Raw genomic sequence first — 72,089 nt, forward strand, 5'->3', positions numbered from 1 at the left:
CTTGTATGAATACAAGGAGATTTGATGAAGTGTAAAGTGTTACATTTGCTGTGTCTGTGTTTAGAGCTGATACAAAACTTTTGAAATTTCATTAAATTTTCCTTCCGTAACAGAATATATACCCATGGATCTATTATTTGGTTCAGAGAACGATCCTGATTATTATTAATTCTATCTTTCCATTCCAATTCACTCCACTCTGTAACGTAGATGTACACCTGAAAAATGATACAGAGGACTTGGTTCAATACAAAAACTATATGCGTCTGATTTATTAATGATAATGTAGATTGATTTTATTTCATATCAATTAAGTGCACCTGCAAAAAAAATGCAAAAAAAAAACCAAACAAAAAAACACAGAAACCAGGCTTATACTTTTATACGCAAGACGCGCGTTTTATCGACAAAGGACTAATTAATAACAAAATGAGTTGTGTAAAGTATCCAAAATTGGTTTTTCTGTGCGAGACAGCTAATAGAATTTTGTTTCCAATGAGGCTTTTTTTTTTATCCGTCTTAAGCTTTAATTAGAAATACTTTCGAAAAGGTGTGGATATAATTAACTGCCACGATACAATGACAAATAAATAAAAAATTTCCAAACACATTTATGTGAAATATAAATCTATAGATTATATTACCATGTGCAAGGTCTGCTATGTATTCCAGAAGTCTCTTTTAAGCGTCAATGTTGACTGGAGTTACAAAGTGTTAGATCAAACTGAAATGGTTGGCATGAGGCGTGTATTTTTCACAATTATAAAGATTTGTGTCACTGTAAGTCGTCAAATATAATACACTATCTTTTCCGTAGCTGTGTGAAAAGTTAAATAATTTACACAAATAAAAAAAAACGTCCTTCAGTGAGGATGCTATTCAATATGAATATGTGTTTTTTTTTATTTACGTGGAAACAGAACAGAGAATTGACATAATGACATATTAAAAGGCTCTTTTATGAATCAACTATAAGAACTGATGCAACAGATAAAAGTTCAATATTTCAATTTTCAAAATCAGATGCCGCTACATTGATTATTTACTGTAAAATGCAATATATAGATAACCAGTAATAGAGGAATTATTGTGACCTGCATAAACAATATAAATAAAAAGAAATGGGATATCAACGTTAATAAGACAACAAACACATAACACGTAGAAAGCAACATACAGTGTTCTAAAATGGTAAGGTGTCTACAAATATGTCAAGGTCTAAATGATCCCGAGACTATTTGAAATTTGTAAATACATTACAAAGAATCAATCAAAGCGTCAAAATGAAGAAAAACATTACGATTAAATCTTCGTAACTTTAACAAATATATGATTTATATTGTTGAAGATCTGACTTTCGATTAACTCATCCGCTATTTCTTTGATATATTGTTATTTCCAGTAGATATTCTATCCGCGTTGATAAATTCATCTCTATTCTATGCCCCTTTTCTTTCTTTGGCTGATCTTGTTTACTGTGTAGGTTTATTTTGAATCCAATGTAATGTCCTTAGTTCAGTATACAGAGATCTTAATCGACAATCTTTACTTTCTTTTTAGAATATATGTTTGCTGGTTGAATATAAATATTTCATGTTTTGGTAACATCAAAGCGTAAATACAAATGTAAAATCTTATTTTTTATACTGCTTCAAATATTTAGACGAGGAAGTGTTATTATTTTCTTCAAACATCATGATATTATATCTTGATCAAAATCTTCACATAAGACACAGTTTGCTATATTTCATTTACGGGTCAACTTGGATAATTATACAATTCTAAAATACCGAGACTACATAACAATAAAATATTTTATAGATTTTAAAACGTATATATGTGTCATTATTATAAAACCTATAATTTTTTTTTTATTATTTCTGTCATTTTAATAACTGGTAAAATATTAATAACTCAATTTAAAATCAATCTTATGAACTAATTACAGTTTTACAGATATAATACGAGATTGATTAATGTATTGAATTTTATCTTTTTTATAAACATTCTGTACACTACTCAGTTTTTATTCTCTATGATTTTTTTTTATATGTTCGTGGAATTCATAAAACATATTTTCTCGGTTGATTCTGTATAAAAGATCAAAATCGAAAATTATCAGGCTAGATAAAGTTGGTGAACTTGAACTTTTGCTCACTTCATACCGTCAAACAGACGTAAATCAGTCGATTAAAACTGTATGAATCATTGAAAATATAACCATGTTGATTTATGTTTCTCGACGAATGTGCGAGAACCTTATGCGTCAAAAACCCCGTAATATCCTTTCCCTTCTATCGTTTGAAAGCATAAATTTACTATATTAGATACTATAAAAAATTAAAACTACACGTTATTAATGTTTTGCGTCCGAAGCGCTTTTCTGGATTTACCTTCATCAGGAACGCTCACAGCCGAATATGTGAAAGCCAAGGATGTATAAGAACCAAAACAGTTGACGAGCTATATAACAAAAATAAGGACCTAACAAAATAGCCAAATCCATACTATAATGTCAAATAGTTTTGTAATTGCAGTTCTCCTTTTTTATCTACTATGCATCGGTACACTCTATATTGGAAAAAGCCTTTGCATATTTCAATAGTGCATATCAAAATTGACTTTCTGTCAAAATTTGAAAGAAAGGTCAACAAGAGAAGTTTTCTGTATCGTATGGCCTTAATGTTGATAATTTAAATATGTTCTTGATTGAAATCATTTTTTCTGTTTAGCGTAATATTGTGCAAGAATATCAATGTTTTCCTTATTATTGAGCAGGAATGTCAACGTTTTGCGTTTTATAATATAATATCAAATATTTCATGTAAATGTTTCTGTAAAATAAAAATGTAATATTTGCAAAATGTTACTGGAGTCCTTTGTAGCAGGAACTATTCTGCTGGCGATTCGGGGATGCCGACCACAGCTTATACTAGCTTATTGACTGATTGACTATAGAGGCCGAATGTAATGACGCTAAAGGAATAATCTAAAGTCAATGAAACAAAAACAGTGTAAACAAAATATATCTTTTAATTCCAAAATACAACTTATATCAATCCCTAATTTTAACGAAATAGAGCAATAACTTAAATATAGGTTTGTGGCTTACTAATTCATCCTTACCGATTTTGCATTCCATATTTCATATTATTTCATTAAATTATAATAGCATGAATTCTATGTGAATGTAAAAACATGGAGCAAAAAAAATGATACACATGAAGCAACGTGTATTTTCAGTCTGTTCGACATAAGAAAATATATGCTGAATTGTAGCATCGATTTTACTGGATGAGAAATTTCAATCTGTATTGCATATTTTGTGACATATATCTCGATAGTGGAAGTTGTGCGGTCTGGTTAAAATAGCAAACAAAAAGTAGAAAACATGCAATTTTGACATCGAGGTTTCATTGCTTATTAATGTTTGTGATGACCATATTATATAAGTAAATGTATATGTGTTTGAACAAATGTCTTTTTACCATTTAAACAAAATACGATAAAAATTAATAGGCTTGCATCGATACAGGTTAACCTGTCGATATAGCAAGATAATTCAGAATTATTAATGGAGTGACTTTTAATCTGCCCTTAACCTTCTATCCTTTCGATGATTACCAACAACAAAAAATAATAACCAAGGTTTAGTTGTTATATTTCTAAATATTGGGGAGTATTTTGTGTGATAAAGTACCAAGTAAATTGTATTTTAACTTTTTAAGATTTTACTGAGATATTGACTTCATTACATATTATTGGGAGTTAATGTTACTATGTAAAACACAGATGTAACTGATAAATATTTCACTAAAAATGATCAATCAGTTTATCGATATATAATATCTAATAAGATTGGATATTGGTGTTTTTCCTTTTAGCATCTCTATCTTAAAAATCGGTTTTCCAATGAGTCCCTCTATTATAAACTCGAATTTCTAATAAGTCTTAGTCTTTCCCTTTTATACTATGTTCTGAGTTAGAACCTCCAGTTAATAATTGGTTTTGCCAGTTGTTAAAAATCCTATAAAAAAGCTTGTTTGGTTGGATCTTGTGTTCAGTGTATTAAAGGGACAACTCCATTGGATCATGCAATGAAGCGTTTGATCTATATACTTGGGCTACTTGTAGCCATCAACAAACGGCAATTTAGTTTTTAACTTGGAAGCTTTTCCCAACTTATCCTCAAAGACAAATACGATGCTATTATCTTAACTAATTGAATCAATTAGTAGTTATTGGTTTACATGTTTTGGTAAAAGGTTGAATAAACCTTTAATAAAAAATGAAGCTAGGTTAATTGTAGGAAATGCTGGAGAAGATATCGTTAAGCATGTCAGATACTGAATGGAATTCATTTTTATTCAGAATATACAATTACAATGTTTTAAAAACATGTAAACATCAAAGAAATTATCCCGAAAGAACTGAAACGTTATACATTTTATGTATTTCATTAGCATCCTGTCGTCCCCGTCACTAGAGTAAATTATCTCGTTTTGTCGAGTTCATTGTCCGTTATGAAGAAATGTATATATTTCTACAATTACTGATACATAGGAAGAAGACTAGTCATTACAGTTTAGATGTAAAAACTCGTCAAAGCTACCAGGTTTATAATAAAAGATCTAGAGTCATAACTATGCAAATAAAATGTATGAACTAGAACACAGGCAATGACGTGTGGTTTACATCAAAGATATCAAATGTATGAAGATGTTGAGATTATTCAAGTCATATTATGAAACTATTAAGAAAACGACATTTGGTATTGAATTCGAAGACTGATAAAAGTACATTTTATAGAATTTACATACGAATGTGAACGAAATTACTTTCAAAGAAGTGAGGAGAGACAAAAAAACCTCACATGAAGATGTGAACATTAAATTTTTAGAAAACTGTTTCCTAGGTTTAGCTAGCTATAACACCAGGTTCAATCCACCATTTTCTACATAGGGAAATGCCTGTACCAAGTCAGGATCATGACAGTTGTTTTCCATTCGTTTGATGTGTTTGAGCTTTTTATTTTGCCATTTGATAAAGGACTTTCCGTTTTAAATTTTCCTTGTAGTTTGGTATTTTTTTTATTTTATCGTAATATATCTTATTGAATTGAATATAATTGTATTCTAAGTGCCATATCTATTGACATGTATGATGAGTGTGAATCAGGAAATAAGTAATCATAGGTTAATAATGTTAAATTTATGTAACTTAGCTTAGGTTTTGGCCATGTTTGGTATGCCCAGAATGTTGTATGCGAAGAACTAATTTTGAAATTATTCAAACAAAAGCGTATTGACCATTTTCTTCAGGAATGTAAAGGAATTGTATAATTAAAGAAAATATTTAAAACACGCCACAGATATAAAATTTTGAGGACAATCCTTTGATTGATTTATACTTTGTAGTCTTGCTTCCGATTGTTTTTAAAATCTTCTGTTATGATATACATGTATATATTTATGATATACCTATATAAGCTGTATTGCTTTTGGTTTGAAATAAACTATTAGACAATTAGAGAGATCCTTGGTACAACGTAGCATTAAATCAATTTCTCACTTGTTGATTGAAACTCTTAAGATTTATGTATCCAATAAAGACTAAATGCAAGCAAAACGTATTTAAGATCAAACTCCTTAATCCTTGTTAAATATGGAGTAAGGATAGCATTCCTTCTGCTTTCATTTCTACCCAAACCGTAATAAATGACTACTTCTTATTCAAATTTAAATTAAATGAAAAATTTAAAATAAAAGCAATAAATTTACTTGGAACAAAAATAAATCACTGATGTGGTAATAGCTTAGATACCATTAGTGTTTGTTACCCCATGATGGGTGAGTATTCCTTGTACTTCTTATTAGCGTCTAGTCTTGTTCAATATAGATTAGTGGGGCTTTCTTTTCCATGTTATTTACTCTATCAATTCAGTTACATTTAGCTTTGTTTTGTTTTTTTCGATATTGCGACATTTCGAAAAACTTATATTGGATAAACACATTTGGGTGTTAAGCATTTATCTAATATTTTCACACACTAACTATGCGTAGTGACAAAAGTAAAAAAAAATTATTCACAATTTAAACCATGCACTTACATTCATCTCTTGTTGATGATCTTGTGCTCATAAAAAAAACATATTATTTTATTCAATTTAAGGTGGAAAGCATTCAAAGTCCACTTTTGAAGAAGCAAATACATCACAAAAGCTCTTGGGAAGTTACAATAACAGTAATACATATACAATAACATATGTTCTTTTTAGATGAAAAGCCCAGTTTGGTATTAAGTAGGAAGTACATCACTTCCTTTATTTGATATTTATTTTTCACTACAACTGTGAAATGTCTGTCATTGAAAACTATTGTTTGCATACTTGACATATTCAATACACATATGATATTTCAGGTGGACTCAAGGGTATAAGAATATAACTTTCCAATGAATAAGGAGAAACAATAAAAGTTTCATTATATATTTTATATTGATCACCCGTATTATTGGAGCAATATCAAAACAACATAAAAGTCTACTTAAAACCGACCGAATTCTTATGATATACAAATGAAATAGTTCATTATCTTTCGGATATGGTTTAAATGTGCCATTTACAATGTCTGACTTTAAGGATGTAGGCACATAGCGACTTTACCAAAATTTATAAATGCAAAACACGTATGTCCCAGATATTTGCATGCCATTATTAAAAGATTAAGAGTTTCGTCAAATCTACACATACATTTACTTTAGACTTAAGACAAGATCGTATTTTCGGCAATTCTGCTACGGCGAAAATATTGGATTGTAACTAGCAATTTCTTCTATATCGATTGATGGTTTTGGTATTTGAGTTTGCTTTAAGTATATACGATCAACAATTTTTGATAGGGTAGTATTAATAATTGCGTTCCTGTACATGGACTAAGTCATCGTTTGGAACTGGTGTCAAAAAGAGGGAAAACAGTTCGATTAAAGTTATGAGACATTAAGACAGACCTCATGATTCAAAGCAATAATAACGAACAAAACATTTTTAAAATGTTGTGCGTCCGAATCGCTTTTTGGAATTTAACTCCACTAGGAATGCTCAAACCCAAAACATGAAAGCCAAGGAAAGATTAGTATCGAACCAAGTGAAATCCTCTATGACCAAAAGGGACCCAAAAAAAATAGCCACTTGCATCTAAGGTTAATTTTGTCTGCATGAAGCAGTTTCACAATTACATTTAAATTCAACAACGAGCGTTATAAGAAAATGTATGTTATAAATCATATAAGTACCGAAGTGCTGAGTCCCGAGCTGATGATAAACTCGGGGATTAATAGTCTACCAACCAGTGGTATTGACACAGTACTTAAATATGAAAATAACTCTTTACAGTATTTATGCGTCCGAAGTGCTTTTCTTGTTTTACTCTTCAGGAACGTTTAGAACTAAACATTTGAAAGCCAAGGAAGTATCAGTAACAAAACACGTGAAGAGCTATATATTACCATTTTTTTTTTATTATGGACTTGTTTAGTCAAATCTGCCAATGTGTTCATTGTAATAAAAAGAATGAATCAGATTTTATTTTGGGCACGCCTAAAGATTTTCTAGGACCATCGAAAATGTAAACATGATGACACACAGTCCGACATAATGCGCATATCCATGCCTTGAACATTATTGTATAGTTTATATTCAAACTGTTCATAAGTATTTTTTTTAGATACATCTATTTTAGTGTTCCATGTTGTGTTTTGTATAATGTTGTTTGTCTTTTTGTCTTTTCCTGTTTTTTGCCATAGCGTTGTCAGTTTATTTTCGACTATCTATAGTCAAGAAATCTGTTATGTTCATTAGTAGTAGTAATCGTCAACTTCATGATTGGATTCCTGTTTTGAAATTAAGCATCATCAGAAAAATTAAAGAGATTGTTTGATTTTTATGCATCTTCTCTTAGATTTTCCTATTTCTTTGTCAAGTTCTTTTATTTGCACGCACGATGATAGCTACTAGTATATTTGATAACGATTTCCAACACTATAAATATTTAAGGTAATACTACTATTTTCTCGCTTAACCTATTTTACAAGACTTTCAGAATAGACGAGTTCATAATTGTGGTTTTATGAATGAACTGCCCTGGTTTAGAAACGAATCATAAAACATCGTGAAGTGTAGATACTTGCATTGTGACCTCTTTTTTTCGGGAACATGCACTTTTTGATTTGGTTCCACAATTGGAACCGGAACTGCTTGTCATTTCGAGATGCTTGTGATCTTCTTTATTTGTATTTTAAGGGGTTCATCTTGCCTTTGCTTTAACGAATTGTGTTGTATTCTTGTTATTTTATTTATTAATGTATGTGTTGTTTCAATTGTGCTGTCTTTCGTTTGTATAGAAAACTCTGCTTTTATTTTAGAATTTCGTATTCGATCATGTATGAAGATAAGTGAATTTACATATATCATGGTTTAAAAATTTGGGAATGTTCTAGAGAAAGACAAGAGACATCTAACAATCCGTAAAGTGCCGTGTGATGCCTGGTCATCAGTCATTTTTATCAGCCGATTTTATGAATCTCTTGACAAATTCTTAAAACTTAAAAACTGAAAAAAGTCATAGTTTAATGTGAAATGCGACAAAACTAAAACCATGCAACACAAAATCCAATGAAAACAGTGAAATGATAAAAGATCAAATATGATTTAAAAGAGAAATGTAAAAACATGAAATCACAATAAAAGCTAGAAGACAGAAAATGATGACCGAATGTTATGGCCTGAAAGGTCTTTGTCCAGGTTAATACTATTTTTATACTTTTCTAACAAATTGCATCACTTCAGCACCTGTTTATTAATTTATTGTGATTTTGATATTACAGAAAGAATTTTTTTTTAAATAAAAAGAGATACATTCTAGCCCGGCTATTTTGCAAGGACTTATTATAGACAAAATTGAAAGCCCCTAGTAATCTTACAAGAAATCTAATTTATTTTGAATTCCGTATCGACATTTCCTTAAATATGAATTATATTTTGATTTAGATATATAAAGCTTTTCATGTGAAGTGTCCTAATTCATTTCATATTCCGTATCGAAATTTCCTTAAATATGAATTAGATTTTCATTTAGATGTATAAAGCTTTTCATGTGAAGTATCCTAAAATGTTTTACACCAAAACAATATTGTTTTGTACAGATAAAGGTACCTGTCGATGTAGATTTAAAAAAAAAACTACTCTGTTATTTCATCGCTTATTTTGAATGTATGACTGATGTAAACTGACCCCTGGATTTCGGGTGGAACTTTTAGAAGTCAGACGCAATTGTTTGCGTACGAAATTTTTTGCAGTCAGAAAGAAGAATTACCTTTCTCAATTTAGCATTGTGAATCTGCAAGAGATTACGCAATGAGGAGTATTATACACACTGTTTTAATTATTTAACTATTTAGAAAGCATATGTTAACCACTTTACTGACGATAATGTAATAAAACCTCATCACAGCATCCTAAATTATCTAAAATATGGATTGCTGCATTCTCAATAATTAATTGAATTAGTCAAATGTCAAATTGAAATGGAAAGTTCATTCAGTCAGAAATATATCTTTATGTTAAGTGTGGTTATTTGAGTATTTTTTATCTATTTGATTTATAGCACTGCAGAAACAACTTTATTCCTCCTAACTTGTTGTTTTCCTTCATTGTTCCTTTCTTATATACTAAATAGTCATTCATATCTGGTTATGTTCAATCATGACACAAGATTTATAAGGTAATTGTCCACATTGCACTAACAATTTGAATTCGTGTGTTAATAATTTAGATAACTGTAATACCATTCCAATATATTCATTGGCAATTCGGTACATGGATACCAGTATCACATATCAACGCCTAATCGGGTGCAATCCAGACACTATGATGGTGTCAAAACATGTGTATGTCCAGCTTGGAATGAGAGATTTTCTGGTTCCCAAGTATACAGGTAAGTAACATGTGAAAATGCTACAATCCAGATTGGGACATGGAATGAGACTCTAAACTTGTATGTAGACAAGGAGCTTTGATAAAGTGTAAAGTGTTACATTTGCAGTGTCTGTCTTTAGTGCTGATACAAAACTTTTGAAATTTCATTAAGTTTTCCTTTCGTAACAGAATATATACCCATGGATCTATTATTTGGTTCAGAGAAACGATCCTGATTATTATTAGTTCTATCTTTCCATTCCACTTCACTCCACTCTGTGTTACGTAGATATACACCTGCAATATAATACAGAGCATTTGGATAAATACGAAAAAATATGTATGTAATTTGTTACTTTTAATATGGATTGATTCTTTTTAATGAAAATTAAGTACACCTGCAAAAACAATGCAAAAAGACTCATCATTACCAGGCTTATAATTGTGTACGCTAGACGCGCGTTTTGTCTACAAAAGACTCATCAATCACAAATGAGGTCTGTACAATATTACAAGTTGGTTTTTGTATAAGTGAGACAGCTTATAGAATGTTGTTTCCACTGAAGCTTTCTTATTTGTCTCAAGTTTTAATCAGAAATACGGGATTTTTCTCGGGGGATGTGTGAATACAATTAACTGTCACGATACAATAATAAATGCAAGCAACTTTTCCATAATAAAATGATGTGAAATTTAAATCTATAGATTGACTAAACATGGTACTGTGCAGGGTCAGTGAAGTATTGCAGTTGTCTCTTTAAGCAGCAGCAAATTGACCTGAGTTACAAAAGGTTACAGTCATACTGTGTTAAATCAAACTATAATGGCGTGCATTATGCGTATATTCTCCACAATTCTAAAGATTTGTGTAGGCCGTCAAATCTCAGTAAATGTCAGTTTTCTGTAGCTATTTGAAAAGTTATATTATTTACACAAATAGATAAAAAGAACTTTATTCAGTGAGGTTACCATTGGAGCTGATATTTCTATCTACATGGAAATGAAACAAAAAATAACATAATGACATAGTTTAAGGAACTTTTAATGAAACACCTCTTACAAATCTGCATTTTTCCGTGTCTCTCTAATTCTTAGCCGATTTTTCCATTTCGTGACCTGTTGATTATTTTTATTTAATCAACTCGTTTGATCTCAGTTCTAAGTTCAATGACGAGACGTCAAATTTTCTTGCTTTTCTCTTAATTTCCCATTGTGACGTCACAAAAAAGGTAACCATTTCCTGATGACGTTACATAGAAAGAACACATCTTTTTTTCATATCATTGGAAAAGAATGATTAAATTTGTCTGCATATTGTCTAAAATTATTAAAGAAACTGATTCTACCACCAAATCTTGTGTATTTTGATATTTCTCAACTCTTGACAGTTGAATTTTCATTTAAAATGCTCGGCGTGCCTCGCGTTTTAAATTTGAAAATTTAACTGTCTCGAGTGGATAAATATCGTATCACACTCGATGCAGAGGTATAATCTATATTAACAGTAATTATCTACAGAGTGACGGAAGAGATAAAATTTCAGTGTTTTAATTTTCCATTCCAGATGCTGCTATATTGATGGTTTACTGTAATGAGCAATATATAAATCACCAGTAATAGAGGGATTATTGTGGCCTCCATGAACAATTCAAATGAATAAATATGGCATATATACGGCATTGAGACAGCAACCAAACAGCAAAATAACCAAGTTATATGTAGAAGGCAACATACGAAAACATTTTAAGGTGTCTACACAATATTTCAAGTTCTAAATGATCCCGAGTCTATATAAAATGTATGAATACATTAAACAGAATTAATCAAAGATTTGCTATTAATCCCCAATTCTCCAAATGAAAACAAACTTTACGATTAATGTCATCATAACTTAAACAAATCAATGTGTTATATCGTTCAAGATATGACCTTCGATTAACTCATCCGCTATTTTTTGAAATATTGTTTTTCTAGTATATCTTCAGTTAGCGTTGATAAATGTATCCCTTTTCTGTGTCATTTTTCTGTCTTTGACTTATCTTGCCTTACTGTGTAGGTTTATTTTGAATCCTATTTGATGTCCTTAGTTCGGTATATAGTGACAATCTTTTGTTTTCTTTTTGAAATATATGAACGCTGGATAGATAAATATGAGTTGTGTATATTTCTTATTTTGGCATCATCAAAACGTAAATACAAATACAAAATCTTAATTTTTACTGCTTGAAATATTTGAATTTAGACGAGGAAAAGTTATTGATTGCTTCGAAACATCCACATAATATTATTATATCTTGATCAAAATCTTCATTTAAGTACCGTTTGCTATATTTTATTTACGGGTCAACTTGAATTGAAATTTAATTATAATATACTAAGGCTAAATAAAAATACAATGTCATATAGATTTGGAAAAAAATATAGGTCTCATAATTATAAAACCTTTTTTTTTTATTTCAGACTTTTTATTAACTTTGATAAAAAAATAATAACTAATTAAAAAGCAATTTTTTAAACTAATTGCACTTTACAGATATAATACAAGATTGAATAATTTGTTGGATTTGATATATTTTTAAAACCATTCTGTATACGACTCAGTTTTTGTTCTCTATGATTTTTTTCTTCTAGACAACAGTGTATATGTCAATAAATCTAATCAGCTGATTATTCCCTTGGTAGTCCGTGAAATGTAGCAGGGTACATCAAGAGAAGCTTGGATTCTGGATGGTTTTTGTAACAACCAAGATTTAATGAACAAAAAGATATTGTTGTTTAAAAAACGATTTTTTTTCTTTTATATTCGTGGTATTCATAAAACATACTTTTTTTTTGGTTGATTCAGTATATAAGATTAACATCTAAAGTAATCAGATAATCAATAAGTTGGTGAACTTGACATTTTTCTCACATCATTCCGTTAAACTGACGTGAATCAGTTGATATAAACTTAAAGAATCATTGAAAATATAACCGAACTGAATTGTTTTTTCTCATCGAATGTGCGAGAATGAGAGAGAACCTGATGTGCAGCAAAGGACGTAAAATATGCTGTTATCTACTTCCCCTAAAAATCATTTGAAGGCAAGATTTTAATATTTCAGATACATGTTGTACTGTCTATTATTTTGGTGATTCAGTTCTCCTTTTTATCTATTATTTCTCGGAAAGCGCCATAGAGGAAAGAGGTCTTCATTACTCACAAATGTTTTAACTTCAATGTTGATAATTTAAATATGTATTTGATTAAAATCCTTTTTCTGTTTTTCATGATATTGAATAGGAATAACAATGTTTTCCTTATTTTTGAGCAGGAATATCAATGTTTGGCGTTTCATAATATAGTAACAAATATTTCATGTAGATCTTTTTTATCAAATAAAAGTGTAATATTTACAATAACTGATCTTTCTTTATAAATATCCCTTAAAAACATTGTTTGATTGGTTGTTGTTGAACGCCATTAAAGTATACTTGCATGTAAGAAGGTGAGACTGAAATAAAGAAGGTAGCGGAAATGGACATTGCGTCTTTAATGATGACATCAGATCTGAAGAAATGGGACAAAGTATGTTATCAGTGTTGCTGAAATGTTTGATACTATATTATATAAGGATTATTTTACTTATATCGTAAATAATACCATATGTCAGGAACATGGCAGTTGATATCAAATAGTTCGTTTCTATGTATGTTGGCGTTTGTTTTTGTTGCAGTTCAGTGTTTCTGTTGTTCCGTTGTTTTTCTCTTATAGTTGATGTGTTTCCCCGGTTTTAGTTTGTAACCCGGATTTGTTTTCTCTTAATCGATTTATGACTTTTGAACAGCGATATACTACTGTTGCCTTTATTCATACTGCTAGGGACACGTAATATCAGTACAATAACGCTATAATACTCTGCTAGAATAACAATCTCCATATGGCAAATCTTATACAAACTATTTTAAAGTTTTCATGGTAACATTGAAAGTTACAGGAGTTATGCAACAGAGACGTGTTGATGTTTTAACTTTTAAAATGTCCGGTTTTTGTTTAGTTTTGATTCTGTCTCCCCAACTACTTTACAGATACCGGTTTGGTATAGCAGCATGAACTTTATGTGGATGTCGATAGATAGATTGCATAGACTGAATTTCAAGATCTATCCTTTTGAGGGAGAATTACAATGTCTATTTTATTTTTTTCAGACATCAATCAGAAGTGTAGAAGATCATCATGTTTAGTTAATAAAAAACAAAAGAAAAGTTGAAAACATTTCATTTTTATCTAATGTTTCATTGCTCTATAATCTTTTTGAAGTGTGGCACTTTTCTTGGCATAACATCACCATATCATCTATAACTAAATATATGTGTTGATGAAAATCTAAGTACTTTTCAACAAAAAGACAATGATCAACAGACGTGCATGTATGATAGTGGACCTGCTACCTGCCGAATAACAAGTTATTCAGAAGTCTTAAAGGAGTTATTTCCATCCACCTCTATTACTACATCATATAACAAAAAAAAAATAGATTGACTACCAGAGTTTTTTGGTATTTTTCTAAATATGGGGGTGTATTTTGTGTAATAAAGTTCCAAGAAATTTATATTGTCATTTTTGAGGATATTACTTAGGTATTGACTATATTCGATATTATTATGAGTTAATGTTTCTATACAAAAGGACTGATTTCACTTATGAATATTTCAATAAACATGATCAGCCAGCCTATTGATAACTAAAATCAAATACAATGTGGTTTTTCTTTTATCATCTTAATTTAAGATTCGGTTTTTCATTAGTCCCTCTATTTCTGACTCAGTTTTCCGATTAGTCCCTCCATTTTAAAGTCTGTTTTATGATGAGTCCGTCCATTTTAGACTTGGTTTTGATCTATTATTCCCTCCATTTGAGACGCAATGTTCTGTTAAAACCTTCATTTTTACTTGGTTTTCACATCCTTTGAATATTTTGGTGCGATATATACGGTACCCATGTGCATGTGAAATCCAATTAAAACCTGTACAGAATACTTCAATGAGACAGCAACTCAAAAACATAGGAAAGAAGACAAATTAGGTAGGTAGGATCTTAAGTTCAATATTTAAACGGAAGTAAAGCCTGAAATACAGTTCTTAATCTATCTTCGACCGGTATCTATCATTAAAGCCCTCAACAAATGACCATTAAGTTTTTCCCTTGGAAGCTTTCCCCAACTTATTGTCAAATTAAATACGATGCTAAAATTTTAACTATTAGAATCAATAAGTAGTTTTCGTTTAACATGTTTCGATAAAAGGCTGAATGTTCCTTTCATGATAAATAAATCTTCGTTAAGTGTACAAAATCCTGGCGGAGATATCGTAAAAACATGTCAGATGCCAAATGGTATTCATTTCAAAACATAATATACAATAGCAAAAAAAAAACATTAACTTCGCAAAATTTAAATTTGAAAATCAAAGAAATACCCCAGGTGGAACCAAAGAGCTATTCATTTATTTTATTCCATTAGTATCCTGTCGTCCCCGTCACGTAAATAGTCTCATTTTGTCGAGTTTATTGTCCGTTTCGAAGAAAATGTATATATGTCTACAATTACTGATATATAGGAAAAAGACTTGTCATTATAGATTAGAAGTAAAATTTCATCAAAGCTACCAGGCTTATAATAAAAGAGTCATAACAATGCTAGTTAAATGTACGAACTAGAAAACAGGCAATGACATGTGTGCTTCACATCAAAGATATTATATGTACGAAGATGATGAGATTGTTCAAGTCAATTTATCAAGCCATTAAGAAAACGACTTTTATAAACTGGTCAATTGGTATTGAATTTGAAAACAGGAAATGGTACATTTTATGGAATTCAACGAAATGACTTGCAAGGAAGAGCGATGCGACAACATAACCTCCCCAAAAATGTGCACATGGCATTTTAAGACCACATGAATCAAAGCAATAATAACACAATAGGAACATAACACTTTTAAACTTATGTGCGTCCAAAGCGTTTTTTTCTTCTCATTTATCTTTATCAGGAACGCTCAAAATAATTCTTAAAAAAGTGAGAGCCAAAGAAGTATTAGTACAAAACCAGGTAAAGACCAATATGTCAAACAGGACTCAAAATTTTGATAGCTTCCTTGTAAGTAGCAACCATCTATCAAGGAAATCACGATGTGACATTATGTGTTTTATCTTATTATAATGACGGTTTTTACAAATACAAAGCTATAAAAGGAGAGATAACTGAGATAATCTACCTTCATAAAGGAATGTGCTGTAAATTTACCTATTTTGTTTTGTAGCAAGAAAACAAGTCACAGGAACCCAATTTTTCTTTTGATTTTCTGAAAGTACATTACAAGTCAGAACTTTCTTCTCATATTGTATCTTAAAATTCTCTTGTTTAACTTTCTGTCTATCACAAAAAAATAGTTTTTCAATGTATAATCTATTCTAAATCTGACAATTTTGTACTACCTGTAGCTTGAAAATAACCAATGTGACCCATACTTTTATTATAATTTTGAAAACCATGATATAAACTACAGTTTGGCAAATTATTAAAAAAATCTATCGATTGTTAGTAAGAAAAAACGAAAAAACTACATACAAACAACAAAATCAAGTGGGAATAGAACGATAAAACCTAGCTTAACATATACTTTATCACATTCAAAACATATAAATGCATTAACAAGAAGTTATTGTTTGAAATGTTTTCATTTAGAAAAAAATATCTGTTAAAAGGTACGGTTAAATTATCTACCGTATTTCTTATTTCATCTTCGCCTGTGGTGTTTAAAGTCATAAAACGGTCTGCTGTTTTGCGTAGAAGATGTTAAGGATGGTCATTACTATCGTCAAAGGAACCCTTAACTTCAATTACTCTTGCACAGGATATAATTTCAATCAATTCAAGACAAAATGTTAAAAGCGTCGTCAATAATATTAATTATTGCCAATGAAAAAAGACTACAGTGAATAGTGATCCAACATTAGACACAAAGACTGTCAGTATTATTATTAATTATGGGTACTATCGACTACGTTTTAATGTTTATCAACTTCACCTTACAGTGTATCAGCTATTCCCAATTCTAATGTAATTTAAAAGATGTTGTTAATACTGGTAACATTTTATTTATATCAGTAAGAACAAAATAAGTTATATATCTGCTTTACAGTAAATGAATTTTTCATAATATCCTCTTTAAAGTGTGAATTGCTTTATAACAAATATCTGTTCTGAGAATGTCAGCCAGATATCTAAACCACTTTTTTGTCAGGTTTACTATAACTCGCACGATATCTTATGTTTATTCCAGATTGAAAAACATAACATGGTGCTTTTTCAGTTAAAATAGTACTTGGAGTAAACAAATTTTACGAAAAGATAATTGGAAATGAAGTTTCAGTATACGAGAATCTATAATTCAGTTGAACTTATTTAGACAAAACAAATTGCAACTGTTCCCGTTATGTCAATAACTAGACGTTATTGATGGAAATTAATTTTATTATATTTAACAAATATGAGGCACACATTTTTTTTAGTTGTCTATAAACACTTGAGCCCCAAAACTTAAACTATTTTGGAACCCAATTCAGAAATATTTGCAGGTGATTACTATGCATAGCTGTTCGAGGGAGTTGGTTTTCTCCTAATAGTACATGAAGCCGTGTTAAAAACGAAACGTTACCACAAGAGAGGGGATTTTAGTTTTTCAGTTGTTAATGTTCCAACTTTTATATTATAATAATCGTAGGACCTGTATATAAAGTATATATCTAACGGATTAATACGGCATTCCAGACCATGTTTTCCTACCAAGATTTTGATGACAAAAGCTTTTTATAAATTAGACGAGGTAATACGTATCCGTCAATGTGACATTAAAATCGCTTTAAGAAAGTAGGGTGCGAACTCCTTCAGCCATATTTTAGATCAGAAAGGTTTGGCTATTTATTTTGTGTCCGTTTTGGTCATTTAGTTCCTTAAGTATTTATTCATCCCTGGTTTTCCAAATTTTAGTGATGAGCGTTACTGAAGAAGCTAAATCTAGAAAAGCGTTTCGGACGTACCAAATTTAATCAAGATGTTATTGTCATGATCTTCTTAGCCAAAGTTTCCGCACAGTCAAGTTGAAATAACCACTTCGAAAGTACCAATAATAGAACAGCAACGTTTAACCTTAATTAAAAAATTCACAAATTAAATCAAAAACACAACATTGAAATAAAGTTTTAAAAAAGAAGTTTTGTATCAGCGATTTTCGAGCCTACATGTTGGTCTGGCAACATACTTATGTTGCTTCAATCTGCTTCATTTGGGATTTTGATGGATAGTTGTCTCATTGGCATTTAAACCACATCTCCTAATTTTATAATACTTGTATTGTCCGCGTTATGTTTGTGATGCTAGAAGAGCTTATATAGCAATTAGTATTTGGTAAATAATTAAGTCTGGTATATGTCAATCTGTTTTTGATGGAACATCTGCATTTTAAAATATTTTAGAATTATAACACAGTATGGCATTAATAAAATGTTTGCTTGTTTTACAGGTACTATCTCAATATAGATGTGTGGTGTCTACCATCGATTACATTTACTCACACGAATTTAATTCACTAGTGACTTCCTATCTTTGTTTTCCTATACATTTCACTACTTGACTTATACAACTCTTCAATCAAGCCATTAAGATAGAATTTCGTCTAGATGTAAATTAGTATGTCGGTGATGAACATTAGCAAGTATACCATTTTATAATAAACCTTCTAGAAACACATAACAAGTTATTGCTGCGAGGAAAAAAGACATCAGAAGCCCTGACTACATAAAAATGAAATATCTAAGTTACATGGCGATAAATTGTGTAATGTGAATATTAGTCATTTTTTGGGGTCCTTTATAGCTTGCTGTTCGGTGTGAGCCAAGGCTCCGTGTTGAAGGCCGTACTTTGACCTATAATGGTTTACTTTTACAAATTATGACTTGGATGGAGAGTTGTCTCATTGGCACTCATACCACATCTTCTTATATCTATGTATTGGACTAAACTTCTTAAACCATGAGCAAATGATCATGATACACTCATATTTCATTAAAAAGCACATCATCTCATAGGATGTCGGAAAACTGCGCACTAAACTTCATATTATTTTCTGATGAAAAACCGGCATTTTCTCGCTGAGTTAAAGACCCATTGATGACCTTAAGCTGTTTTTGTTTTTTTTTGCTCTTTTGTTTCTTGACACATTCCCCATTTCCATTTTCAATTCTATGATTACATGTATGTCATGATAGATCAGCTTTTTCAAATTTTACAGCAGTTATCCAAAATTACTGAAAAAAACGCTAAATATTTACAAGGGAATGTATTAAAGAATTAAAATGTATGCACATATGTTATATTAGTAACATCAGTCATTTTGGTTGATCGTATTAATATTTTGACACGTTTTGAGACCAGATAATTTTTAGGTGATTGAGACTATTCTGGTTTTGATAGGCTGAATTGTTTCAGAAGAGAGGATTCTTAAAATGTTTCTAAGGAACGACGGACGTCAGCTGTAAACTAATTAGGATCTGAACAAAACATGAAATCATTTAGGGTTTACTTAGTCTAATAGTTCAATCTACAATTTTCAGTTAAATATTATCTGAGGGCGGAGAGGTGTCGACCCAGTGAGAACAATTTAGACAATTGATCCATTTGTGCCTTTATAAAAGAGAGACAGAAGATATCAAAGGAATATTCAATCTCATACGTCGAAGACAAACTGACGAAGACATTGAAAAAAAACGAAAAACGACAAAAGAACAAAAATGATACAAGAGTATGCAAAACACTACATAGAATGTTAATGACTGAGCAACACGAATCCAACAAGAAACCGGGGAAATCGAAGGTGCTTCGGGCGGTTTAGCAAATCCTGCTCCACATATGACACCCGTCGATTTGCTCATGCAAGTACAAACTCGGTGATAAAACTTATTCGGTTATTTCACATCTAGGAAAAGTATCTAAGTATGGAATATTAGGAATGCTATTATGTAGGAAGTTAGTTAATAATCAAGTAGTATTCATACAAATCCTTCAATATGTAATAATCGTATCAATATTAAGGCAATTGTGTTCTTTCATCAACATACACAATTTAAATCAAGATTTACTTTCCTTTTTGTATCCAAAAACTGTTTTTGAAACCAAATAAATTAATTATAATTTTGCATATTCTACCTTTAAAATCAGGTTGAAAATATTGATACTTGTAATATGACAATTAAATACAACACTAGTAATTGCGGGAATTAGTATAAATTTCATTCTTGTCTCCCACTTAATTTGTCACACTAAATGGAAGTAGAATTATTACTGCATTTGATTACAAAGAAAATCAATACTCTAGAGTAGTAATATATCTTGTGAAAGACATGATAAATGCATTTAACATCCTGACATAATACTTCAACGGAAATAAAAAAAAGTTTGAAAAACACGGCATTCTTGCCATTTCGATTTCCAGCATTGACAGGACTGATTTCATTTAAATTTTGACTTAAGCTGACAAAGATATCATTTTGAAGGAAATTGTCGATTAATGTCTTAGATTACGCTTGAAGCTAATCAAAGTCTTATCATTTTCAGACAGATATGGTGCAGAATCATGTAATCAAAAAATAGCACAGGATACTAGTGCCATTGGTTTCATTGTTCAAACACATGGAGCAAATTTTTATCATTTTTATTCCTTAAAGTTAAACGTAAAATGTTATAAACGTCACATAACTGTTAGATATATACAACAACTGCCAAAATATCAAAAGTGTTCTATCCTTGGTGATACTGTTTTATAGTTCAAAAGTATTGCAGATATTATTCATTTGAGCGTGTCTCATTGACCTTGATATAAGTCTTCATTTTCGCGATTTTCATTCTTATAGTTGAATGAATTGTATTATTTTAGAATTAAGAAACAGAAAGGTTTTTCCTTGAGAACACATGTTAATATAAACATACTAGAGAGATATGATTGCTATGATTAATTCAACTATACACTAGATGCTAATTAAAACGTTGAGTGTTTTTTTGTAAATACTAAGGATTTCTACCCAGGAATAGATTACCTTAGCTGTATTTGACAATGCCTTTCGGAATTTGGCTCATCAATGCGCTTCAACTACGTACTTTTTACCTTTTTTTATTCGAGCGTCACTTCTGAGAGTCTTTTGTATACGAAACGCGAGTCTGGCATACTAAATTTTAAACCTGATATCTATATTGTGTTTATTTCTACATATTTGAAAATTACCAATGAGATTTGGTTACATACAAAATTGATATTAACCTTATATTTCCTTTGTTATATTTATGTTTTTATCGTTACCTTTGTACTCATTTGTGGGAAAATCTCAACTAAAGTTTATATAAGTTAAACTAAAATGTATTATATATTTCCATGCACACAACATGTGTTTCTTGTCTTCAGTATGTTCGATACCAAAAGTTTAGAAAGACACTTACATAAAAGTTTGGAAAGTAAAATGACCGGACGTCCCTTAACAAAACAGGTGAAACATTATGTAAAATTAGCCTGAGAGAGTTGCAACCTTAGTATTATTTATCACATACTATCATAAGCTGGAACTTTTGGACACAATCATTCGAATACTATATCACTAGATACTGGTCAGACGGAATAATCGGAGACGGATAGTCTACCAACAGACCATGTTGTAATCAAGATATCCTTTCAAACAACACGTATTTTCTGATCACGTTCAGCAACAAAGATGAATAATAACAGACAACACCATAAAAAAGAAAAACAACGAAAATAACAACAACAGATCACCCCCAGTTTTTGGTGGGGTTCGTGTTGCTTAGTCTTTAGTTTTCTATGTTGTGTCATCTGTACTATTATTTGTCTGAATGTCTTTTTATTTTTGGCCATGACGTTGTCAGTTTGTTTTCGATCTATGAGTTTGACTGTCCCTCTGGTATCTTTCGTCCCTCTTTCGCAAAACACTAAACAAAAAACTAAAGATTGATCAACATGATCCAGGGTGAACTCGGGTGCTCCGGAAAGGCAAGCAGTTCCTATACCATACTATACTATTTTACTTCTCAACCGAACTTCATTGCCAATTTTAAGATTATGTCAAGATAAAAGTAGACTCAAGTTTATATTTGTAGCATCCTTTATGATCAATTCAATCGAATGGATGCGATTAACATAGTCCACAACTTTGAATTATTTAGTGAGTGGACATTATTTATATTTTGAAAAATAAATGATGATGATATCTTTTTTTCATTCCTCATTTGTATGTGTGTTTGAATTTTTAGTCAGTTGTGTTATATGTCTGTGATGTATGTTTACAGTTTTGGCAGCTGGATCCAAATTATTGTCACATTAACTAATTGTGTCTGTTTGGGTTGCTCACCCAATTTTGTCAATGTAACGGAACCTTAAACAACTGTCATACAAGAGGGAGGTGTAGCTAGCTAAGGTAAGGTTAAACCACCAATTTCTTCGGAAAATGCATATATATATGTCAGGAATATAACAGTTGTTTTCCACTCGTCCCGTTAGTTGATAAAGTCTAACTTTTGATTTTTTTCCAGGTTTTATGGACTTCTCCCTTTTTGAATTAACCTTGGAGTTCGGTATTTTTGTTAATACTTTTTTCTGAGAGCTCTGTATTAAATCTGACTCGTAAGAAAAATGGAACGTCGATGAGTAGAGGTGAACGGTTTGTGTCTATATGAGGTCCTAGTGTTCAATAAAAAAAAATGTCCTCCAAACGACCATATATTTTGTCAATCAAATCATAAAGAATCTTGATGATGTCAGTTTCTAAGAATTTTTTATTTGTTCGAATCTTGGTGTTTGTTTACAAATTATGATTTGTCCCTTCCTTGAACAAGATGGTATTGTATCTTCACTTGTCATTCATTTTATTTGAAGGTTTGTATTATTTTATTTTTCTGTTAACTTTTAGTTTACTCAAGTGAAACGATATCAAGAGGGATCAAACACCATTGGTCGAAGAAAACAGACAACACCATGGCCAAAAGAAAAAAGACGAAAAAATAAACAACAGATTATAAAACACTACACAAAAAACTAACGATTTATCAACATGAGTATATAAACAAAACAGTGGTAATCGTTTTTTTAATTGATGCTTCTTCGCGTTTTTATGTATTTTGCCCTCCATAAACTTGTGTATCAAAGCAAGTATCGTGCGAAAGTGAATATTGATAACCTTGTATCAGATTTATAGTCTCCATACCTACGAATTATTCTGGTCGGAATATATTCAAAAACTTGTCCTTACCAATTTTGTAATGAAACAATTTTTAATATTTGCTTAAAGGAATTGCTTATAACCATTTCCTCTTACCATTTTTACCAAAATAATTAGAATATTCAGGGGAAACTGTATTGATTGATTCCACACCATGATGGCTACCAAAGGAAATATCGAGTACATACTTTTATCCTTCCTACGAAACCGATTTCCACAGTTTCGAGGGGATTCCATGATTACGTGAGCATCACAGTAAACTGAAGTAACAACTACTAGGGTTTTACGTGTTGTGGTATTTGCTACCAAGTGATAAATATATATAATTCTCAAAGCTTCTAATACGTTAAGGCATGCGCCAACTTTTCCACATTGATTATATGTACTTTTTAAAACAAGTTGTTCAGTTTACAAACAGAAAACCTGATTAACAAAAACCAAGGACGAGTTAGTATCCACGTTAAATTAATTAATTAAATCGTTTTACATTTTCATAAAATTGCAATATTTCATTTCGTCGCAATTAACTTAAAGATACACATGTTGGCATTGATAAGTTCGCTTAAACAAATAGAAACGATAATCATAAATTGTAATTATCATTTTTGTAACACGATACAATGATTGACGAACTGTATTTTGTTTGGAATTTATGTTTGTAAAGAAATGCTAACACTGTAAACTACATTTAATTGATATAACTGAATATTTCAATAAAAATTAATGCTTAGTCATTTAAAATATTACTTATTTTCGTTTATTTTTATCAGCTGTATGATTTGGCTTGGAAAATTACCATTAAAATTATTCTTACCAATTCTGTCGTTATTTAAGTCTGACAATTTACCTTTAGATGAGGTAATGGACAATAATCAACAGATGTTAAAGAACATTTCTTTTTTTATTCAAAAATAGTTAAAATTGAATATTTTTGTTCTTGCAAACATTAAGACTACATCGCATTTTAGTCATCAAAACATCAATGGACATTGAGAAAAAGATTACATAAAAATATTTATTTTAAAAAACAATATAACATTCTATTTACGTATTCATGCACGTATTCAGTGATATGATTTTATTATGGATGGGCCGCCTAAAAGTCACCTATACCAAAGGGTTCTTGCTGACCATCAGTGATTCCCTAACAAATTCATAGAAAAACTTTCTAGTTTTTAATCTACTGCAAATTTCAGATTTTTTTTTACTTGACGCTTTATTTAGTTCCGATGTGCTATTGGTATTTTTTTTATCAGTCTTACCCTTCCTTGAACTAAAATCTTAATATAGAACTTTTCAATTTTCACATAATTACATATTTTAATTAGAAAACACTTTTTTTAAACAGGAGCTCTGTAGGCACAACCATATTGCATTCTTTAAGTTAACGCTGGCTAATAAGTCACATCCGGTGTTATGAATCGGAAATAAAAAGGAAAAATCTCTCAAAACAAAGATTGAACACTAGTGACGACTTTCTGACTTTGTTTTCGTGGGTTTTATATCTTAAAATATTAATCTATGATCAGCAGGAAACGGTCTGCCTCAGGTTTTCCTACTGGTTAGTATAAACAATATGGATTTACGAGTTTAGAACATCAGTAACATATTGTTGCCTCTTATTGGTTGAAATATTGATGATAAATTAGGCACAAAGACAGGCAAAAGAGGTTGTAAATATATCCGTTCCCACCTGAGAAACATATATTCCGTACCTGTCAACCGACCATTTATTGGTGACGTCCTAACAACTTTGAAAGAGATTGTGCAGTTTTAAGAGTGCAACCCTTGGTTCAGTGTATACAAGAAAGAAGAAAGCTATAACAAATACAAGCCTCTTGAATATTTTATCATACGAAATACATTTATATATAATTCATATACATGTGCTGCTGAAATGATGCTGAATAAAAAAAGAAAAGGATATTTTAGCAAATGAATTCTAAGATAATCTCTCGTTATTTTAAACCAGACCTCTAGATGTCACCTTTTTCGTGGAATCGTTAGTGTGCTTTCGGTTCGACAACGAAGTATTACACTTCACATTTACTTTTATACATATCTATCTACATTGTAAATGTATATGATAAGTTATGAAGCATGTGTAGCTTTATCTGTGGTATCTTATATAGGATAAGTGCCATCGACAGCATGAATTATTTAGTGAATTGTCATCATCGCAACAGCACAAAAATAAAACAACTAGAGGCCAACTTATTGTCTTTAATAAAACGCAAGTTTCCGTTCAAATTGTCAAGATCTGCCAGCAAAATGAATTGCCAACAACAAACCAGGAACTTGTGGAGGAGTTGAATATCTTTATAGATCTTTAACATCCACCTTTCAATTTCGATCAGAGAGAACTGATATACAAGATAAATATACGAACACAAGCACGGCAATAAAAACAATTATGTATCAAAGAACTCTCGCAGTTACTGAGATGATTCAAAGTACTTCTCCTGCTGATATGAAATCTTCCCGCCCTACATTGTAAAGTAAGTGGCTGTTATTCGGTATTGATTTCAAACAGTGTGTCATAAAAAACTAAGAAAGTCGTGATTGTCTTCAATGCCCATAGTTAAACCATACAGATTATAAATGCAGACATTTAGAAAGAATCAAATTCTGTCTTTTTGTGGTTTTAGTCTGCATTGAAATCATTCGTTCAGTTAATCTTTATAATTATTTGTGATATGATATTGTACTTGTTACCATTTTATGATAATAGTATCTATTGTAATCGTTTGAAATATAGACATCAATTTCATTGGAATCTTAAACGTCAATGCAAATACGCGCATATCAATCCAACTGATAACTTCTAATACTTAAACGTTTTGAAGACCTTGAAGGTGCAATATAGTCATCAATTCAGTCAAGAACAATCCAAAGACACTTGATACAAAACAATCTAAAACTGAACAATTTAAAAACTAGTTCTGCGTTAAGATTGTGATTCATTGGAACCAACTGGAAGACAATATAGTATGCACAAAGTCAGTCGAGAGCTTCAAAACAGCTCTTCAACACCGTCAACAGGTGCTCTCTTTCCCGTCTAGTAAAAGCCAGAATTGACATCTTCAACGTAACGATACAGTTTGTAGTTTATATCATGCTATTTTCAAAAATATGAGAAAAGTATGGGTCATGTAGCTTTTTTTTTAAGCTACAGGTTGTGCAAAATTTTCGGATTTTATGAGGATATATGAGGGGAAAAATTGTTTGAATGGAAAGAAACAGAACTATACAGTTTAAAAAGAATGTGAAAATAGTTTTCAGAAAATAATTGTTTTTTTTTAATGAAACAAAAAATATTTGATACTTGTTCGAACTGTCGTAATAAAACAAATGACCCTGCATTTGTTCTATACTTAAATGAAAAGTCACACACATCAATTGCATTCCTGTCTTAAAATTTCAATATTGCATTGAAGATCTAGACCGATTGCTTTTTGATAATACAATCCAAGATGGCGAAAGCCGATCTACCTCAAGCAAAAGTTCTACTCGTCGAAGAAATAAGTTTTACGACGCTATGACAAACATAATTATTAAGTCATTTTTCTTCTAAATGCTAGTCACTCTATTTATATAAAATAAGGAGATGCGATACAATTGCCAGATGAGACAACTATTCCCCAGATACCAAAGAACTTGCAATGTAAGCACCTGTTGGTAATTGTACGGATTTCAACAATGAGAATACCGATACCATATAGTAAGCTATAAAAGTATTATTTAACAAGCTTTGCTGGTGAATAGGGGTAATTCTATACAATTCAAATATTGTGTGTTAAGTCTTATTTCATTGGTGGGCGTCATGGCATTAAAACAGTTTATACATGTGTAAACCTTTTTAGCGATGTTTTATTTCTACATAAGCGAAATAGAGAGGAAATGTTTTATCTGTTTATCTGGACAAGATTTATAGTGCATTTTATTGATATTTTGTAATAAATAAGGATTATTTTTACAGAGGGTATAGCTGTGTAAGAAAGGAACTATTTTGGGGTTTGTTAGTGAAAAGTTGAGTTCACACATCAATAAACTCATTCAAAATTACTTTTTATACTACAGTACAATTATTTTTGTAAAATCTTATTCTGCTAAAAAAAAAAAATACACACACACATTCACATGATGCATCGAACAAGTTGCATATTTGAAAGGTTTTACGACTCAGTGTTTTAACTTGATGTAAAACATTATTGTAATATAATATAAAACACTACTTTTCAAAACTGAATTCCATTAAAGATGATACATATGGTATAAATGCCAAATCAAACCATAAATACTAATTATGGAATAGTTTAACTGTTTTCAATTATTGCAAAGTAATATTTGATTGATATCTTCTATTTCACGAGTAAAGTATTTCAAGTTTCCAAAGATATATTTCACAAAGCTAAGATTGCACAAACGATATAACTAGAGTACATCCAATCTTTCAGAAGTAGAAGTGTGTAGTCCTTAAACTTGCTTTTGTCTTATTTAATACATAAATTGCTTTTGTGATAACTATTTTGAAATTGTTATCTATGCATCATGTTGAACAAAAAACAAGTAAGTGTTTATCATATGGAAATACATCACAAGGTCAATAACTTGTTATCACGCGCATAAACTTAGAGAGCTACGCTTTAAATTAATTGTAAGCGGTTTATTAACTACTACATGCAGTCACCATTGAATTGACTATCATGTTCTAGGAATATTCGTCAGTGTCAATCTATTTACTAATAACCTTTTTCACACTGACGAGGTCAGTACTGAAATATTTATAAATATGATATTATTTCACTTTATTCGTATATTACTATCTATTATAAGTATCGTTGCACATATCTTGAATTTTAACTGTTTATCCAGTATTGTCCAATCTCTTATATATACATTTATAAGACAGAAGAAACATAATTGACCATGTCAGATTCAGCTAGAAGTATACTTTCTTGGATATGTTTGTATACCGATTGTACCAAGTGTGTTCAAACAGAATGTATATCATAAACTTGTCTGTGTGTTTACCTAAAGTCCTTCGGGAACCATTGTCTATTTTGTTAATCGGTTTTATCAATATCATAATAATGATTATACCGTGATGATGTCTGGAATACGTAAAATGAATTAAGTGAAGAGACAGTACTTCACTATTTCATTGTCATATAACATAACTAGTATGTTATTTGATACAGGAAAAATAATAAATAAAAAGGATAACAGGAATTACAAAAAAATATTAGATTGTACAACATACCTCACCAACCACCCACATTCGACTCACGGTCTTTAGTCACTAGTTACTGGACAGGCAACAAACCTCACCAACCACCATCATCTGACTCGTGGTCTTTAGTCACTAGCTACTGGACAGTACAACAGACCTCACCAACCGCCATCATTTGACTCGTGGTCTTTAGTCACTAGATACTGGACAGTACAACAGACCTCACCAACCACCATCATTTGACTCGTGGTCTTTAGTCACTAGCTACTGGACAGTACGACAGACCTCACCAACCACCATCATTTGACTCGTGATCTTTAGTCACTAGATACTGGACAGTACAACAGACCTCACCAACCGCCATCATTTGACTCGTGGTCTCTAGTCACTAGTTACTGGATAGTACAACAAACCTCATCAACCACCATCATTTGACTCGTGGTCTGTAGTCACTAGTTATTGGACAGTACAACAGACCTCACCAACAACCATCATTTGACTCGTGGTCTGTAGTCACTAGTTACTGGATGGTACAACAGACCTCACCAACAATCATCATTTGACTCGTGGTCTTTAGTCACTAGCTACTGGACAGTACGACAGACCTCACCAACAACCATCATTTGAATCGTGGTCTTTAGTCACTAGCTACTGGACAGTACAACAGACCTCACCAACAACCATCATTTGACTCGTGGTCTTTAGTCACTAGCTACTGGACAGTACAACAGACCTCACCAACCACCAACATTTGACTCGTGATCTTTAGTCACTAGTTACTGGACAATACAACAGACCTCACCAACCATCATCATTTGACTCGTGGTCTGTAGTCACTAGTTACTGGACAGTACAACAGACCTCACCAACCATCATCATTTGACTCGTAGTCTGTAGTCACTAGTTACTGGACAGTACAACAGACCTCACCAACAATCATCATTTGACTCGTGGTCTGTAGTCACTAGTTATTGGACAGTACAACAGACCTCACCATCCACCATCATTTGACTCGTGGTCTTTAGTCACTAGTTACTGGACAGTACAACAGACCTCACCAACCACCATCATTTGACTCGTGGTCTGTAGTCACTAGTTACTGGACAGTACAACAGACCTCACCAACCACCATCATTTGACTCGTGGTCTGTGGTCACTAGTTACTGGACAGTACAACAGACCTCACCAACCACCATCATTTGACTCGTTGTCTTAAGTCACTAGCTACTGGACAGTACAACAGACCTCACCAACCATCATCATTTGACTCGTGGTCTGTAGTCACTAGTTATTGGACAGTACAACAGACCTCACCAACCACCATCATTTGACTCGTGGTCTGTAGTCACTAGTTACTGGATGGTACAACAGACCTCACCATCCACCATCATTTGACTCGTGGTCTTAAGTCACTAGTTACTTGACAGTACAACAGACCTCACCAACCACCATCATTTGACTCGTGGTCTCTAGTCACTAGTTACTGGATAGTACAACAAACCTCAACAACCACCATCATTTGACTCGTGGTCTGTAGTCACTAGTTATTGGACAGTACAACAGACCTCACCAACCACCATCATTTGACTCGTGGTCTGTAGTCACTAGTTACTGGATGGTACAACAGACCTCACCATCCACCATCATTTGACTCGTGGTCTTTAGTCACTAGTTACTGGACAGTACAAGAGACCTCACCAACCACCATCATTTGACTCGTGGTCCGTATCACTAGTTACTGGTTGGTACAACAGACCTCACCATCCACAATCATTTGACTCGTGGTCTTTAGTCACTAGTTACTAGACAGTACAACAGACCTCACCAATCACCATCATTTGACTCGTGGTCTCTAGTCACTAGTTACTGGATAGTACAACAAACCTCATCAACCACCATCATTTGACTCGTGGTCTGTAGTCACTAGTTATTGGACAGTACAACAGACCTCACCAACAACCATCATTTGACTCGTGGTCTGTAGTCACTAGTTACTGGATGGTACAACAGACCTCACCAACAATCATCATTTGAATCGTGGTCTTTAGTCACTAGCTACTGGACAGTACGACAGACCTCACCAACAACCATCATTTGAATCGTGGTCTTTAGTCACTAGCTACTGGACAGTACAACAGACCTCACCAACAACCATCATTTGACTCGTGGTCTTTAGTCACTAGCTACTGGACAGTACAACAGACCTCACCAACCACCAACATTTGACTCGTGATCTTTAGTCACTAGTTACTGGACAATACAACAGACCTCACCAACCATCATCATTTGACTCGTGGTCTGTAGTCACTAGTTACTGGACAGTACAACAGACCTCACCAACCATCATCATTTGACTGGTAGTCTGTAGTCACTAGTTACTGGACAGTACAACAGACCTCACCAACCATCATCATTTGACTCGTGGTCTGTAGTCACTAGTTATTGGACAGTACAACAGACCTCACCATCCACCATCATTTGACTCTTGGTCTTTAGTACCTAGTTACTGGACAGTACAACAGACCTCACCAACCACCATCATTTGACTCGTGGTCTGTAGTCACTATTTACTGGACAGTACAACAGACATCACCAACCGCCATCATTTGACTCGTGGTCTGTAGTCACTAGTTATTGGACAGTACAACAGACCTAACCAACCGCCATCATTTGACTCGTGGTCTGTAGTCACTAGTTATTGGACAGTACAACAGACCCCACCAACCACCATCATTTGACTCGTGGTCTGTGGTCACTAGTTACTGGACAGTACAACAGACCTCACCAACCACCATCATTTGACTCGTGGTTTGTAGTCACTAGTTACTGGACAGTACAACAAACCTCACCAACCACCATCATTTGACTCGTTGTCTTAAGTCACTAGCTACTGGACAGTACAACAGACCTCACCAACCATCATCATTTGATTCGTGGTCTGTAGTCACTAGTTACTGGACAGTACAACAGACCTCACCAACCACCATCATTTGACTCGTGGTCTGTAGTCACTAGTTACTGGATGGTACAACAGACCTCACCATCCACCATCATTTGACTCGTGGTCTTTAGTCACTAGTTACTTGACAGTACAACAGACCTCACCAACCACCATCATTTGACTCGTGGTCTCTAGTCACTAGTTACTGGATAGTACAACAAACCTCAACAACCACCATCATTTGACTCGTGGTCTGTAGTCACAAGTTATTGGACAGTACAACAGACCTCACCAACCACCATCATTTGACTCGTGGTCTGTAGTCACTAGTTACTGGATGGTACAACAGACCTCACCATCCACCATCATTTGACTCGTGGTCTTTAGTCACTAGTTACTGGACAGTACAAGAGACCTCACCAACCACCATCATTTGACTCGTGGTCCGTATCACTAGTTACTGGTTGGTACAACAGACCTCACCATCCACAATCATTTGACTCGTGGTCTTTAGTCACTAGTTACTGGACAGTACAACAGACCTCACCAACCACCATCATTTGACTCGTGGTCTCTAGTCACTAGTTACTGGATAGTACAACAAACCTCACCAACCACCGTCATTTGACTCGTGGTCTGTAGTCACTAGATACTGGACAGTACAACAGACCTCACCAACCATCATCATTTGACTCGTGGTCTGTAGTCACTAGTTATTGGACAGTACAACAGACCTCACCAACCACCATCATTTGACTCGTGGTCTGTAGTCACTAGTTACTGGATGGTACAACAGACCTCACCATCCACCATCATTTGACTCGTGGTCTTTAGTCACTAGTTACTGGACAGTACAACAGACCTCACCAACCACCATCATTTGACTCGTGGTATGTAGTCACTAGTTACTGGATGGTACAACAGACCTCACCAACCACCATCATTTGACTCGTGGTCGGTCTGTAGTCACTAGTTACTGGATGGTACAACAGACCTCCCCAACCACCATCATTTGACTCGTGGTCTCTAGTCACTAGTTACTGGATAGTACAACAAACCTCACCAACCACCATCATTTGACTCATGGTCTGTAGTCACTAGTTACTGGACAGTACAACAGACCTCACCAACCACCAACATTTGACTCATGGTCTCTAGTCACTAGATACTGGACAGTACAACAGACCTCACCAACCACCCACATTCGACTCAAGGTCTTTACTCGTGGTCTTTAGTCACTAGATACTGGATAGTACAACAAACCTCACCATCCACCATCATTTGACTCGTGGTCTTTAGTCACTAGTTACTGGACAGTACAACAGACCTCACCAACCACCAACATTTGACTCATGGTCTCTAGTCACTAGATACTGGACAGTACAACAAACCTCACCAACCACCATCATTTGACTCGTGGTCTTTAGTCGCTAGTTACTGGACAGTACAACAGACCTCACCAACCACCCACATTCGACTCACGGTCTTTACTCGTGGTCTTTAGTCACTAGATACTGGACAGTACAACAAACCTCACCAACCACCATCATTTGACTCGTGGTCTTTAGTCACTAGTTACTGGACAGTACAACAGACCTCACCAACCACCATCATTTGACTCGTGGTCTTTAGTCACTAGATACTGGATAGTACAACAAACCTCACCAACCACCATCATTTGACTCGTGGTCTCTAGTCACTAGTTACTGGACAGTACAACAGACCTCACCAACCACCATCATTTGACTCATGGTCTTTAGTCACTAGTTACTGGACAGTACAACAGACCTCACCAACCACCATCATTTGACTCGTGGTCTGTAGTCACTAGATACTGGACAGTACAACAGACCTCACCAACCATCATCATTTGACTCGTGGTCTGTTGTCACTAGTTACTGGTGAGTACAACAGACCTCACCAACCACCCACATTCGACTCACAGTCTTTACTGGTGGTTACCGATAAAGGTTCTCGTTTCTACTTGTATTACAGTCATTTATTAGTGTAATGTTCAGCAAAGTAATGTATTCACTTTGATCCTGTAATATTATTACAATTGTATTTTTAGTATCATCTGTTTGTTTTACAGGGTGAGACGTCATGCATGAGATGTATATATAAGTAATATCAATATCATAGTAGTTCTGTGTAACATCCATATAATACTTGGCAAGAAAACCGCGGGAATTTGTTTTCTTTGTCGAAGTTTGGTGCTTAGTAGTTTGCTTATCATAAAACGTTCTTTGGCATGTCTGAATTCGGGACAATTACAACGATAATTTTGGAATCCGATTCATTGTTTGATAAAGTCGCTAGAGTTTAACGGGATTGACATTATCAGTTATCTGCTGTAAGATACAAATTATTCGAACAAATTTATAGTTTTTATAGACAAGAAATTTATATTACTTTCAAAATGTTGAACTTGCACAATAGATATGACTGGTATACAATGAAACTATTCAGACAAGTACTGCTCAGTTGTCTACGTCAATAATTTCTTATACATAACCTGATTTCTGTCAATTCGCTGCATTGCTACACTTTTGATAACTGTAAAATTACAGATGTTGACATCTATATTAGGAGATTACATTTGTACTTAATTCTTAGTCATACATAAAAGTGCATGTACTACGTCATTTGTTTCTGTTTGTGATAAAGTAGCTGATGCTTTCTCCAAATTTATGTGTAACATTTGTTATGATTCTTCAAAAGAACAGCAATCATGTATAAGAGTTATAGTCAAAATGGTCATTATTTTACTATTTACAATAATACAGCTGGCGAAAGAAACTTATTTGAATAGATCATATTATTATTATGTAATACTAATTCTGAAATAACAGGGGTAAAATGCTGTTGATCATCAAATCATACGTAATATAAACATATAATACCTTATATCGGTACCACCGATACTTATTTTGGAATGAGTTTCTTCAGGTAACATCGAGACCGAAAGTATGAGATGCCAAATACATAAAACATGTACAAGCGTGAACACGAAAAGGTCCGGCATAGCCAAAAACCATAGTAGGTTCAATTCATTGGAAACCATTTTTTATTTACATTTACAGTACTTATAACGGAGACATTTACAGTCAAATCTATAAATAATGATAATACCGAAGCACCTGCTACTGGGCGAATAAACAAGTATGTTTAATACTATATAAAAACTCAAGCGCATTGATTTTTAAACATATACGTGATTGGGAACAAAACTTTTAGTTTTAGGATGAATTGTAAGTAACTTATCGAAATCATCGTAACGGCCTTGTTTAAAAACTGTTAAATTATGTTAATCTGTTTTATTAACGTCTCCGAGGAGACGTTATTAAGAGTTGAACGATGGACAGTCTGCGGGCTAAATGCGTCTTACTATCTGATTGGAAGATATTAATATTGCTGAGTCTATCCAGGAACATATATACAGTTCCCAGCTCTATCATAGCTAACTTGTTTTGATTAGTTGGGACGATTCGAAACCTAGTAAATGTCTTTTGATCCCGCAAAGTGTCGGAATTGAACTCTCTATTTTAGCAATTAGATTTTGCCTGGTTACCAATCATGCAAATCGGTACAAAGGTAACACTTATCTATAAATAGCCGAAACTCCTGAAATATTGTAAACACAACGTTCTATCCAGTCGCTCACTGTTACGTACATCTTGTACATGAAAGCATTCTTATGAAAACAAAGCTTTTTTCTTAGCCTAGATTATAAATATTTATACTTAGTAAGATAATCCAAAAGCAATAATAAAAAAATGACTAAAAGGGAGATATGTTCGATTAAATATTAATTATTATAAAAACGGGAATAATCAATTTTTATCTCGGAAAGGGGGCGCGACCTTTTTATGGTAAAAGCACATATATGTCTCAGTCTGGTAAAAAGAAAATACCCTAGCGATCAAATATTTTTTTACAATTAGTATGTCTACACATAGCTATGATGCATGGTTACGCTATTTCATCATAAGGGATACATTGCTTGACAAATATATAAAGCATTTACGACAGTGATTGCATTTGGAAAAAAGTATCGACATCTGATTAGTTTCAGATTCAATCTTCAACCTTGACTTAAACATCACCTAAATTTCTCGACCTCATCAAATATCATGAAGCTTAAAATAGGCCTATTCTAGTGGCTCATCCCTACCTCTCACTACAAATGATAAGGATGATAAGTCCCCCCTTCCTCCCCCCCCCCCCCCCCCCCCCCCCCCCCGATCTTAGGGTAGGGTTTGGGCTGGGTTGAACGTTTTCTAGCTCTCCCTATCAAAATAGCAGATGATGAAGAACAGAAGACTCTGACTAAAAACATCGGAAGGGAAATATATATATAAGAAGAATATAAAACTACTCTCAGACGATGAAAGCAATTATACATGTATGCTATCATATTTCAGCAATGCTTAATTTCTATGAATGATTTTAAAGGAGATATGAACTACAAGTAATTAGTTTAGACAGCAACCCAATTAAACAACAAACAAAACAATTTACTTCTAAAATTCAACCTACGGTCTTCTACAATGGACATTTCATTACAATATTTTAAGTTTTCAATCCTCCCAAGTCTAGCTATGATATATAGAATAGTTGTGAATACATGTACAATACGTTGTTAATAAGTTTCCATGGGAGATAACCTAAAACATTATTCTTTTGAATAAACAAGTCTTTTCGAAAGAAAAATTGATTATCTCCCATGGAAACTTCCTAACAACGTAATGTAATTTGACACATATTTTACTGAATATAAAATGTTTTAATTCAAATGATGTCTGATTCTTGTGAATATAGAAGACTTTTCGAAAGAAAAATTGTATGAAAGCTTAGTTGGACATTTTTATAGCAATTCAAAATTACTACCTTTAGCATGACAATAACAATAAAATTTCTATACAAACTGTTAGACTGATTTTTCATAATAACATTGAAGTGGAATTAAAGTCTTATAGGATTGTAGGTATGCTTTATTTTATCACCTTGCACTTTCACGACTTGACTGTGGTTTTCTTCAGCAGTTTGTTCAAATTTCTGACCAGTTGAACAGTTTGGTTTTATAAAACAAATTGCAATTTGGTCATAGTTTTGAATAAGTTGCAGTAGGTGGAGAGACACACTTTCAGTCAAGTCACAGTAATACTTCTGTCCGTTTTGTCATGATCGTATATTTTTGTAATCTATATTTAGTATGTATATTAATTATACATGTACCTATATATTGTAAAACATTTGGTTAATAAAGAATTGAATAGTTGTGTTGAAGTTTATTGACCATTTATACTATATATATATATTATATATGAGAGAAAGAGAAATAAAATAAAATGATAAATTTCAAATACGAAAATACTGTTGGCATTTTAAAAGAACGGTCTCTCACAAAAGATTATGTCAATCCAGTATGTTAAGCTTTGAAGGACTAGTACGACAAGGACCTTATTTGACACCCAACATTGAACGGTATACTGCTTCATAACGTGTTTGGTAAAATTTGCTGATTTATATGCAAGGCTATTCTGAATGAATTAATCTACAAAGCGAGAACACTTTCCACTTTCATAAGAAAGCTAAGAGACGGCTAGCTTTTTTAGAAAAGCTATTACTTGTTGTTATTATATTATCATTTGCTTTATAGCTCTACCGAGAAAGAATATTGAATATTAAAGTCTAAATACTAAAAACGAGAATCAACATTTGTATATCGTCATTATGTCTCATGATACTTGTTAACCTACAATAATTCGTAATTTTTCATGAATACTTGTATTTCTTTACAAAAACATGAAGAAGTAGCATGATTGGCAATGAGACAACTCTCCACCAGAGACCACATGACGTAGAAATTAGCAGCTATAGGTCATCGTACGGCCTACAACAATGAAAACAATCCATACCGCATGCAAGCTATAAAAGGCTCCGAAGACAAATTAAAACAATTCAAACGAGAAAACTAACAACCTGATTCATGTTTATTATTAATGTATTTAGTATAGATACAAACTCCAGTATGTTAACCCCTAGATTCCTTTTTTAATTGTGTCATTGGTGGCTGTATCATTGACGAATACTGCTACTGATATTCATATAAGGTGTGTGTTTGGTCAGAAACATAACATGACAAAAGACAACTGTATATTTTTTAAAAATTGACAGCTTTTGCAAATACAAAGATTTTGTAATTTTACCGGAATCTTACAGACCCATTAATAAGAAAATCCACTACAAAAGAACCAACATTAGTTCTAGCGTATACTGGCATGCTTATCAACTATTTGACTGCATCAATTTGTACATTAGTGTGCACGATATAAAATCTACAAAAAATCTGCTTCTTGATCAGTTGATTTGGTGAGAATGAATTTGTCGTTTCTACTTGTATTAGAGTCATTCAGCGATGAATTGTATTCGCTTTGGTCATGTTATAACCTTTAATATGTCATTTCAATGCGAAATTTTTTTACAAAATCATAGTGCATTTTTTTGTGTACATGTATGTAAATGTAATGCTGTCCATTAAGAGTTCTTAATTGGACCAAACATTTTCTTATTTTTATTCTATCATCAATTTGTTCTACAGGGTGAGACATCATGCATCAGATTTATATACAAGTGCTATCAACATCTTAGTAGTTCTGCGTCAGACAAAAATACAATAAAATACAAGGCATGACAACAGCGAGAATTTCTTTTCTTTTCTTTACGAAATTTGAAGCTTGGTAGTTTGCTTATCATGAAACGTTATTGGGCATGTCTGAATTAGGCACAATAATCATGATTGTTTTGGAATGCGATCAATATATGATAATGTCGCTGGAGTTGAACGGACTGGGATTATCACCGATGTTCTTTAAGATACAGATTTATTTTCGATTCATAAATTTTATGGACAAGCAAAAATACTCTTCTTGAATATTGAATTTTTACAAAATATGTGACTGGTATTCTGTATCAAACTATTCAGACAAGTACTCTTAAGTTTTCTACGTGAACAATTTCTTATACATAAACTGATATCTGGCAATTCGATGCATTGTTACATACATAATGATTGTAAAATTACAGATGTTGACATCTTTATTTGGTGATTACATTTGTATTTAATTCTTAGTCATACATAAAAGGGGATGTACTACGTTTTTGTTTATGTTCATGATAAAGTACCTGATGCCTTCATCAACTTTATGTATTCCTTAAAAGTACAGCAATCGTGTATTGAGAATTATAGTCACCATCTGCTCATTTGTTTACAATTTACAACAATACATCTGGCGAAAAGAAATGTATTTTAATAGAACGGGATATTATTATGTAATACTGATTTTGAAAATAAAAAGTAAAATCTTGTCGATCATTATATCATTCGTAATATAAACATATGATACCTATATCAGTAAAAGCGACACGTGTTTCTCGAAAAAGTTTCTTCGAGTAACATCGAGACCGAAAGTATGAGATGAGTAATACATAAAACATGTGCGAGCGGCGTGAACACGAAAAGAACATGAGCAGCCAAAACCATCTATGTTTAATTCCGAGATTTTGTCACCATAGTTTATTTACATTTACATTATAACGGGGACATTCACAGTCAAACTTATAATTGTGATAATATTGAAGCTCCTACTACTGGACGAATGACCAAGTTTGTTTGATATAAAAATCACATTGATTTTCAAACATATATTTGATTAGGAACAAAACATATAATTCTAAAATGAATTGTAAGTTACTTATCTGGAACCGCCGTACTTACATTGTTTAAAACTGCATTGTTTTGGGAAGCAGAAACTGTACTTTCAATAGATTTTAGTTTTAGTTTTTTTTTTAGACAAAAAAAGAAATAATTTTAAAATCGAACTGTGACAAAGAAAACCCGGGTTTTCCTTCCAAGGATGATAGCACTTACAATTAACTATGCACTGTTTAGTGCAAAATATTTTTGCATCAACGTGAAGTGGGAAGTCTATATATCAATGTTGAATGCGTTTGACAAAAATAAATAAAATCACATTGTCAGTTTCCATTGCTTCACGGTGGGACAACTGTTCATTTTGTCAATCTGTTTCATTGTTATTATATTATCAATTGCTTTGTATCACTACCAAGAGCGCATATTGCATATTAAAGTCTGAATACTAAAGACGAGAATCTACATTTTTGTATCGTCGTTATAACTTTGTAATTATGTTTTGTGTTTTTTGTTGTTGTTTGTTTTAAATACGACATATAAAAAAAAATTAGGTCATGTGCCTATTCCTAAAATATAAAAAGAGATAATTTCAATTTCCTGTCCAAATTCGGGAAACATCCTCGGTGGTTGTCTTTAGTGATATCTTAATGTTGTTTGTTATTTACGGATTGGGTAAAGATGGAAACTCCAGTAAGTTAACCCCTAGATTCTTTTTGTTTTACTGTGTCATTGGTTGCTGTCTCATCGACGAATACTGCTACTGATATCCATATAAGGTCTGATTTTAGTCAGTAACATAAAATGACACAAAACAACTGAATATATTTTTTAAATTGAGAGCCTCTGCCGACATACATTTTGTGTAATTTTACTGGAGATGTACAAACCCATTAATAAATCCACTACAAAAGAACAAATATTAGTTATGGCGTATACTGGCACAGTTGTTCAATGTTTGACTGTATGAAATATAACTTGAGTATGATCGATGGCATGGCAAATCTACAAAACATCTGCTTTATGATCATTTGATTTGGTGAGAATTAATATTTCGAAGGCCGTACGATGCTCTATAGTTGTAAACTTCTATGTCATTTGGTCTCTGGTAGAGAGTTGTCTCATTGGGAATTATTTTTTATAGATAGAGAAAAACGTTGAATAGCATAAGGATCAGCAAGACAATTCTACAAGGAATCCAACATGGTCATTTGTATATTTAGTTAAGTCTTGATCATGCATTTAAAAATTTATATATCTTCATTCAGTGTGAAAGGCTTAAAATAGTTGTGTCCAATGTTTACAAATTTCGTGAAGCAGGAACCGCAAATATACATTGACATTCCAACATTTGCACGAGGAACATATCCAAGAACTTCAATTGGCTAATTTAGAACTTACAAACTGTCACTAATTATCGTCCTACGTTTTTTTTTTTTTGATAAGAACTAGTTACACAATCAGCACATGGTAATTGTTTATTTACATTTTCTATATTTAAACGTGATCATCTTTAAGGCGCTTTTTGAATTTATGCAGCCAGTTACAACTGCGACCAATAGAAATCATTACCTCATGGATCCGAAATTCAGACTTAATCTGCCAAGGCCGAAAAGTAGGAGGCCGGAATGTAACCCTTGGCCATCGAGATGTGTTTTATGTTACTTTAGATAAAACATTATATCAACATATATGAATAATATTTGGAAACTTAATTAATTTTATAGATTTTTTTATACGTTGACATAATGTAGTTTATATCATGCTATTTTCAAAAATATGATTAACAGTATGGGTTACGGCGTGTTTTTTTTTAGCTACAAGTTTGGTAAAATTTTGTTTGAATAGAAAAAACACTAAACGAAAGAGTTTTAAAATAAAATGTGATGATTGCTTTCAGAAAATAATTAGATTTGTTTAATGAAACAAAAAATATTCTGTATTTATTCAAACTGTCGAAATACCAAAAAAACACCAATTGTTCTTCTTTTAAATGAAAAAAAAAATGCATTTCTGCCTCATAATTTCACAATTGCATGAAAGATCTAGACCGATTGCTTTCTGCTATTTGACAATCCAAAATGTCGAAAGACACCTGAACTACCTTAAATAAAGTTGGACACATGTAAGAATCAATTTTACGACGCTAACAAAAACGTAATTACTAGATCATATATTTTCTAAATGCCATTCACTCTATTTATAGAAAAATAAAGAGATGGGATGTAATTGCCAAAATGAGACAACTATCCATCCGAGACCAAAGAACGTGGATGTCATCGTACGTATTTCAACAATGATCAAAATCAATACCATATAGTAAACTATAACAGTATTATCTAATCATTATTTGAAGGTGAATAGAGATAATTATATACAATTCCAATAGTGTATCTTAATATAAAAATAAAGGAGATGTGGTATGTTTTCCAATGAGAGACCACCAGAGACCCAATGACATAGAAGTTTACAACTATAGGTCACTATAATCAAAACCCATACCTTATAGACAGCTATATAAGGCCCCGACATGACAAATGTAAAACAATTCAAATGAGAAAACTAATAGACTAATTTATGTACAAAACAATGAACGAAAATCAAATATGATATGCAGCAACAAACGACAACCACTGAATTACAGGCTCCTGACTTGGGACAGTCACATACAGAATGTGGCGGGATTAAAATAGTTTGTTGGCGCCAACTGTCCCCCTAACCTGCCTCATATCTTGACTTACATCTAGAAATTGACAATGAGGGTCGGTTGTAAACAAAACTTTACGACAAAAGAGATGATTTCAGCTTCCCAATTGTGAACTTTCCATTTCTATGTAGCAACATTCCAGCAGCGCCTGCATACGGAGTATATATCTCCCAACTGAAACGATATTCCCGGGCTTGTATTTCCTATCATGATTTCCTTGATAGAGGATTGCTGATCACAAGGAAGCTATTAAACCAAGAGTTCCAAATGGTGAAGTTGAAATCATCCCTTCGTAAATTTTACGGACGCCATCACGAGTTGGTTGACCGTTATGGAATAACCGTTTCACAGATGATATCGGATATGTTCCTTATGTCGTAACTACAATACTCTTCCCTTTTCACGAATGTGACCTACCGAATTAGACTATTTACCGGATTTGTAATAACATAAGCAACACGATGGGTGCCACATGTGGAGCAGGATCTGCTTACCCTTCCGGAGCACCTGAGATCACCCCCAGTTTTTGGTGGGGTTCGTGTTGCTTAGTCTTTAATTTTCTATGTTGTGTCATCTGTACTATTATTTGTCTGTTTGTATTTTTATTTTTGGCCATGGCGTTGTCAGTTTGTTTTCTATCTATGAGTTTGACTGTCCCTCTGGTATCTTTCGTCCCTCTTTGTGTAACAGTACAACATAAGAACGCACTATAAAAAATCATTTGAAAAGGGCTTAACTCACCAGATCGATACAAAGCAGAAAAACATCAAACAAAAACACAGACCGGACGTGGCATGGTATTCATACATCCCCACAACAAAAGACACTAAGTACAGATCTGAGAGTACTGACAGCTAGAAACTAGAAAAAAAATGCATCTTAGACGAAAATATCAATCAGTACACATCCAACATCCATTAGTTTTTAGTGTAAAGACGTCATTAACATCCAGAGAAAAACATGACCTTGTGCAATGCCAAGATACAGGTATCGACAGATAAACCCTTTTTGTGACGTTGCGATTGTTAATTTCTACGTAAGCGAAAATACAGATTTTTTTGTATCTGGACATGCATTTTATTGAAATTATTATAAATAATGGTTATTTTTACAGAGTTTCTAGTTGTGTAACACCATACATATTGTTAGGTTTGTTAGTGTAATGCTGAGTTAACAAATCTATTAACTCATTTCAAATAACACTTATTACTATAGTACAGTGAGTGATAAGTTTTGAAGAAACCATTCTGATAAAAAAAAACACATTCACATGATGTATATAACTGGTTTCATATTTACAAAGTTTGTCGACTCAGTGATTTTGACTTGATGTAAAACACTATTTTGCAAAACTGAATTCCACAACACATATGGTATAAATGTCTAATCAAACTGTAAATAACAATGTAAAGGTTTAAATATTTACAATCATTGCAAAGTAATATCTGAATAATATCTTCTATGTAAGAAAGAAGAAGATCATTTCATATATTCGTACAGTTGAGACTACACGAACGATATTACTACAGTACTTCAAATCTTTCAGAGTAGAAGTGTTTAGTTATTAAACTTGCTTTATTTTCCTTATTTAATACACAAATTGCTATTGTGATAAAATAACTATTTTGAAATTGTTATCTATACATCATGTTGAACATCGATATCATCATACAGCCACGCTTGCCAATGATTGTATTATACATACAATTTATCTGTATTTACTACTAAGTATATGATAAATGTCAATAAACTTGTAATCATGCGCATATAATTAGGGAGCTATACTTTAGATTCATTGTAAGTGATTTATTCATACATCTACTACATGCCGTCACCATTAAATTGTCTATCAGATTTAAGAAATATTTCCATGCAAAAAGTGATCTTCGTCAGTGTCAATCTGTTTAGTAATAGCATTTTTGATACTGTCGAAGTCCATTTTTTGTACCGATATATTTGTCAATACGATATGATTTTACTTTATCCGTATGTTAATAATACTATCTATTATAAGTATCGTTCCACATATTTTTAGACTTTTATAAATATTTTCCTGTTTCTGCAGTATTGTCAAATATCTTCTGATACAAACATTTATAAGACAGAAGATACTAGTACATGATTATACCTGTCAGATTAAGCTAGAAGTACTATTTCATGGATATAAAGGTATTATACCAACTTTATCAAATGTGTTCAAACACAATATATATCATAAACTTGTCTGTGTATAGATATAAGAAGATGTGGTATGAGTGCCAATGAGACAACTCTCCATCCGTCGGAAACCACTGTCTATTTTGTTAATCGGTTTCATCAATATCATAATAATGGCTTTACCGTAATGATGTCCAGAAAACGTGATATGAATTAATTACAGACACAGTACTCCACTATTTCATTGCCATATAACATAACTACTATGTTATTTTATACAGGAAAAATAATACATAAAAAGGATAACAGGAATTACAAAAAATATATTGGTGAGTACAACAGACCTCACCAACCACCATCATTTGACTCGCGGTCTTTAGTCACTAGATACTGGACAGTACAACAGACCTCACCAACCACCATCATTTGACTCGTGGTCTTTAGTCATTTGTGACTGGACAGTACAACAGACCTCACCAACCACCATCATTTGACTCGTGATCTTTAGTCACTAGATACTGGACAGTACAACAGACCTCACCAACCACCATCATTTGACACACAGTCATTAGTCACTAGTTACTGGACATACCACAGACCTCAACAACCACCATCATTTGACTCGTGATCTTTAGTCACTAGATACTGGACATACCACAGACCTCAACAACCACCATCAATTGACTCGTGGTCTTTAGTCACTAGATACTGGACAGTACAACAGACCTCATCAACCACCATCATTTGACTCGTGATCTTTAGTCACTTGTTACTGGACAGTACAACAGACCTCACCAACCACCATCATTTGACCTGTGATCTTCAGTCACTTGTTACTGGACAGTACAACAGACCTCACCAACCACCATCATTTGACTCGTGGTCTTTAGTCACTTGTTACTGGACAGTACAACAGACCTCAACAACCACAATCATTTGACTCACAGTCTTTAGTCACTAGTTACTGGACAGTACAACAGACCTCAACAACCACCATCATTTGACTCGTGGTCTTTAGTCAATAGATACTGGACAGTACAACAAACCTCACCAACCATCATCATTTGACTGGTGGTCTTTAGTCACTAGATACTGAACAGTACAACAGACCTCACCAACCATCATCATTTGACTGGTGGTCTTTAGTCACTAGATACTGAACAGTACAACAGACCTCACCAACCACCATCATTTGACTCGTGGTCTTTAGTCACTAGTTACTGGAAGTACAACAGACCTCACCAACCACCATCATTTGACTCGTGATCTTTAGTCACTAGTTACTGGACAGTACAACAGACCTCAACAACCACCATCATTTGACTCGTGGTCTTTAGTCAATAGATACTGGACAGTACAACAGACCACACCATCCACCATCATTTGACTCGTGGTCTTTAGTCACTAGATACTGGACAGTACAACAGACCTCACCAACCACCATCATTTGACTCGTGGTCTTTAGTCACTAGTTACTGGACAGTACAACAGACCTCACCAACCACCATCATTTGACTCGTGGTCTTTAGTCACTAGTTACTGGACAGTACAACAGACCTCACCAACCGCCATCATTTGACTCGTGGTCTGTAGTCACTAGTTACTGGACAGTACAACAGACCTCACCAACCGCCATCATTTGACTCGTGGTCTGTAGTCACTAGTTACTGGACAGTACAACAGACCTCACCAACCACCATCATTTGACTCGTGGTCTGTAGTCACTAGTTACTGGACAGTACAACAGACCTCACCAACCACCATCATTTGACTCGTGGTCTGTAGTCACTAGTTACTGGACAGTACAACAGACCTCACCAACCACCATCATTTGACTCGTGGTCTTTAGTCACTAGTTACTGGACAGTACAACAGACCTCACCAACCACCATCATTTGACTCGTGATCTGTAGTCACTAGTTACTGGACAGTACAACAGACCTCACCAACCATCATCATTTGACTCGTGATCTTTAGTCACTAGTTACTGGACAGTACAACAGACCTCACCAACAACCAACAATTGACTCGTGGTCTTTAGCTACTTGTTACCGATGAAAGTTCTCGTTTCTACTTGTATTTGAGTCATTTATTAGTGTTATGTTCAGCGAAGTATTGTATTCGTTTTGATCGTGTTACCTTTTTCTTCTACGGGGTGAGAAATAATTCATCATGAATATATAAGTGATATCAATATTGTAGTAGTTCTCCATAAAGGTACCCATTGAGTACTAGGCAAAAACCAAAGGAGTTTGTTTTCTTTATCGAATTTAGTTCTTGGTCGTTTGCTTATCATTAAACATCTTTGACAAATCCTAAAAAAATATTAACAACAATACCGAACTCAAAGGTATATTCATAAATGGGGGAAGTCCATAATTAATGACAATTATCATTTACTTTGGTATCCGACCATTGTATGATATTTTCGCTGGATTTTAACGGACTGGCATTATCAGTTATCTTCTTTAAGATACATATTTTTTTTTCAAATAAATTTATAGTTTTTATGGACAAGTAATTATACCAATCTCAAGGTAAGATTGGTATAAAAAAGATATGACCGGTATACAATCAAAAAATTACAGACCAGTACTGCTCAGTTTTCTATGTAAATAGTTTCTTAAACATTAACCGATTTCTGTCAGTTTGCTGCATTGTTACAAATGTAATAATTGTTATATTACATATGTTGATATCTTTATTTGGAATTAACATATGTACTTAATTCTTAGTCATATATAAAAGTGCATGTACTGATAAGTCAATTGTTTTTGTTTATGATAAAGTACCTGATGTTTTCCGTAACTTTGTGTCTAACATTTGTTATGATTCTTCAAAAGTACATCAATCATGTTTTAAGAATTGTAGTAAATATCTGCTCATGTTTTACAATTTATAACAATACAGCTGACAAAAAGAAAAGTATGTGAATAGAACTGGATAATATTATGTAATACTGATTTTGAAATACCTGTCAATCATTATAGCATACCTAATATAAACATATGATACCTACTTCAGTACGAGCGATGTTTGTTTCTAAATTGTATTGATTAAGGAAGCAGTAACTGTACTTTTTATAGATTTGTGTTTTAATGGTTTTCGCTAGAATATTTTTAAATTTTGAAATCGAACTGTTAAACTGTCGAACAAAGAAAAATCGTTTCTCCTTGTAAGGATGATAGCACTTACTGTTTACAATCCATTGTTTGTGCAAAATATTGTATTTGTTCGTCAACGTGAAGTGAGACTATATATTAATGTTGAATAGATTGACAACAATAAGTGAAATCACATCCCGTCTGTTTACAATGGGTTCCCGGTGGAAAAACTATTTATTTTGTAAATCTGTGTCATTTATACTAAAGTATGCTATTATTTGAATTGAAATACTACCGAGAAGGAATACTGTATATTAAAGTCTGAATACTAAAGACGAGAATCAGCATGTGTGGATCGTCATTTTATCTTATGCTACCTATTATATATTACGCTAGATTTGGATAATTCGCAATTTTGCATTATTCTTTGTATTTTAGTTTGTTTTATGAAAACAAATATAGAAAAATAACATTATTAACTCGCGTGATTGTCCCAAATATAAAGTAAGCCATATTTAGAATTTTTCCAAGTCAGGATTGATTTATTTAAGGATTTGGTGTATATGGAAGTCCAGTATGTCTAGCCCTAGATTCTGCGTGTTTACCTGTGCCATTGGTTGTTGTCTCATTAACGAAGACCGCCACTGCTTTTCATATAAGTATAAAAATAAGGAGATTAGTATGATTGCTAATGAGACAATTATCCACCATAGTTCAAATGAAGTGGATGTAAGTAATTATAGGCAACCGTACAACCTTCAACAATGAAAAAACCCATACCGTATAGTCGGTTGTACTAGGCCCCGACATAAAAAATGTGAAATAATTCAAATAAGAAAACTAACGGCCTGATTTATAACAAAACAATTTACGAATAACAAATATAACAGACATGAACCAACGACAACCACTGAACTACAGGCTACTGACTTGGTACAGGCACAGAAAGAATATGGCGGTGTTTATATAAAAAGAAGATGTGGTATGATTGCCAATGAGACAACTCTCCACAAGAGACCAAATGACACAGAAATTAACAACTATAGTTCACCGTACGGCCTTCAAAAAGGAGTAAAGCCCATATCGCATAGTCAGCTATAAAAGGCCCCGAAATGACAAATGTAAAACAATTCAAACGAGAAAAACTAACGGCCCAATTTATGTACAAAATAATGAACGAAAAACAAATATGTTACACAGCTACAAACGACAACCACTGAATTACAGGCTCCTGACTTGGGACAGGCACATACATAATGTGGCGGGGTTAAACTTCTTTGAAGGCGCCAACCCTCCCCTAACCTGGGACAGTGATGTAACAGTACAACATCAGAACAAACTATAAAAATCAGTTGAAAAAGACTTAACTCATCAGATGGATACAAAAAGAAATACATATAACAAAAACACAGAGTGGACGTGGACGGGTACTTATAAATCCCCACAACAAAAAGACACTAAATACAGATCTGAGAATACTGGCAGTTACTGACAGCTAATTCAAAGCCAATACCAACCAATAAAAAAAATGCATCTAAGACTAAAATATGAATCAGTACACATCCAACATCCAATGGATTTAGTGTAAAGACGTCATAAACAGTCAGAGAAAAACATGACCATGTGCAATGTCAAGATACAGGTATCGACAGATTGTAGATTCATGAATGTGAATATGGTTATGAAAATAATATTTAATTTGATTTTTATTTACTAATAACAAAATCAATATTAATACCAGTAAAAACAATATTCAAAGATCTTATGACAGTGTTGAATTGGTAACCTTTTAGAATAAATTTATTTAAAGGTTCGATAAGTTTTAAGCATGTTTTTGAGCGCTCAACTTTCCCCCGTTACCTGGGACAAGGTCTTTGTTTTGTCAGCACCATAAAATGATACAAGACACCGTATTTTACAAATCCATTGATAAGGAAATCCACTACAAAGGAACCAATATTAGTTCTAGCGTATAACGCCAAAGTTGTCAAATATTTGACTGCATGGAATATTAGTTAGGTGTGATCGAAATTTACACAACATCTGTTTCAAGATCAGTTGTTAAGGATTAATCTGTAAAGCAGTGAAAATATAGGCAATCACGAGAATTCTGGAACCACCTCGACATGGCTAAAAATAGAACAGAGTAAAATGAAACTTTTGTCTATTATCTTGGAAATGGCTATTAATATATATAATCTGACATGACAGAAATGTTCAGAATGCTGAGATCTACCTACTATCGATTTACTAGCTAAAAAGAAATTTTATAAAGCAAAAAAGATCAACAAAACAAGATCCACAAATAAGACAACATGGCCAAAATCGTCAGTCGACTCTTTATTTGAGTGTTTGCCCTAGAATGACAATTTTCACTAATTGTTTGTGGTTTTGCCTTTTATCTTGAAAATTGTAATAGAGAAAGAAAGTTGAGTAGCAGCAAGACAAGATTTACAAATAAGTCAAATTGGTCGGAATTGCTTGTCAGCTCCATAATGATGATTTTTATCATTCTGTTTGTCTATTATCTTGAAACTGTAATGGTAAAATAGAAAAAAAGCAAAAATTGCCAGCAAGAAATAAATTCGGATGGATGCATACAGGTAACAATTTTGATAAACATACAAACTGAAAAAAAAAATATTAATAAGTATACCTCTAGAATAAATACATCATAACTGAAAAAAACTTAAGAGAGAGTAATACAGGTCGTTTGTTTTATAAGTTCAATCTTAACTTAAAGATATTTATAATTTTAAAAATCAATTTCCTTGCATTGTGTTCTTAGCTTGTATTTTCAAAGACTAAAACGCTAAATCGTAGAAATCAGACAGCTGAAAAGCAAAATAAAGGAAAAGTTAAAACGCATATCTGATTTATTTCTAGATTTTGCGATTTCCCTTTTTGATTCTCTAGTCGACATAGTTGATGAGGAATGTATCTTGTCGTGCTTTAATTCAATTGTCATGGTTAAATATACAGTTATGTAGCCTTCTAAGATTAACCCAAAGACGAAGATAAACCCATTCACTGCCCATCAACCAAAAAACCCACAATCGGGACTAAAAACATATTTTGACAATAATTATGTTGTGTAAACTATAATTTATGAACCTCTTAAGAAAATATATAGACAATAATAGTGCATTGACTTGACACAACAACGATATAAGAATGAGGCTTAAAAACGGGGAAAATGCGAGGCTCTGCCGAGTATTTTTCAACGTTTTTTTGCCGAATTCTTATATTGTTGTTATGTCAAGTCAATGCACTAGTATTGTCTTTATACTGCAATCTTTAATTTTTTTTGTGAACGAATTCAGCTGATTTTAGACTATACATATAAACAATAAACAATGGATACAATAATTTATAGAGTTTTTATCAACAGAGATGTACAAAAAAAATATATTTATTAGATAAATGTTTGAGAAATGAGTAAAAATTCTATCCTGCTTCACGATGTTTCCAATGTACATTTCATCGTGATTCCTGGTTGTAGGCGTGGCTAAGTATACAAGCAATATATGGTCAGTGACTATATATCACATGAAAATATACAGTCTATGCATTTTGACTGCTCAAATAGAACGAGTGTAGTATAAATATAGATATTGTCGTTGAATTTGCGTAAAAAATCGTTTTCCTACCAGATTAAAGTTTATTAGGAACGGTGACTGCCGTTTGACTGAAAGACAGTGAAATGGTTTAAAATGGAGTACTTCAGTAATATTACAAATCATAACAGGGAGTTTGTAAAGCAACGTGTATAGATTATTTTGCAAACATTGGTTCTGGAAAAATAATTATTAACAACAAAAAAATGGAAAAATGCGAGTGAATCGAACCAGTACAGATCTGATGAGAATTTTTTTTATGATGATTATTTCATTAAATTTTAATATTTCAATCTATTTTTTGTTTTTGCATGATACCTAGTTTTATATGAGTAAAATTAATCTTATGAAAAAGCAAATGAAATAATCTGCGAAGAAATAAGTCGAAATACAGACAATTCTTATGTAATATAGGAAGTGGGTGGGGAGTGGGGCTATTTCGCAACCTTTGGTAGTTGCTTTTAGTTCTTCACACGAAATTTTCCGAAATGTGTATTAAATTTAAATATATTTTTCTGGTTTTAAGTAATGGTGACATGCATGTTTAAGGGCCTCTCTCACAAAGACGGTCATAAAATTTCCTTTGCGCAAACTTTAGTACAACCTGTCCTTAAGATGACTACCAAACATTTTTAAGGGTGTGTTGAAAATATATCACTTTTCTAGGGTCTGGTAGTAAATTTTTCCGTCACAAAATGTTTCAGCATTTATTTTTCTCATATTTGGTCACATTTTGGCTTAGCAACCGTAATTCCTAAAAGTGCCCTTCAATGTATCTTATTTTTAAAATTAAGAAGCTATATCATAAGTTGGAACTTTTTTGGAATTTTTATTAAATGCTTTACTGGTTTTACCTTTATGTCTGACCCAAACTGGTTTGTCAACGGGAATATTGGATATAATTTTGAAATGATAATATCATTTGTCAAGATAGAGAAAAGCAATCATTGTTCTCTTTGGCAAGTTCACATTCATTGTTTCAGGGAAGATTGTTTTCACGTTTACGACGAACGTCAAGGAAGGAGTACGAGTAAAACGGTGTGATAAGTTTGTTTTTGATTTTGTATGTCCAACTTATTTAACAAAAGGTCGCATACAAAAGACTTTGGTTGAAAAAAACAAAGACAGAAATATGGAAATAACTAGAAACCATTACCCAGAAAAATAAACGCAAGGGCGTAATCGACAGATGTATGTCATTAAACTGTTATTTTCTGGCTGGAAGATGTTTTTTAACCTAAAGTATTAAATAATTAAAGAACCTTTGTGAGCAGGCTCACATACCCCACGGGCCCACATTGTCACTTGGCAAACAAAATCATAACAGATTCATAAGTTCAAAGACTCATAACGCCAACAAAAGTAAACTTATAAACATTTCTTGTGAATATGCACATCTACATATTATGTCCTTATTATCTTTAAAGTTTCATTCAATTCTATTGTGTGGTTTTAGAGGAGTTGCGATGACAAACTCTTGTAGTAGTATATTTAGGCTAAAATTCTAAGTTCAAAGGGGCATAATTCCTTGAAAATTATTTGAATCCTAATTTCCTGTCGACAAGCACATTTGCGTATAATGTCCTTATTATATAAAAAGTTTCATGAAATTCTGTTGTTTGGTTTCGGAAGAGTTGTGATGACAAACTGTTGCAGTAGTATATTTAGGCTAAAATTCTAAGTTCAAAGGGGCATAACTCCTAGAAAAATATTTGAATCCTAATTTCTTTTCGACATACACATCTACATAGTATGTCCTTACATATTATCTACAAATTTTCATGAAATTCTGTCGTGTGGTTTCAGAGGAGTTGCGATGACAAGAACAGGACTGGCGGACGGACTGACGGACGGACGGACGGACGGACTGATGGACGGGTCAAAAACATTATAACCTACGGAACAAAGTTCCATGGGGGTATAATAAAAATAGGAGATTGATACTTACCATGAAAGGGGTCCAACAAGCACTGAAGACAACGAATATAGCCACTAGAAATATTATGATGTATAAATCGTTTTTCTTTCTGCTACTTTTTACACTAGATACACTAGTTTTACGTCCGTTAGCATATGAACATTCTAAAGATTCGTTTTTAAGAAAAGCTATGACCAGTGTATTACAAACGGCCATAATCAGTATGACTAATAATATAGTGGAGGCATACAGAATACAGAAAGCTTTGTCACCTATTTCTTCAGAATGGATTTCGAAAAAACACCATGTTCCTGGAAACTGCACGTGATTGTGTCCGAATCCTATAATAGGAGAAACTCCAACAAGAACTGAAAATAGACAAATGAATACCAAAATGTAATTAATTCGTCTTGGAATGTTTTTAATTTCCTTTGTGTAAAAATATGGAAAGTAAACGGCCATCAGGCGGTCAACCGACATGGCACCCGCAATAAGGACGGTTGCCACTCCTGAAAATGCCATCTGGAAACCATAGAAGTCACAGAGTGGTTGTCCTCCTATCCACTGTCTGTTGTTAACATAAGTATACAGTGTGATCGGGGAAGTCAGTAAAATTCCTAACAAATCTGTGATAGCCAACAAGAACACGTATCTATAAAAGGCCTTCCATTTGTGATTTGGTGAAGACCTCCATATCACAATTATAGCAAATATATTCCCTACTACACCAATGGAAAACATTGAAGCTGATGACACTGGCGTAGCATTGGTGTAAACATTTTCGGTCGAAATATTACTGTTATTTTTAGTCATCCCTGTCAAGTAACTATAGTTCTGAAATTCTTTTAAAATTAAAGAGTCGTTATTAAATTCTGTATATCTGTTCATGTTTCTAGATATGAGTTTCACTAAATGACTTACTGATCAATAGCAGTAACTTTTGTAGTTACAACAATGCAGTGGATATCCAACTATGTAAAACGATCGACAATACTGACACAACATTAACTATAATATTGACTAAAGTTATGAATTAGTTTAATCTCATCCAGGTAAAACCTTTAATATTCCCAGAAAGATATGAAATAATCATGGTAATATTAGCTGGACAATTATACCAGTGCAAAAATTAAATATTGATTTTGTATGGAAGAATAAGAAACAGCTGATCCTAAATTACTCCGAAATATTCCTGAATATCCTCATAAAATACGGAGATCAGGAAAGCACGAGACATGTTATCAATAGTATAACGTAATTAGAAATTTCAAGCTTCTAGAGAATCTCTTACTTAAGATAGAATCTCCAATTTAGATCAGTGAGATAACAGTTGTTTATACTATTTATTTTTTTCATCGGGATTTTCATGTGAACAAATAGATTCCTAATTGCAGATTAAATTTGTTTACATTGCAATTTTTATCGTAAAATGAAAAGGAGTATATCCTATTTTCTTCATATTTTGTGAACTTTCACTCTTGTAACAGTTTGAACTTTCATATTTCAATATTTCCTTTTACAAGTCTTATAACGTAAAGATGGTTTTAACAATCAGGATTTGCAATATTGGAATACAGCTTATCTAAAATCCTTTCATTAAAAATCAATGAATACAATAGCATATAAAGTAAATTTAAATTATACAGCAACCAAATGCATAAAAATATCAAATGAAAAATGACACTTTATAAATTTAGAAATTACCCCCAGTTTAAAAAAATGAATCAGTTTCAAAAAGGATTATCAAAGAACTAACATCAACACTAAATTCTTTATATAACAAAAACATTAAGTTACGACTACAGATAGTCCGGGTTTAAATAGATCTCAACCCTCCCACTTTGATCCCAATCAATAGAATAGTAAAACGTGCAAGAAGAGTAAATACAGAAAAATCTTTTAACCCTATAATACTGTAAAAGTACAAGTACGACAACATTTACAATGTCACAGAATGATCGTGGTTACTGAAAACAAGAAGTACCGAACGAGCTGATATGAAATCATACCGTTCTGTAGTAACTGTTACTGTATTTAAGAATCCATTTCATACAGTAGCATTATTCATTAAATGTTTTGACGTTCATTTAGTGTTTTGTTAAGTGTTTTGACTTTATTGACTTTCATTCAGTGATTTTATTAAGTGTTTTGACTTTTCTTGACTTTCGTTATGTGTTTTGACCATCTTGACTTTTATTAAGTGTTTTAACATTTGTTGAGTATGTTGACTTTCATTAGTGTTTTGACTTTCTTGTCTTTTTTTCCTTTCATTAAGTAGTTTGACTTTTGTTAAGTGTTTTGACATCCATTTGGTGTTTTGACTTTCATTAAGTTTTGACTTTCATAAAATGTTTTGACCTTCATTAAGTGGTTTGACTATGTTTTAGTTTAAACAAGGTAGTAGCATTTGATTTTACTTTTAAATCGATGTTTACAGTAAATATGTGTATTGTAGGTGAATAAGTTCTTGTAGTTAGGATAGCTAAGTACATTTGCTTGTAAAGAAATCACAACATCATATCGTTTAAACGGTATAGATTTGAGTCAACGCTGTATGTACGAGAGTTTGTCAGTTACTCAGGCTAGGAAACAGGATCGGTATGAAAGTGGCAAAAGTGCAATATCCAAACTCAAAATTACATAGTTTGTTCATTATCATGAAAGATTTGCATTTAGAATCTACAAAAAATGCATATAACAATTTTATAATTGTACCTTTTGTATCAGAACGTTACACTGAACAACCCAATCTTCCTGAATAAATTTATGACAGTAAGCAAAAAAAAATCAGTTAAAGTGTCTATTCAATTACAACGATGACATGTTGTATCTGTAAATGACACAATCATTTTGGAAATTGTAAAACAAACAATGTTAACTCTTTTGAGGATCGAAATGAATGGAAAACGAAATATTACTATTTGCACAAGCACTTGCAATGGTAATACTTGGATCAAAGCCCAGTTTAATTGGACATATATCAAATGCTGTTAAAGGCATCACAAAACTTACGGAAATGTAACAATAACAAGAGATGACAGATATTATCGCAATGAAAACTGGCGAAATAAAATATTAATTGGAATGATTACATAACATAGTTATCAAATACCATTGTATAAAACATTGTGTCATTAATTGGTGATTTTATCAGTATTGTATATATTTTACATATCGCACAGTTCAGTAGCACTACGCTAGGTAAAATGGTAGGTACATACTATCTTTATCCGAAAAAAAATCAGTCAAATTTCCGTGTAGAGAAGAAAAACATTTTGTGAAAATATTGTCAATTTTGCGAATAAACGTATCTTGATTAAACAATTACAATTCTTGTAACTCGATCCAATTGTTGAAGTTAAAGAAAGATACGAATCATTATTTGATTTGAAATATCGAAGAATTTTGATAGAATTATATCCATGTGTTCCGAATGTATACTATAAATACAAAAAACTTCAGATGGTCATGAATAAATGAAAAAAGTACGATGTTAGAGAGTTAGAGTGCATGATTTCTATTACAACAAATCTTGAACTACTTTGAGCTAGCTTTCAGTAGTAAATAAATTATATTTTAAACCCTAATTCTCAGATGGGATAAAATATTAAGAGGTGCTCATTGTCATAAAGTACTTGCAATCTTGTTAGATTAGATTTAATGAAATCCAGACAGTGGTGAAAGATGAGTTGCGTATAAAAGATACATACATAAAAAATGGAGGAAAACTATTCTCTGAAAATCTTTTTGAGTGTTGTTTATGATCATTACGCATTAGGGATGCCTTTTCTCGTTGTTTGTAAATAATTTTTAAGTTTTTGTTTTGCCATGAAAGCCGCAAAAAATATTCAGATCCAAGATATAGAATAGATGGTGCACAATAGCATTATGTAAGAAGGATTCTGAGGAAGTCAGTCAGTGATTCAATAGGAATTACGAATATAAGATGCTTTCTCCTGTGGTGGATAATGTGAAGTTCATGTTTTGCTATTGTTATTAGAAATTTTGAATTTCAGTTATATCAAAATAGAATAAAAGGTGCTCGATGCCATTAAGCGCGGAGTCAGAATACACCTCGCTTCTCTAAGAAATAGTGTAATACGATATTTAGACAGGTATCCTAAAAAAGAAGTTGAAATGATCATCAATATATCGAGAGGCTTCATAGATGAAAAATATGTAAAATCCCCCGCCTGCTTCTCCTCTGCAATTAAAAAAGATGGGAAAAGAGACCAAGAGCATAGTTTATGTCAAGATAAGTATCACACTGGCTTTATAATCTGCATGCGTGGTGGGATTAAGCATGTAAGTCGGTGTTTTCCTATAGCCTTAGAATTTGATATCAAAACAAAACAGCTAACCATAAGAATAGATTTATTGATAATTAACATTAGTAACCAAGACAACGTCTAGAGAAAAAACAAAAAATACAAATTCCCTGTTACTGACATCCAATGGCAACCTTTATTATAAGGATGCAAATGTATTCACTTGATGCATCAAAAAGTCCAGACCTATTCTTCGTCTATGAATAACTACACCAAAGTGGTTTTAAATTATTGACATTCAATTTTTTTTAATTTTTCGATTTTGAAACCATTGGTTTGGAGATATGAAGATGACAGAATTCTTTTCAATCTTTCACTTTTGAGTATGACATATAAGACAAAAAAAGACATTTTTAGCGTGCACTACGGAAGCCCTGAAGGTACACAGCGCATTTTATTTCAATCATTGAATGTTTATCAGAGATCTATATTTCGGCTTTGTTTCGAGACTCAATTGAGTAAACCTATAGCTCGTTGTGTTTGATGAAATGTCCAATTGTTTGTCTGATATTTCGATTTTATAATTAGTTTGAGATTTCTATTCAGTTAAGCGACATTTCGAATTGCTTGTTCTAAATATGAATAAAAGAAAATCTAGATACATACATAATTGAAAAAGCAATTACTACAACTGGCTTGATACATGTACCTCTGCTAGTGGACTGTTAGAAGCTATTAACTGGCATTAGAATACGGATATTGTTTTATTCATATTTACAGTCATATAATTGTGGAAATAGTTCTAAGGAATATATCTCCATCACGGAAAGCTCTTATTCCTTGTCCGTGTTTGTTGTTCTTTTTGTCCTTTTTGATTTTATAAGCTCTTCAGCTTTAGTATTAGGTATTTGATTTTTAAATTTTTAGAACATCCCTGAAGAGGTATTAATTGTTGAAATACGAATCTAGTGCAGTAAAATTTGTACCGTTTATGGTATTGCCGGCACTGGGTCGATACCTCTGCAGGTTGAATGTAAGTCCCAGATACCATCGCCAGCCCAGTAGCCATTGTAGCCTACTTCGGTAGGAATGAAAAAATAACAGTTATTGTTTTATTGAAATTTTCTGTTATAAATTTGGAAATGCATGCATGATTTTAGGAATGTATCTCTATCTGCATACCTCAGATTCCTTGTATTAGGTATTTGATTTTTTTTTAAATATTTTGGCCATGTATCACTAAAGAGACATTGATTGTCGAATTGCTCATGGTGTACAGTAAAGTTTGTACCGTTAAGGATAATACAACCTCTTAGTCGATACCTCTGATGGTGGACTGTTTGTCCCTGAAGGTATTCCCAGCCAACTATCTTGTTCCTGTGAACAGCCATGAAAGTGCGATTATTGTTTTGTTGAAATTTGCTGTTTTAAAATTTTGGGAATTATAGCTATACTTCAATCTTTTTTTACTTTTACCAGCTCTGCTGCGTTTGATTAGGTTTTTGATTTTCAAATATTTTATTCGCGAGTATCACTGTACAGAGACATTAACCCTGGTGCAGTATATTTGCCACTGTTAAATGTTATCAAACATCCTAAGGTTAACATATTGTCTTAGATAACTGAAAAGAGTCTATGCCTTATGTCAAGTTCTAAATCGCCAAGAGCCTGGACAAGATGTGACGTTCTCTGTCTTTTTTAATTGTAATCGAAATCTTGGACAAATAATACGATATCTCGATTTACTAAATCATTATCCGACAAGCAATACAGATCTTGGTTTACTGAACGAGATCTACGTATAATAAAGATCAAGATCTCAGTGTACTAGATCAATATCTTTGACAAACAAATTGAGATCCTTGGTCATAAAATGGAAATACCGGCTTGCTTTATTTTAATGCCGGATGATTATTTATGTAGAATGTACGTATACTAGTTTGAAATTTCTTGTAACCGTAATTTCTCAATAAACAAATAATCAATTTAACTGATCTAAAATAATCATGGAGTCACCGACTTCGCCAGTATTGATGTAGTAGTCATTGTTGAATGTTACATGTATGAGTGAAAATTTTCATGTCAAAGCAAGGTTTCGCAGCTTTACTACGTATTGTCAAAACTAGAATTAACCAAACTACGTAAAAGGGCATCAATTAATCAATCGCTTCAAATCACCATAAAGAACCCATGAAGTTTAAATTCAAAGAATCACTAAGAAAGGTGTGAAAATACTATGATAGAATTGACCAAAACTATGCAATGTTTCTTCAATTTTGTCAACTGCTTCATTCAGACAGAACATCCTGAAAAATCTACAGGAAATAAGTTCTTATCCAGATTAGAACAAATACATTTAAAACAGACCCATAGATTTTCAGTAGAATGTAACCAAAACCACACATACTATTTTGCTTTGACTTTAATGTTGAAACGTTTTTGAATTCTAACATTTTCAACTTATATATATATACATTCAGTTATATGTTTTTATATGGCCTGTTTTCATACCACACCGAAAAATTACTGTAACATGATAATGATAAGGTGCATCAACAGAATGTTATTTTCGCTTACAATAACACTTTTGCAGCTTTATGTCAACTCCTGAAATTTGTTAGGTGATACCGTGCTTGCATGTGTTAATGTCCACTGGCAGTTTCAAGAATTTTAATTCAATCAAATGTAAGCCAATTATAACCAGTTGAGTCATTTTTTTTTTAAATTTTCATATGCAAAATCGCTAGATGTCTAGGTGTTCGTTTTTTCCCTTCTGTCGTTAGGTTACTGTTTCTTTTTGTGATACCCCTTCTATTCATTCTTACAACAAGCTATGTAGTCACCTGTTTATTGTTTCATGACTTTTGCCATTTTGTGCAAAATATCAAAATGAAATTGCAAATATAGACTTTCCTATCTGAAGAATCAATTACATAGAATAATTCCAATTTCAATTTAAAAAGCAATTCGTCTTAATCAAGAATATGCTTATAAGCTACTGCTGAAGTTTATTTCAAGCAAAATGTGAATCGATGTGACAATGCAATGCACGGATATTGGAAAAAGTACATGTAAACAAACATATCTAATTACAAGAATATTTACAAGAAAAGCTATGTCATATGAAGTTAAATTGCATTCGGAACTATTCTTAGCTGTAATCAAGTAATAGCTGGATTGACATTTCATATTTAATTTCATCAATATTACGCCTTCGTCGAATTATCGTAGTTCCTTTCAAGTGTTTTGTTTCCTTCCTTTTTTATATTGAATATTAGAGTTATGTACAAAAGATTTTATCAGCCAAAGTGAATGCACTTCACGTATTTGTAAAATCAATGTCTTCCTTTTTGAACTGTGTGTACCATACACACCACAAGCACGCCAGGATCGTCAAGTTGGTTATTACTTATTCCTTATTTCTTATTCGTTACTTGTTCGTTACTTTATTCCTTAACGTGCTAACTCTGCTTCAAACTTGGATATATTTTATCATTATCTATTATTCTGGTATAAAACTACGGAAGCCGATAAGGGCCATTCAAAAAAAAAATTATGTCGTAATAACGACATCGCTATGTCGTAATTTCGACATAACATGTCGTTATAACGACATCGCTATGTCGTAATTTCGACATAAAATGTCGTTATTACAGCATCACTATGTCGTAATAACGACATAGCTATGTCGTAATAACGACATCGCTATATATATATACATATATATAAGAATATGTATTATGATTGCCAAGAGACTAAATGACACAGAAATTAACAACTATAGGTCATCATAATGCCCTAAATAATGAGAAAATCCCCCGCATAGTCAGCTATAAAAGAGGGACGAAAGATACCAGAGGGAGAGTCCCCGACATGACACCTGTTTAAAAATTTAATTCAAACGAGTGAAAATAACGGTTTTAATAATGTACAAACAAAGACCGAAAAACGAATATGTAACACAGTAACAAATGACAACCACTGAATTACAGACTCCTGACTGCTATGTGATAATAACGACAACCTTATAGTTTAACTTTTCTCTTTGTGATGCGATAGGCATTTCAAAATGGTTGTCAGTAAAGGCAAAGTTTGTAGCGGAAACAAATTCATCTTTTTTTTTTTTTTTAGGATAATGAACACTATATGCAATCAAGCTTAATTAAAGTTATTCACTTGCACCTCAGACTTGCACATACTAGAACTTTATTTATAATCAAGTCAAATGAGACCCAGTTGAATAGGGGAGCAATTCAAGCTCCTTGGAGCCTCTAATTATGTTTGGCATGTACAGATTTGTGTAAATTATGAAGTCCTGCATTTCCATTGCAGGTTCTGAATAAGATGCATTTTAAGCTTTTCCCAATAAAGACTATGTTAACTTTTGGACTCATAGTGCTCAGACCCACGGATCTCTGTACCTTCATTTGAACACACTTGAATCTTAATGTACAGTAACTACTGAGGCTTGATGCAAATTATTACTGTCAAAATTGGATAGAAAACTGAAAAAAAAATGGTTTCTAACCTCAGGGATATTAACCCTTGGCTATCTTAGATTTAATGCAATCAGTATGCATCAGCATCAGGGTACAGCTCATTTGCATATCATTTGCATATTTTTACAAATACTCGAAATTTAGACAATTTCTGATAGCAATTCAGCATGCCAAGGGTTAATATCCCTGAGGTTAGAAACCATTTATTTTTAGTTTTCTCTCCAATTTTGATGTTTTTTCGTCTTATTTGGGGCCTACAGAGGTTATCAAGGCTTTGGGATACGCTGGTTTGTTCAAAAACGCAACTCTCCACAAGAAACCAAATGACACAGAAATTAACAATTATAGGTCACCGTACGGCCTTCAACAATGATCACAGCCCATACCGCATAGTCAGCTATAAAAGGCCCCGAAATGACAAATGTAGTACAATTCAAACGAGAAAAACTAGCGGCCTATTTTATGTACAAAAATAAACGAAAAACAAATATGTAAATTAAAGACTTGGGACAGACACATACATTAAGAATGTGGCGGGGTTAAACATGTTAGCGGGATCCCAACCCTCCCTCTAAGTTTGTAGGAATAGTTGTCCTGGGGAACAGTGGTTAAAAGAACTTGGGGTACAAAGTTTTAATAGGGCTTCAATGGGGAGGACGCTTGAAGAATCTCATTAAGAACCTACAATAGCAATGCAGTTATAATTTGAATCAAGCCTCAGTACATTAAGATTCAAGTGTGTACAAATGAAGGTACAGAGATCCGTGGGTCTGAGCACTATGAGTCCAAAGTTTAACATAGTCTTTATTGGGAAAAGCTTAAAATTCATCTTATTCAGAACCTGCAATGCCAAACATATTTAGAGGCTCCAGGGAGCTTGAATTGCTCGCCTATTCAACTGGGTCTCATTTGACTTGAATATAAATAAAGTTCTAGTATGTGCAAGTCTGAGGTGCTAGTGAATAACTTTAATTAAGCTTGATTGCATAAAGTGTTCAATATTCAGATAGCGGTCAGGAGTCTGTAATTCAGTGGTTGTCATTTGTTGCTGTGTTACATATTCGTTTTTCGGTCTTTGTTTGTACATTATTAAAACCGTTATTTTCACTCGTTTGAATTAAATTTTTAAACAGCTGTCATTTCGGGGACTCTCCCTCTGGTATCTTTCGTCCCTCTTTTATAGCTGACTATGCGGGGGCTTTTCTCATTATTGAAGGCATTATGATGACCTATAGTTGTTAATTTCTGTGTCATTTAGTCTCTTGGCAATCATAATACATATTCTTTTATATATATAGCGATGTCGTTATTACGACATAGCTATGTCGTAATTACGACTTGTTATGTCGAAATTACGACATAGCGATGTCGTTATAACGACATGTTATGTCGAAATTACGACATAACGATGTCGTTATAACGACATGTTATGTCGAAATTACGACATAGTGATGCAGTCTCGAACTGTATGTAATTATTTCCACAATACTATACAAAAAGACCACATAGCGAAATAGCAGATTTTTACCTCGCCTGCGACGAATGTCATAAATAGCGAAACTTTAGGAATTGATTTTGCGGCGACGGCGGCTAAACTTTTATCAACATTTTGTGATTTTTGTAATCTTTAATAAAAATTTAACGGTTAATACAGACGACGACGGACCACAAGCGATTGTAATAGCACACATAATCCTTCTGGTACTTAACACATCTTCTTGATGTGATCTACATAAATGCCAAATATAAATATAGAGGCTCCAACAAGCCTGAATCATTCACCATTTCAATGGGTCCCATTAGACTTGATTATGAAATAAAGTTCTATTATGTGCAGACATATAGCGTAACTAACTTTAATATTAATTAAGCTTGATCAAATTCAGTATTTAACATTCTCAAAAATGAATATGTTTATGATAGGGTTTTGATACAAACTTTGCCCTCACTGACGGCCATTTTTAACTTCGGATCAGCTCAAACGTAAAAACTCTTTTTAAGGACCTGGATACTATTTACACATTGTATATTTATAATAAGTTTAAGCTCAGTCATTTCAGCGATCTTGAGAAGCAGATTTTGAACATTGATTTTTTCAAAGTCCCTTGGCGGTCATGTGTTTTAACCAATGTGTAACTAAGTAATAACACTTGAATAGGACCTTATAGTGCACACGTATATCAAGTTTGATTCAATTCTGATAAGTAGTTCTTAAAATAAAGATGAAAATGTTGTTTCTCATGTGTTTCGATGCTCACAAAGTAGCAATGTTAGGGTTGTTGTTATAGATGATATGTCGTAATTACGATATAGCGATGTCGTTATTTCCACATAATATGTCGTTATTACGACATAGCGGTGTCGTTATTTCCACATAATATGTCGTTATTACGACATAGCGATGTCGTTATTTCCACATTATATGTCGTTATTACGACATAGCGATGTCGTTATTACGACATACCATGTCGTAATTACGACATTTTTTTTTGAATGACCCTTATCGGCTTCCGCATAAAACCGGTATATACCCGAAAAAATAACAGTTGAGGAAAATTAGTTTATCTACATATTAAGCAAAACATTACTATGCATGTTTTTGTTATTAAATGATTGGTGAGTTTTAAATATAATACGTAGATAGATTTGGTTAAAGGGGATTCAGAAATGAAGACTTATGACATGTATCTAAAGACACAAATAACCAAACGACGTCCTTTTTATCTCGGCCAGAGGATGGAAATGTGAATACTGGAACAACAAAATGAAAATCAGTAAAGGAAAGCCACTTTAGCTTTAAATAACGTTATACAAATAACGAAACGAAAACGAAGTACAAACAAATAACTATACCATATATAAGAATGCTTGCAGTTGCTGAACGCAAGGTTAAAGTATTTAGCCGGCTTGTTGATATGAAATCATCCGGTGCTACCCTCTAATAAAGATGACTGTTCTCCACTCTAATAAAGATGGCTGTTCTACACTCTAATAAAGATGGCTGTTCTCCACACAAGATTGAACACAGCAACGTCATTAAAATACAGGAAGGCAATTACTTTTTTAATGCCAAGATGTAACCTGTACAAAATTGCAATAAATAGAGAAAGCGTAACGAACGTATTTGTTTGGCTTGATACTATAAAGAAGCGATTTAATGTTCATGCAAAATTTAGAAAGAAATAGACGCCATGTTTGAACAACAGCAGTTGAAATTTTAACCTTTATCATGAAGCCTATTAAGTCTTTTAAGCAATCGTAAATTTTTGGGTGTTAAATACCACTGTTTCCTAATAAAAAATTGGTGGAATCATTCTCACATATATAAATCTGTATTTGTGATAAAATGTGGTAAATGTTTAAGCAATTTAATGATATGTATATCCCTTCTGTAAAAGTTTGCTATGATCGAAATATTACGTTACTTTATTGAAATATTTCTCTCGCTTTCTTATCAAGATTGGCATTAAGTTAAAAGCAACATTGCGTAGGTATAAACTGTTTTATTAATCACATTATATTTTGTGAAATTGACAAGATAAGATCAAAATATATTACTTATTTGAAGTACAGTTTTGAGTTTCTTCATTGGTTTTCTTTAAAAAGAGAAAAGATCAACTCTAATGTGTTGATACATATTATCACTAAAAACGCGTAACGTGCTTGTTATGCCCAAGATTTTTTTTTATCTTTGTAAAATAGCATGGACTTAATCAATTATCGAGGGTGACCAAAAATATAAATATATATAAAACATTCGAGATAAGGAAACCAAAAATCAAAAGTAAATTGTGAGATGGTGATACTCATAGACATGTTAACCGGAGAGTTTAAAATCATTCAGGTATAAATATATAAAAAAAAATTTGTATTATTTCATATAAGTTCATACAGAAATAAAATTATGGCTAAAAAACAGTAATTATTAAATTTCTCATCTCTTTTCTGCATATGTATCTGTATGAATACGTTGTGGATACCAATACTGGCTTTAATACAACGGTGGAGAGAGCGCCGTCGATTTATTTACGATGCATGAGAGCAGTTTTGAAGTTCTCAACGCTCGGTGCTCACACTACAGTGTCTTCTAGATTTAGTTTAAACATATTTTATTTAATTAGATATGCAAAAGGGATGAGACAAGTTAATCAAACTTATAAAGCATGCATGCAAACAATACAATACATTATATATATATTGGATATGTAAAAAAAGATGATGTGTGGTGATGTGAATGGTTATACACAATATACATATATATGCACTTTATTGTGCTATATTTAACAGTTAGAAACCTCTTTGACTCTTTAATGAATTCATATACATTCTTTAAACTTCCTTCATTTTCATCATTAGTTAATGACGAATCACCGGTGGTTAAGATGTTCAAATTTAGTGGAGAGTTCTCTGGTAACCAGTTCAGATTATTAGATAGTTTGATTCTTATATTAGCATAATTAGGACATTCAAACTAGAGGCTCTTAAGAGCCTGTGACGCTCACCTAGGTCTATGTGCATATCAAACAAAGGACACTCTCCAACAATGTAGACGTGAATAGAGTCTGTTATACTCTTCATGACAAAAATCTCTATTTTGTTGATCTTGTATTACTGATCTTTTAGTCTGTTTAGTCTCTCTCTATCTTCTTTAGCTTTTGCTCAAAACACAAAAGAGGGTTAAAAAAATCCTCATTTAAGGGCAATCACTCCTATGAATAGTGACAGTCTACTAACTATATCGGCAAAATTTGACTTTTTAATAGATCTTGCCTTGCTGATCATTAATGTGATTTAAAGTGTTATTTATCTATTACAATTTAAATCATATAAGGCATAACGGAAAAAAAAATGTTTCTCTCTTAATATCATAGTTTTCATGATAATAGGCAAAAAATGAAAGAAATGGTAAAATTTGTCATATATGGGCATAATTCCTATAAGAATTTGTCTAACAGTTTTGACATATATGGACAATTGGTAGAGCTCATTATTCTGAACATTTTTGCCCCTTTCAGATTTTCTCTATTTATAATGGTTCAAAAAATAGTATACAAAACTTGAATTTTACCCTTATGTTCTATTTTTAGCCATGTCGGCCATGTTGGTTGGTAAGCGGGGTCATTGGACACATTTTTTAAACTAGATACCATAATGATGATTGTGACCAAGTTTGGTTAAATTTGTCCCAGTAGTTTCAGAGGAGAAGATTTTTGTAAAAGATTAAAAAAATTTACAAAAAATTGTTAAAAAATGACTAATAATATTCAAGATAATAACCAAAAACTGCAAAATTTCCTTAAAATTACCAATTTAGGGGCAGCAACCTAACTACGGGTTGTCTGATTTGAAAATTTCAGGACAGAGAGATCTTAACCTGATCAACATTTTTACCTCTTGTCAGATTTGCTCTAAATGCTTTAGTTTAAGAGATAAAAGATTAAAAAAAAATTTAATTCTAATGATGATTGTGACCAAGTTTGGTTAAATTTGTCTCAGTAGTTTCAGAGGAGAAGATTTTTGTAAAAGATTAAAAAAATTTACAAAAAATTGTTAAAAAATGACTACATGTATAAAGGGCAATAACTCCTGAAGGGGTCAATTTACCATTTTGGTCATGTTGACTTATTTGTAGATCTTACTTGCCTGTACATTATTGCTGTTTACAGTTTATCTCTATCTATAATAATATTTAAGATAATAACCAAAAACTGCAAAATTTTCTTAAAATTACAAATCCATGGGCATCAACCCAACAATGGGTTGTATGATTTGTCTGATAAATTCAGGGCAGATAGATCTTGATCTGATGAACAATTTTAAACCGCATCGGATTTGCTCTAAATGCTTTGGTTTAAGAGATATAAGCCAAAATCTACATTTTATCCCTATGTTCTATTTTTAGCCATGGCGGCCATCTTGGATGACGGGCCGGATCATCGGACACATTTTTAAACAAGATACCCCAATGATGATTCAGTTTAAGTTTGGTTAAATTTGGTCCAGTAGTTTCAGAGGAGAAGATTTTTGTTAAAGTTAACGACGACGGACGACGACGACGACGACGGATGCCGGACGCCAAGCGATGAGAAAAGCTCACTTGGCCTTTTAGGCCAGGTGAGCTAAAAAGAAGTGATATAGATCTTCACGCTTAGCACCACAACGATAATACGGATCTGAAATGATATTGACTCTGTTACGATTTCCAAATTTATAATGTTTAGGTACTTGGGCTTTTGGATTCAGTTTAATATGTTATAATTAGGTTTTAAATTTACCTACAGAGTCGATGTCGAGTGTTATTCCACAGTCGTAAAGTTGAAGGTATGAAGGATTTTTTCAGATGGTTCCATTCGATCGCTGTTTCCACGAAGAATGAGTTCGAAATTGTGGTGTTTTTTCTTGTTGGAATGTCAAAACACTTTGTGTTGTTCTTTACCATTTTTTCCACAATACTTATTATCTGGTAGTTATCAATTTCTTGGCAGTAATTGTTCTTTTTGGACGTGCTTTCTTTAAATATTCGTCTGGTTATATAGCAGGAACATCCCCTAAGGTGAATATTGGGAGAAGACTTTATAAGCTTGCTTAACTTGTGCCTCATCCCTTTTGCAAATTTAAACAAATAAAATAAGTTTAAACTAAAAACCAGCCCCTCGACCACTTTGTACAAAAATATAAGCTTGTGGCTGGAGCGTCTTGTCTGAAGATATTGAAGTTCCAGTTTGGCGAGCATATTAGAAACACAACCGTCTTCTCTTGATTTGTATGCTCCTTTTCTACGCCCGCTTACCTGTTTATATATTAAACATTATAATGATGATTCGAAATTAAATTCGAATAATTTTACGGTTAGACAAGAAACTTCCTAGCACTTAATTCGCTATTACAGGACGACTTTATCACAATCGTGGCTTCTTATCGAATTTAAACATAAGTAACACAAAAGATTTAAATAGTATAACGGGAACTGCTTTTCCTTCCGAAGCACACGAGTTCATTCTGCCTTTAGTGGAGTTTAATCTTTAATTTCCTTTGTAATGTTTTATGCACAGTTGAATTGTCATTTTCTCTTATTTCATTTATTTTTTTGCAATGGTGACATATGTTCTCCTTCAAGATATGATTTTTAATATCCCTTATATGCTCCTACTGATATATCCATATCACAACAACAGTAATCCAACAGATTTAATCCACGGGGGTATAAGATGTTTGTAAGTAACTCTAAAAACAGATTTAATATAAATAACCAGTTAATAATAAATCAAATGCAAGCTATATTGGGCATATAAGAATTCGTTGATAATGTCTTTATTCTGTTACTTTCGGGATTAAGCTTTTCTCACTTATAACAATTACAAGACGACAAATCTGCTGGTTTTGGCTTATATTTGTTTATCTCCATGATTGACACAATGAAGTCCATAAAACATGAGGCATTTTCTGATTAAGTTTCTATTTCAAACTAAGATGATTTAATGGAACTCGTTTATGGCCCTTCCTCGTGATTACGTACGAGCGTTAGCAAGGATCAGGAAGATGGAGACAATTTCCTTACAGAATTGGAATATTGTAAAGTGGGCGATACTTTGTTAATTGCTTTGAAATTAAATGATATAAATCACTTATTCCTATCAATTATGATTATAATTAAATACCAAATGTTTCAAAAGGTTACACAGTTAACATCTCATAATATTAGTTACAGATCACATCACAAGGATGATGATTGAGGTTCTATCAAAGATCGAAGCTTTATTTAGCGACGAACTGCTGCTTTTGCTTTCGTAGTATTCGAAAACAACTAAAAGTAAATGTATGTTGTGCTTTCTTTATTAATGGTTTTTCATTACTTCGAATCCTGTTCCGTACTTAGAATATAGTAGGGTAAAATAGACAATGAAGTCTCCGGATTTTTTCCAGAGCAGTACCTCCTGTAGATTTAATAGGGTGGTTGCTTAATTTTAACACCTGAACTCTTATGTTAGAAAATATAAACGAAAATCAGATAATTTTGAAGCTTCGTTAAATTGTGGACTGCATACGATTTTCCATCGGTTAATGATTTTCTTATTAAAAAATAATTGAATACAACCTATGAATTATATTATGTAATTACCTCCAAACTTTCTACCGTCAAAGTTTTATGCGTTGTAATCTATTAACTTACAAATCAGGTGAAATGTTTTTTACAAAATCTACAGCTGCATCTACAGATATAAAGAGTAAGAAGATATGGTATAATTACCAATTAGACATCTTTCCATTAAGACGTGAATAATTACAGGTCATCGAACAGCCTTTAACAAAGAGCAAAACCGTGCCAGTTTATTACGCTATAAAAGGCTCTGGGAAGACAAAATGTTAGCAAAGAAAAAGAGAAAACCAACGACATGATTTCTACCTTAACAATAAATTAAAAACCAGTTATGAGAACCAACGACAACCACTGGATTACAAGCTACTGGTTTTGCACAGGCTCATAAAGAATGTGTCGGAGTTAAATATATTCACTAACCATCCATTACTGTGAACATTTCTGCAATTGACATCCAGTCATTATGTTTGTTTGTAGCAATTTATATTGTAAAATTCTCTCGATCAATCAAAAAAACTTAAACAAAAATACCAAACTCAAAGTTGAATTCAAAAAGGGGAAGTCTATAAAAACTGACAAAATCAAACGTTATCATCCAACAGTGAAAAACTTCTGTTATATTACTGACTTGGTACAGGCATTTTCCGATGAAAATGGTGGGTTAAACCTGGTTTTATAGCTGGCTAAATCTCCCAGTTGTATGATAATTTTTTATTGTTCCGTTTTCTTGACAAAAATAGGTGAGTAACGCAAACAGACATAATAGGTTAGTGAGAATTATTGGGACCCAACATCCAACACTGACTAAAACATTAGAACAAGAATACAAATAAATAAACAAAAATTCCCTCTCAAAACAACGAAACGAACAGTTTAAAAAATATATATAATCTATATTACTTGAAAATATCAGCTGATTTTCAGTTATTGAAATATACACTTAGATTGTATCATCATAGGTTCCATTGTACAGCTACGTGTCTAGATTTAAATTTGCCGAGGCTATTTTTTTAGGAGGGATGGAAAAAATGGCACGCCCCTTTTAAGCAGCTTCATATATATGATAAATACATTAGACTTTTTATAACAATAATGTTGGACCGTTAAAATTAGATAGCAACTGGTTACTCAAAATGCTCAACTTTTTGTATAAATAACAGGGGCGGATCCAGCCATTTTTAAAAGGGGGGGGGGGTCCCAACCGAGGATAAAAGGGGGGGTTCCAACTATATGTCCCCATTCAAATGCATTGATCGTCCAAAAAAAAGGGGGAGGGGGGGGGGGTTCCAACCCCCCCTCTGGATTCGCCACTGAATTACCTATAATCAACATGTGCATGATTATAATCGTGATAATTTTGAAATCCCTTTTAATTAATGTATGACTTTAAAAGCTCTGGTGAAATTAATTTCCTCGTTATTAAAAATTAAGGTTTATGACCCCTTCTGTAGCCATGTGAATTACGAAATTTTCAAACTGCAATAGTCTCAAAACAGCAAAGATAATGAATAATAGAGATGGGTCATATTGTACATATACTAAGGGGTAACTTCGTGCAAAGCATTATTATTTATTGTTTCATTGCATTTAATAGAAAAAGAGGATTTTGTGGAAAATAAAACCAAGATTTTTGTAAAAAATCCACAGACTTTAATACAGAGATTTTTTATATAAAATTTTAAACATAGATTACTCACTTGTTTTTCTATGATGTTCTAGCGTTAATTGTTTACAAAAAGTCCTCAACAATCTTAAAATTAAAAAAAAAACTCGTGCAGAGTCAATAAAGTCGGGCGCACCCTAGAAGATGTTCTTGAATTGGTCCATATTTATATTTGTTTTAACCAATATCTAAATTTATCAACTTGTTTTAAGGAAATCATTGCTAGCACTCCATGCAATAATCCTCTTTCTATCAAGCACCGAATTGCCAAATATGAGAGTACAAGTGGAAAGACTGGATTTTCTATAACATTTCCATATGTTTAGCATTGAATCAACACAAGGGTACATAATCCTTAATAATAAAAACAATTTAACATTTCGAACGTTGAGATGAAATAAATAATAAACAGCTGCGCCATGAGCGCATGATACGCCCGTATAGTTTCTGACATACGGCGTGACATGCGAAAACCCCCTTTTTTTTTTACAAAAAACTCAATATCTCTAAAATAAAATTTTGAATCAAAACCAAAAAGTATACAGATCTTTAGATTAATATAACCAAGAAGTGTGTAAAATTTTAAGCAATAATCATAAATCGTTTTTGAGATTAAAAAAAAAAAATCAATATCTCAAAAATAAAATTTTGAATCAAAACCAAAAAGTATACAGATCTTTAGATTAATATAACTAAGAAGTGTGTAAAATTTTAAGCAATAATCATAAATCGTTTTAGAGATACGGCGCGACATGTGAAAAACCCCTCCCCTTTTTTTACAAAATACTCAACAACTCAAAAATAAAATTTTGAATCATCACCAAAAAGTATACAGATCTTAACGTTAATATAACTAAGAAGTGTGTAAAGTTTTAAGCA

General features: G+C 32.6%; 1 protein-coding gene across 1 annotated transcript; it reads right to left on the reverse strand.

The window, feature by feature from the left end:
- Positions 1-9,352: 9,352 nt before the first annotated feature.
- On the reverse strand, positions 9,353-53,647 carry LOC127733771 (prostaglandin E2 receptor EP4 subtype-like). Its single transcript, XM_052243088.1, has 2 exons — positions 52,713-53,647; positions 9,353-10,270 (listed from the first exon to the last, which is right to left on the reverse strand). The coding sequence occupies exons 1-2, from the start codon at positions 53,568-53,570 to the stop codon at positions 10,013-10,015; spliced, it is 1,116 nt and encodes a 371-aa protein (XP_052099048.1). The 5' UTR covers positions 53,571-53,647; the 3' UTR covers positions 9,353-10,012.
- Between the last annotated feature and the right edge of the window lie 18,442 nt (positions 53,648-72,089).

Source organism: Mytilus californianus, unplaced genomic scaffold, assembly GCF_021869535.1.
Source record: "Mytilus californianus isolate M0D057914Y unplaced genomic scaffold, xbMytCali1.0.p SCAF_1, whole genome shotgun sequence".
NCBI classification, from domain to species: domain Eukaryota; kingdom Metazoa; phylum Mollusca; class Bivalvia; order Mytilida; family Mytilidae; genus Mytilus; species Mytilus californianus.

Excerpts from the sequence above, each read along its gene's own strand:
- LOC127733771 (XM_052243088.1), bottom strand. The coding sequence starts at position 53,570 with ATGAACAGATATACAGAATTTAATAACGACTCTTTAATTTTAAAAGAA. Across the intron at positions 10,271-52,712 it reads CTTGTTGGACCCCTTTCATG|GTGTATATCTACGTAACACA; the intron begins GTAAGTATCAAT and ends ATTATATTGCAG.